The 64,295-nt window shown below is 30.6% G+C and overlaps 4 protein-coding genes across 6 annotated transcripts; 2 read left to right on the forward strand and 2 right to left on the reverse strand.

Annotated features, from left to right (window-relative positions):
- The first annotated feature begins 7,413 nt into the window (after positions 1-7,413).
- On the forward strand, positions 7,414-8,353 carry LOC137834877 (zinc finger A20 and AN1 domain-containing stress-associated protein 5). Its single transcript, XM_068643104.2, has one exon. The coding sequence runs from the start codon at positions 7,629-7,631 to the stop codon at positions 8,121-8,123; it is 495 nt and encodes a 164-aa protein (XP_068499205.1). The 5' UTR covers positions 7,414-7,628; the 3' UTR covers positions 8,124-8,353.
- Positions 8,354-28,585: 20,232 nt separating this feature from the next.
- LOC137834876 (Tetratricopeptide repeat (TPR)-like superfamily protein) lies at positions 28,586-33,094 on the forward strand. 2 transcript variants are annotated; one of them, XM_068643102.2, is made up of 3 exons: positions 28,586-30,936; positions 32,050-32,355; positions 32,666-33,094. In XM_068643102.2, the coding sequence occupies exon 1, from the start codon at positions 28,980-28,982 to the stop codon at positions 30,861-30,863; it is 1,884 nt and encodes a 627-aa protein (XP_068499203.1). In that variant the 5' UTR covers positions 28,586-28,979; the 3' UTR covers positions 30,864-30,936; positions 32,050-32,355; positions 32,666-33,094. The 2 variants fall into 2 exon arrangements, with proteins under 2 accessions (XP_068499203.1, XP_068499202.1); XM_068643101.2 differs by lacking the exon at positions 32,666-33,094 and having other exon boundaries at positions 32,050-32,513.
- A 13,911-nt stretch (positions 33,095-47,005) lies between these two features.
- Positions 47,006-48,623, reverse strand: LOC137834878 (uncharacterized). Its single transcript, XM_068643105.2, has one exon. It carries the CDS (start codon positions 48,437-48,439, stop codon positions 47,336-47,338), a length of 1,104 nt encoding a protein of 367 aa, XP_068499206.2. The 5' UTR covers positions 48,440-48,623; the 3' UTR covers positions 47,006-47,335.
- Positions 48,624-55,425: 6,802 nt separating this feature from the next.
- On the reverse strand, positions 55,426-60,590 carry AGL26 (tRNA (cytidine(34)-2'-O)-methyltransferase). Of its 2 annotated transcripts, none has more exons than XM_068643106.2 (7): positions 60,334-60,590; positions 60,131-60,243; positions 58,160-58,228; positions 57,984-58,042; positions 57,594-57,654; positions 57,461-57,514; positions 55,426-56,090 (listed from the first exon to the last, which is right to left on the reverse strand). In XM_068643106.2, exons 1-7 carry the CDS (start codon positions 60,482-60,484, stop codon positions 55,809-55,811), a joined length of 789 nt encoding a protein of 262 aa, XP_068499207.1. In that variant the 5' UTR covers positions 60,485-60,590; the 3' UTR covers positions 55,426-55,808. The 2 variants fall into 2 exon arrangements, 1 of the variants encoding a protein (XP_068499207.1); XR_016521150.1 differs by having other exon boundaries at positions 55,961-56,090; positions 57,373-57,514.
- Positions 60,591-64,295: the final 3,705 nt, after the last annotated feature.

Here is a 64,295-nt window from a genome sequence, read left to right on the forward strand (position 1 = left end):
GTTCAAGGTCTTCGTGTAGCAGAGGAGATCATTGCTATGGACATTAATGCCTGCTAACTTGGACTTATGAAAATTAATCTTCAGCCCTGATGCGACCTCGAAACCCCTAAGAATAGCCTTTAGGGTCGTCACATTCCTGAAGGAGTCCTCACAAACAAACAAGGTGTCATCAGCGAATTGGAGAATGCACAGCTGGAGCTCGTCCCTTCCAATCGTGAGACCTGATAATAGATCAGCCTTTACTGCTTGCCTTACTAACCCGGTCAACCCTTCAGCTACTACTAGGAATAGAACCTTGCCTCAGCCCCCTTTTAGGATAGAATTCTTCCGTTGGGCTTCCGTTCACAAGTACGGACACAGTAGCACTCTCCATACAACCTCAGATCCATCTTATCCACTTGCTATGGAAGCCCAATTTATGCAGCATATCGTAGAGGAACTCCCACCAGACCGAATCGTAGGCCTTTTCGAAATCCACCTTTAGGCATAGTCCACTTCTCCCACCCTTTCTAAGATCTTCCACAACCTCATTAGCCATAAGCACACTGTCAAGGATACCTCTATCCTTCAAAAAAGCCGATTGGCAGTCGTCAATAACCGAGGGTAGAACCTTCTTAATCCTACCAGCCAACACTTTTGAAATAATTTTGTATATGGCGCCAACTAAGGATATGGGTCTGTATTGGTCGAGGTAGACGGGATTCTTAACTTTGGGTATTAGTGCTAAGAAAGACACATTACACCCCTTCGGTATATGGCCTGTTTCATGAAAAAGGCCCATCAGTGCCAAAACCTCTTCCTTCAAGAAATCCCAACTCTTCTTTATAAAATTGAAGTTGAATCCGTCGGGTCCTGGACTCTTTGAACCTTCACATTGCCATACCGCTTCCTTTATTTCCTCCTCAGAGAACCTTTCTAATAGACACATGTTATCAGAAGCAGATAAGGACTTGAATTCCACCGCGTCCAGTCTAACGCCTAAGTCTTTAGTCGCTTCAAATCTGTTTTGAAACAACTTCTTCGCTTCCGCCCGAACGATGCTAGGCTCCTCGCTCCACAGGCCCACAACCTCCACTCCCTTCACTTCATTTCTGATTCTTCTCCATCTCAGTGAAGAGTGAAAGAATTTTGTGCATGAGTCTCCATTCTTGAACCAGCTAACTCTGGCCTTTTGGCGGATAAGTGATTCGAGCTTGATATTAGTTTCCTTCAGCCGACTGACCAGTTCCACCCATAACATATTATTATATCATCTGTTAGATGTTAAACGAAGTAATTGCGTCTCACATAATCTATTTGAAAATTATCGTCTTACAAACAAAACATATTCATATTTACACTTTATTATTTACCAATACTTAAATTAAAATAATAAGAATATATTGGACTTTACCTTCTTCTTTTTTACGCATTTTACTGTTTTTTTTTTTTTCAATTTTGATGCATTCTATTATTATGTTAGTAACAAAACACGTTGATGTTGTTTTATAAGATAGATAAACACTTTGTTACATAATTAATAAATATGTAAAAATGTGTGTAAATAAAAAAAATGGTATAATGTGCTTTAAAAACTTAGGATGACAAAAAAATTCAAATACTAATAACTGACTAGTAGATTATGCAATTAAATCAATATTAATTTAAATGTAAATTATTTTAATAAATAATTTGAATAATGTTATCAAAGTTTGGAGTTGATTCTAAATAGAAAAAAACATTTAGATAATATTTTTTACTAAAAATAACCAGACGTATTTTCTGAAAAAAATACCAAAATTAATGTATATTTTGTTTAATAACTTAACTATAAAAAGAAAATACTTTACGGAAAGTCCCAAGGTCATTCTTTTTATATATATATATATATATGTATATATATATATATATATTTGAATAAAACAATACCATTGAAGTAAAAATATAAAGAAAGTTTAAATAATATTCACAGTAAATATATGATGACTAGTTAAATTACTAGCAATTTTATAAGTTCCAATAGGTAATAAATTCGATATTTTCAAACAATGTCTAAGATCGAGTATTTTAGACGAGAAAATTTAGTTGGGACAAAAGTTCCCACTAAAACTTGTCATCAACCAAGTTAGTGGATATTATGTATCAATAATATAATTATAAAAGTTACTATCTAAATGACTAAAATAATATTTAGTTATTATTACTTTAACCTTTATTTCATCTTTTAAATTTAAAATTAAAATAACTTTTCCTTTGAAAATACTTATAAATTTGACACCCTATATAGGGTTTTAGTACAATTTGTAAATAGATGGTCCTCGACATAACACATTGTCTTATGGTTGGAGACAACTTGATAACTGTATAAAATTATTGATATATAAACAACATAGAGAAAAGTATCAAATTGGTGAATTATTAAAGTTCAACACTGTTGGGGCACAATATTATTTAATTAATGCTACATGTACACCATTTATCAACTCCATGATATTATATGTGGCTCTCTGAAGGTAAACATGTTATTCCTAATTTCGCCCAAAAATTTAATAAAATGTACATTTCATTAATTTAATTTGAAAACGACTTATGAATAATAAATTAATAGGATTTAATAGACGACTTGCTTCTGCTTTCATTTAATAATATTCTATATTCAAATTCTAGTTGTTTTTTATCGGAAAACTCTTGAAAACAGTGTTATTTCTGGAAAGGTAATATTGACCCTTTAAGATTAATTGTAAAGTTGTTGTTGAAAACTAAAAAGTTTACTTGAAAAAAAAAATCGATATTTAAGTTAGCAAGAGTAAGAGTTAGTAAGAATTAAAGAAAATTGTAGAATATAAGTAAAAGTGACTATGAGAATTAAGCATGTACTTGTGGAATTGATTTTGTATTTATAGATTTTTGAATTTAGGTTAAAATATTTCAAAAGATATTTAAAATAAATAAAAAATATGTTTATTAGTGAATATTTGACTATTCAATCAGTTATAATCATATATATATTTGAGTTTTTCTAGTGCACCTTATCTAATTTGATTTAATTATATATATATATATATATATTTAAGTTGAGATTTGATATTATTATGTTCATACATTTCTGAATATTTCAGATACGAATATGTACATTAAACCTTTCAAATGTAAAATTCATGAATAAGGTGCACGTGGATTCATTTGAGGATGAACGACTTTTAGTGTTTCAAGTAACTAAATTCAATGTTGTATTTTTACAACCATCTTTTTGAGGTTGGTATTTTGCGACTCTCATGGGTTGAGTTTATTTAGTTTTTTCTAGTCAGTATGATGTGTTTTTACAATGATGTATTTCTCAATATGCATTAATCAGGACTTTTCAATATTAATAATGTGTTTGTGCCTCTTTGAGACATTTCATCATTTGACGGCAGTCATTTCAATTTCCATGTCATATTGTCCCATGGCACAATGTTTCAAATGTCGTTGTTTCATGCAAACATTTGAAATTTTTTATTGCTTTATATTCGAACATGTCTTCCTTTGTTATTACTTTGTTTCATTACTCTCCCTCCATCTCTCCTTATTCTTTGAAGCCTTTGTGAGAGTGTTTAACATTTTTCGTCGTTGTTCACTACCATTTATGTCTAGTTACGTCTCTAATGACTTATTCTTATTCATTTTCTTATTCTTCCATCACAAATAGTTCTTAGTAATTAGATAATTTGTTATCATTGAAGATGAATTGTCCTCAAGTCATATTGACTATTTTTCTTTGGATGGGATGCTAGATAACACTTCTCAACTTTAATATATATATATATATATATATATATATTATCATTTAAAAGTTTGCTTGAGTACCTTGCTAGAGAAATCCAACCTTGCTATGAGAGACTAGATTCATAAACCAAACATATGAACTTAGAATTAGTAGAGATTTCGTCTTTTTCAATTTGATTACAAATGCATTGCACTGAGTCCTTACATGCAAGATGAACCAACAATTGGAACTGAAGATTTGCAGGAAAAAGAAAAAACTTGTTCAAAAATAAAATTTGATTGCTTCATATTGTCCTAAACCAAAATTATAATCTAAATAATTGGTAGTTAAAACCTTGATAGCTAATTAGATACCAATTTATAAACTATTTATCAATAATAGAAACTAATTTAGAAACCAATAATTTTTTTAGTCTCTAAAATGGTTACTAATTCAGTAATTATAGCAACTAATTATATTTTGTCAATAAAATTGGTTTCTATTTAGTGATTTTTTTTGTAGTGCAGAGGTGCTGGTGTGTCTTCTACCAACTTATCCTTCTTTTGTTTTTGTTACTTTTAAAGACTAATTTCATATTTTTGAAATTAAAATTGGTGGTGATCAATGTTTTATATATAATTTTATTTACATCATTTTTTTATACATAACTTTATTTATATTGTTGATATTTACTTTATTTTGTTAGATATTAATTATTTTTTTAATTAGAATACTAAAGTTTGATTCAATTTTATTGTTATTTCTTGTATATCTAAAACAAAATAATTAAAAAAAAAGTGACGGACAATCCGTCAACCCGCGGGTTACTAACCATAATTAGGTGTAAAAAAAATAACCATAATTAGGGTGTAAAAAAGAATGAAGGCAAATTCTTCGTGCACCATATCAATTTCAACTTGACAAAACTGACCATAAGTGAAAGAAGGGTGTGGATAAAATCCATATTTAAATTTTCATAACACATTTCTGAATTTCAAAAATTCTTTTTCAAAATGCATTTCTAGAATTTATGTTTCGAATTTTCTTTTTCAAAATGTTTTTTTTTTCATTATGAAATTATTTTTCTATTTTCTAGAATAATATTTTTGATTTTTGAATTTTATTTTTTAAATTTCATATTTTCAAATTCAAAATAGAAATAATTTTAGAAAATTTAATAAATATATGATACAGGTTCAAAATTATATGGTGCAGAAGTTGCCAAGAATGAAAGATTAGTTTAAAAGAGAAAGTGAATGAAAGATGAGGAGGTTGATTTAATGGAAGGATATTGAATTTAAATAAAAAGTTGACGTATATATATATAATAAGGGTTGGTAAGTTATTTTATAATGTAATATTAAAATTGTCTTTAGATATATTTTTAAAATATAAATATTTTTGTTTAAAATTTAATTGAGAAAATAAAAATATTATTTATTAATCACCAATAATAATTATAAAAAGTTAAAAAAATCAATAAATAATTATTTTAAAGAAAATAAAGCATTAAGTATAAAGTTAAATTAATGATTCATTAACCATTCTAGTAGTTTGCACTTTTACTCCATATTCCTTTTCAAAAGTTTTCAGATAAATTACTAGAAATTAGTTAAACTAAACAGATAAGATTTTCATGTATCATGTATCAATCCCTGTAAATAATAATTTATCCATAACAAATAATACATAACCTCTGTCTGCAACCAGGAACAAACCAGTTCTCCAGGAACAGGAATATACATATATATATATATATATATATATATATATATATATATATATATGATCATGTCCATGCTCTCCCCACATGCTTCTTACTTTTTTACTCTTTTTTATGTCCTCTATAAATAATTTTCTATAAAGATTATTAAAATGATTTTTATCTCTTCTAGTAAAAATGTATCAATTTAAGGACTTTATAATCACATGTTGATAAAAACAATCTATATAGTAGAAAATCCATTGTGAAAAATATAAAAAAGATATTTCAAAATATTTTAAAACTTTTGTGTATAAAACGATCTTCATAATTTGTATAAACCTTACCACCAATAGGACTGTGTCTAAGTTTTATCCTTTTCCAGAACAAAGTGAGAGAGTGAAAATCGAAGAGAAATGAAATGTTTTTAATTAATGAAATTGTAAAAATTACAAATTTATCATTAGAGTGAAAATTAATTTTAAAAAATATTAATTATTTATATATTGAACTCAGGTATGATTAAAATATTATTTCTATTATGATTTGTGTATTTAGTTAAAATAAAATATGATTTATCTTATATTATGCATACATGTAAAATTATTTAATATAGATTTTGATAAAATTAAATAAAATTTAAAGAAGATGGTTATTTTATATAATTAAGTCAATATTTTATATATTATTGATTTATTCGTTATATGAAATATTAATTGGTGAATATACATGTGAAATATGACACGATGATTTTTTTAAATGGTTTTTATTCTTTGATATTACTGTCAATGAAGATGAATATTCCTTACCTATCTGATATGGTGTTTTAATCACAATGGGAGAGTGGAGGTTATGATGAATCCTAATTGCAAATGAAAAGAAGACAATGACTATTCAAGCGTAAAAGAGAGAAAAACAGATAAAAGAAAATACAAAAGAAATTCTTATTCACTTATATATTAGAGAGTAAAATACATTGTGGATATATAAGAAAAATACTATAATCTAGATGAAACAGAAAAGAAAAGTTGAGCTAAACAAACAAAGTCCAATAACTTAAAAAAAAAAAACTAAATATGTTAACACTTGAATTTTCAATTTAATTTTAGTTATGATACTATGTTGTTATATGATTTCTACAAATCAAATATTATTTTGTATAATATATATATTTTATATTCTCACTAAGTTGATAGGTGGAATATTATCAAATGGTGAAACCTCTCCTATCTTGTCATCCCAAACATTCAAAAATTACAACCATAAATGGATTATCTCAAAAACCATTTTCAATCTCTTGACTTCAGTTTGACAAAAATAATTATATAAACCTAATCGATAAACATATTATAATATAATATATAATTGATTATATTGTTTGTAAATTAAAAATAAGAGTATTTTAATTTTGTTTGTATATATATATATTTATTTAACTTTTACTTTTTTATATATATTTGAACCATATATTTTCCGATTATTTTGTAGCATATTGTTGTTTGTATTTCTTTACTAATTAACGTATTCATAGTGGTGAGCTTGTTTGACATTAATCGATGTAAAGAGTTTTTAGCCATTGGATTTGTTTAGAAGAGGAAGCTTAGAATTTAGTGTAGTATGGTGATAGAAAGAAAAAGGCATAATTGGAAGCCAACCCACCAACCTAACAAAATGAATCAGAGTAGTAACAGAGGCAACACCAACCATAATAATAAAAGCAACAATAATAATAATAATAATAATAAAGAATAATAATAATAAAAAAAAGGAAAAAGACAGAGACATATGATTTGGATGATGCAGTGACAGGAACACGTCAGAAAGGTGTGAGAAAAGTAAGGGGCAGAGGGAAATTGCAACAGTAACAACGCGAAGAAAGGAGGAAGTTGGAGAAATTGGTAATTTGGGCCGCCAGAGTATGAAGGAAAGAGAAAGGGAAAGAAAGAAAAAGAAAAGAAAGAAATGTTTGATACGCGTCTCTATGAGGCCCATATTCCATTGCCATTACCGACCTCACAACTCATCGCAACACCTTCAAATCCCCCTCTCCTTTCTCTCGCTCCTCTTCGCAACCCATCCACCACAATCACAACCCTTTTCTCCTTTCTCTCTCCTTCTCTCTCTCTCTCTCTCTCTCTCTCTCTCTCTTTCTCTCCCTTTTTCTCTCATACGCAAAACCTAACTCTCTTTTCTTCTTCCTCCATGGCTCAGAAAACCGAAAACGAAGAAACCGAGTTCAAGGTTCCCGAAACTATTACTCTCTGCGTTAACAACTGCGGCGTCACCGGGAACCCCGCCACCAACAACATGTGCCAGAACTGCTTTACCGCTTTCACCGCCTCCACCGCCACAACCTCATCCGCCGCCTCTGCCGGAATCTCCTCGCCCTCCGCTAGATCCGTTGCTTCCGCGCGTCCTCAGAAGAGATCCTTCCCCGAAGAGCCTTCTTCGGCTGCAGATCCTCCCTCCTCCGACCAAAACGCGCCGTCCGAGGCCAAACGCGTCGTCAACCGCTGCTCCGGTTGCCGGCGGAAGGTTGGACTCACCGGATTCCGATGCCGGTGCGGCGACCTCTTCTGCGCGGAGCATCGGTACTCCGACCGCCACGACTGCAGTTACGACTACAAAGCCGCCGGAAGAGAAGCCATCGCCAGGGAGAATCCGGTGGTCAGAGCCGCCAAGATTGTTAAAGTCTGAAAGAAAGGAAAAAAACACAAAAAAGCAAGAGAAACCTGAAACGGAATCTCGTTCGTTGACCGGTTCCGCGCGATCATGGGTTTTCGGTTTTTTTTTTTTTTTCAGATTATATATATAGAGAAGCAAAAGAAAGTAGCAGGTTTAAGAGAGAGCGTGTGTGAGATTTAGAGAGAGATTGTTGCTGAAAAGATGAAGAAGAATTTATCTGAATTTCTCTTGTGTTCGATCAATCTCAGATCGTTTCATTTTTTTATTTTCCTCCTATTTTTACGCTTGTTTTCTCCCCTATTTGATCTTAAGATGATAAATTATTGTGATTTACCATAATTGTTTCCATTCTGGGGTCGTGGATCTGTTCCTTGCATGATTTCCATTCTCAGAAGAATATTGATTTTGCATTATTGCTCTCTGTTCGAAGTTGGATTCAAATTTTGAGATTGTTTCATTCGAAATTAATTTGCAACTGAAATCGATTTCATGATTAAGCTCGTGATCATGAAGATTTTGAACTTTTGAACCGAACCTAATTAGGTTCTTGAAAGCGTTGAATTTTCATGTTAGATGAATTGGTGGGCGATGATTATTTTTCTCAGAAACGAGACACGGCGTGGTGGAGTAATTCGGCGGTGTTCGTGGGGATATTGTGGTAATTTCCAGCTCTTTGAAAATGGAATTTTCGGTAATAGCGATAATTGAAAGTGGGGTGGGGTCCACGTGATTTGACGTGTGACGATATATTGGGTTGTGAGATAATGAGTTTGGGTGCGATATATCGCGGTTTTTTCTTTTATGAAAGTGACTGGTGCCTTATGTGACCCAATAGAGTATCGCCAGGTGTTTGCTGAATAAAGGTATGTGACGTATGACACAGACAATTTTTTTAGTTTTTTTTTCTCGAAAGGAATATTTTTTATTTAATAAAACGAATCTTGAAATTTTTTTTTTTTTTTTTTTCTTTTTTCTCTGGAGGAAGTATATTTATTTCGGATAAGGGGTTAGCGAATTGCCTTATTAGGTTCTGTATCCTTTAAGATATTCCGATCTTCTTTTTTTTTTTTTAGAATTTTTGAATTAGGCTTATTTGACCTAGGAAAAGGGATTATAAAAGAATATAAGTGACTCGGTTAATTTATATACACCATTATAGGAATACAATTTTTTTAGTTATCATTCAGTGTATCTTTTATTTATTATTTAATAATTTATTCTTTATTTATTAAGAAAAGATGTATTTTTTAATTATCTTTTTTATAGTTTTAAGAAAATATGTAATTATGTAATTACTCACTACTAATATTAACGCTTAATTTCTTTATTTGAAACAACTGAATCATATATTTTTAAATATTTTTAATAATTATATACACTTTTTTAAAACTATATTATTTAAATTAAAAACAGAATACACAACTGTAAGAGCACATGTGTTTCTGCTCGTCAATATAATAATAATATTAGAATATTAATCGTAAAACTATTGTGTTTGTTCACGATGAAAAGTCACCAGGAAACATTCTTCAATAGGTTTCGTCCATAAAACATTTTTCTTTTAAAAATTTATAACAAATGTGACTAGATAGTCTAGTTTCAATGTTTAATTTATTCTTAGTTTTTCAAGTTTAAAAGATGAAGTTAAAAGTGGATAAACTCAACTAAATCCCTTCACTAATATATATTCATGTTTATTTCAACTAGTGTTAAGATAATATAATATAGTTTTAATGTTTGACCATGCAAATACTTAATTTAAAAGTCTTTAATAAAATATTTTAATTTAAGTTCTCATACATTAGCTTTTTCTTATTGGGTTAGTGCAAACAATGATAACATGAAATATAGAAAGACTCAAGGAGAAGAGATTAATATACAATATTTTATATTGGTTCATCTGTTTCATAGACTACGTTTAGTTCATAATTAACCAACTAAGTTCAACTAGGTAGACTAATGTGGTGAAGTACACATAGAGTATTTTTTGGGCACAACCACTCATGACTAACTCCTTGAGTATTCTTGATAAAAGTCACTCCTAGTTTTACTGAGTATTCTTTGGGATCATAGTCACTCTTGGCTAACCCTTTGAGTATTCTTGCCTCAAGCAACTCCTGGATGAATTGAGTATTTTTTACTCAGGATGCTCTTAGCTAACACTAAGTATTCTTTGCTCAAGTCACTCCTAGCTAACCTTGAGTATTTTTTACACATAGCCTGAATGACCCATCAAGGAGTATTCTTTACTCAAGCCACTCTGAACTGAACCCGAGTATTCCTTGCCAAAGAGTCACTCCTGGCTAAGATCTAGATGTTTGGTATTTTAATAATCTATTGATGATTGGGTCTGACAACTAGAGAGGATTGTGCCTGACTACAAATATAATGGTTAAGCTTTCTCTCCAAGTTCAGATCATCCTGCTCTATCGGAAGGGTAACATCTTTCGATGTCTACAATAACTAGGCTCACTCTCTTAGGTAGCCGAATAAACACTCTAAGTGTTTTCCATAAGGTTTGTTTGGATCTTAGTATTTTAATCTTCATTGAACTCGAGGATCCTTTTATGAAGTAATGATGTGTGGTCTATCATCTGATCGACATTTTGTATCGTGCAACCTCTGCTCTATTGGTTTAGAGAAGTCTTTTTTGTTTGAGCAGCCTTGTAGCATCACATATCCTCTCATATGTATTTTCTTCTTTTGGATGAAATCCTTTCTGTAGACTCTTGAAGAAAGTAGTGGTTAGGCGGTCATTTATAATCTATATATGTTATTTTTGTGTCTGTCGAGTTTTAACATGATTTTCACATATGCAACTTCGATCTTTGTTCCTTTCGCTTCGTAACGTCCTTGATAATTGACAATGTTTATCTCCCTAGGTAGTATAGTATTTTGAACAAAATCATGATTGGCATGCATTCCGTACAAGGCAAATATAGTTGAAAATCATTTTGTATTAGGAAGTTGATGAAGAAAACAACTTTAGCTTGCGTCTCGAGAAATCTTTGATATTTGATTTTTGAACAAATTTCTTTGGAAAACATACATTCATTGCAAAGATAGAGTAAGCACATGGATATTTATTTTAGGTATGAGGTTTGCTTAATCTATGTGTATGGTTTGATGTTTGGTGCATGTTTCATTTGTTCTTTTGTGCGTCTTATCATACTTAAGAAAATATTATATAGTGTTGTATTGTTTGTCAGACAAAAAATTACGTCTTATATGAATTATCATTTTTATAGCATTATCTTTAAGACAAAGTGTGATGATATTTTATATTTGGTTGTTTTGAACCACTAATTAAAACCTTAGGGTGTTATACTTTTGCCTTAACACAATTGAATCATGACACTTAGGCTACTATGTTCTCAAGTAAAAAAAAATTATGTTTTGATTGTCAACTATAACTTTTGACTTAATGACAAACACTTGATCCAACATCCCTCATGAATATGATCCTATTGTGATATTAATGACCATGATAATCCACAATGTGCATGAGTCCTAATAGACCAAGGAAGCTCGAAAAATGTATTATTTTGGGATACATTTTTTGGCCTTTATATCTTGTGTAATTCCATTAAACTGTTTAAGGGAGTTTTCGTGGGTTTCTCAAAAGACCAAGTTGAAGTATAAAACTATGCTATACTAAGAATGAATTTTGGCATAGGTGGCATGAGAAAAAAACATTGATGGTTAAGTATATTGTGGTTAAAACTCATTTACCATACAACATCCTGTTAGGTCATCCATATTTGATAACCTTATACTCACATGTTCCAAGATTAAAACACCCAAGCTTATCTCTTGTACAAGTTGGTAAGCACATGAAATTAGGAAACCATTAATCATTTATCAAAGAAATATTAGAAACTAACCAATTGTGCTACTACAAAGGTAAGAAGTGTTCCTTGCCCAACCATAACAATGATTACATGGCTTATGTGCTAAAGAATTCACATATCAAATATTGTCACATGTTAATGGCTTCTCACATTTAATAGTGTGCCTTGATAAGATATTCTTACATTTAATATGGAAGTATTTTTGAACAGTTACGAAGGTTTCAAAATGTTTTACAAGAAAGAAAAGGGATGTGACATTTGGTTAGATTAGATAATATATGACATCTTCATAAGGATCCTAAGCCTCAACATAACATACCACTCAAAGACAAGGATTTTGTTTCGTATGGGATATTCTAATCTCCTCACCTCAAGTCTCGTAATCTTATAGCACTCGGAGCTAAGAGACTATGTACTCTCAAGGTTATTTTGATGTATCTACCACAAACCTTATTATCCTATACTACTCGGGATTGAGGGGTTGTGTATCCTCAAGGATATCCCAATCCCATTGGCTAAGAGTTATTGATAGTAGATAATTATTAAATTACGTTAAAAAAATTAAAAATGTCAAATTACTATAAATATGTCCTTATTCATTTAAGCCTATAGAAAGTAGGCTCACTCTATAAAATTATCGTGTTTTTTGCTTTATTTTTTCACTACTTAAACTCTCCCTTACGAGAGAGACTAGTACACTTTGCTACCAAGCCTCCCTATCCTCTTTTTGCATCATTTGGCAAGAGGGAGTGTAAAAAGTGATTTATCTTTTAACTCATTACTTTATTCTTATTTCTATATAAATTTTTCTATATTATTATTGTAGCATCCTGAATTTGGGAGGATCAACCATAAGTGACCAAACACTTGGTGAAATGGACACTTCATGATGGTATTGAGAAATATAAGGTTTAAGCGTCAGGTGAAGATACATTGCCTTCCACGCGATATGTTAGGCGTCTAGTTGTCACCCTTCATGCATTGTGTTTGTTGGTCATCGATCACCTTTTAGGAAATCAGTGTGTTGATCACAGGCGATCACCTCAGTCAAACCTTAAAACATTAGTGAAAATGAAAATTCTATTATCAAAATTTTGAGAATTAAGTAGTCAAATCCTTAAATTCTAGAACTCATTTTTCCATTACCATAAATCATCTTACTTCCTCAATCAATTTTCTATAATTAAAACTACCTATCATAAACATTTGAAAATCAACCTCTATAAATACAAAACATCCTAAATTCGAGGACATTTTGAACTTAGTGACTTAAAATGACTACTTTAACTAGAAAATTACTAATTATTGATTTTTTTTTGTGTTTGTTGGTCGTTTAGTGATAGTTTCGAAAGTTGTTATAGTCAGTTTTATATTAGAAAAAATTATTTTATGTATTGATGAATTTGTTTGGCCAAGATTTCCATCGATCCCATGCTACATGATTAAATCAAGTAAAATAAGTCTAATTCAATGACCAACCTAGCCTATAAAATAGATTGAACCAAACGGGAGAAACAATGACTTAAATTTAAGTGGGTTTTGGTTGGTTTGTTTAATCTACATCTTAAATAGGATTAGGGTAAGTCACTCTAAAAACAATAATTATAATTTACAAAAATAAAAATTATATTTTTGTATTAAAATGTATACGTATATTATAATTTATATATCAAATCATTCAGTATAAAAATTGTAAATAATTTTATTTGTGTGACTTAAATTAAAAAGATCCATATATTTTTTTTAAAACAACGCTTAAACATGTTTTGGTTTTGATTTGATTCTGAGATTAGTGTCTGTAAACTTACAATTTTTTGTAGAAAAAAATTATTAATGAGAACCCTCTTGTTTCAGTTTTATAGATGAAAAATAAATAAAATTTTACTCGTCTTTTTGTAGGAATTATTAAGCTTAGCAATGGGAAAATCGTTTTTTTTTAAATACAACATCGTTCGGTCTTAAGGAATTAAAATCTCTGATTAACACAACATCGATTATTTATGTAATAGAAACTATAAATTTCAAGTTTGAAGTTGATTGTCAAAATAAAACTGATATTAATTAAAATCAACATTAAAACCACCTAAAAAATGTTCAGAGCTTTTGTTTCTGTAAAATGAAATTATCAACAACTCATATAATTTAAAATAAAACTTGTTAATTTTGTTCTTAATAATTAAAAAGAAAATAGTATAGAAAAGTATAAATGATTGTGTTAAAAGTGAAGAACATTGGCAAGTTGGGCTACAATTTGCAGTTGCAACTATGCTGTCTGATAGCAGATAAAAGTTAGAAGTCACCTCGTAAAGGATGAAACATTTTGATAAAGAAATGATCACAGAATATCATTATCCAAACACTATGGGTGGTGGTTGATGACAGAGTGTCCAATACAATCCACATTGTTTAGTGGGTAAATCAATAATTTGATTCTTAAATACCTCAGATCATTTTTATTCATTTTTAAAATATGATGGCATGCAGTTAAATTTCATTATTCACTTCTATGAAATTATCTTCTTGTTAAAATGATTTTTTAAAAAATAATTTTGATGGTAAATTAGATATGATTTTATTATTAAATTGTAGTAGATTTGTATTTGTATAAATTTAAAAATTAAATCAAAATTTTCTTGTTCAAACATTATATTCATGTTATCTCATATATGTAAGAAGGTTTTTTTTTTTTTTATGAATATGGTGTAATTCAGTGCATATATTATGGGTATGGGTAAAAAGAGTTTATTATGAGGTTGAGAAAGTAGTATCTATCTAACTGACACGACTTTATATGAAGAAGTCGTACCATATGCATACGACTTCAATTCATATTTGATTCACGTGGAAGTCGTGTCACAATAAGATTATTTTAACTGAATTCGTATAACACAGAAGTCGTGCATGACTTGCACGATTTTGATTAATTTTAAATTTAAACCTTAAGTAAAGTCGTGCATGCAGGACACAAATTAAGTTTTACTGAATTTTTTTAAAATAAAATTGTTTGTTTCTTGTTTCTTTTAAATAGAAATAATTATTTCTCCATAGAACACTTGTTGATTTTTGTGCAACATGTTGTGTGGGAAAGTCTCATCTATTTCTTTCTCAATCCTCTTTAATTAGTTACAACCAACCTTTAAAACTTATTTTTATGATCTTTGGGAATCTTCTCATGTTTAATCTTTAGAGGAATATAATTACTATGTTTCTTTTGTTGATGCAAACAATAGATACACTTGGATTTATGATCTGAAGATCAAATATGAGACTTTACATACTTTTAAACAATAAAGCATCTATTGAGCTCCAATTAAACCAGAAAATTAAAGAAGTTCAAATAGACTGGGGAGGGGTGAATTTAGACCTTTTACTCAATATCTTACCTATTTTGAAATTTATAATCATCTTATTTGTCCTCACACACATCATCAAAATGGTGTTATAGAACGTAAATGTTGTCATATTGTTGAATGGTTCTTACTCTTCTTTTTTCAAGCTTATCTTCATATGATCTTTCAGGATCATGTTTCTCATATTGTTGTTTATTTTATTAACATGCTTCCTTGTTCCGCTTTCCCTCATTTTATCCTTTATTCTACTATTTTCCAAAAAAAATCCTAACTATAGCTTCTTTAAAAAATTTGGTTTGTAATCCACAAACTCGACCTTATAATACCAATAAACTACAATACCTATACATTCTTAGGTTATTCCTCATGTCACAAATGTTATAAGTGTCTTAATTTAAATGGCAAGATCTTTATTTCTAAAGATGTTGTATTTGATGAAAATGCTTTTCCTTTTTTCACTCAAATACAAACCCCTTTGATGCCTTGTTCTCCCTTTCATATACTTCCTCTTGGAATTATTCCATTTGTTATTGACTTTCCAATTCAACATATTACTCATGAATCACCTACTGTTGTTCTTTCTCCTATTTCCATTGCGTTTAATCCTTCTATAAAACCTAATCCTACTGACCTTGTTGTTTCATCATCCCCTAGACCCATTCATCCTATGCAAACCTATTCAAAATAATGTCAAGCCTCGACGTTATCCTACTTTACTTCTCATAGTTGCAAAACCATCCACTGTACAACAAGCCTTGCCCCTCTTTGGAAAAAATTCATGCAAGATGAATATGATGCTTGATTGGCTAATAATACATGGTATCTCACCTCTCTTCCTATTGGACAAACTGCTATTGGTTATAAATGGATGTTCATAATTAAAGAAAATTCATATGGTACTATTAACAAGTACAAATTCCATCCAATAACTAAAAGGTTTCATCATAAATTTGGGTGTGAATATTTAAAGACTTTTTCACTAAATGTGGAGCTTATTACATTTAAGATTATTGTCACTTAAGATCTTACAAACAACTGGTTTATTCAACATATTAATATCAATATTTTTTTTTAAATTGCATCTTAGAAGAAGATATTTACATGACTCAACCACCTGGTTTTGAGTTCATAAATTTCACTCTTGGTTGTAAACTTTAGAGGTCTATATATAAGTTAAAACATGCCCCTAAAGCATGGTATGAAAGGTTTACCACTACTTTTGTTGGTTTTGATTTTATTCAAAGCAAGTGTATTTCCTCTTTGTTGATACTTAAATCTGATGCAATTTGTCTTTGTTTTTTCATCTATGTAGATGATATAATTTTCACATACTCCTTTTCCACACTGTTGCAATATGTCATATCTAGATTGAAGTTAGTCTTCGCTCTCAAGTAACTTGGTGATCTTGAATACCTTTTGGGTATTGAAGTAATGTCTCTCTAACGCTTCCTTCTCAAACGAAATATATCCGTGAACTACTTGACAAGGAAAAAAAGTTAGCCTATGCTCTGTATCGATCAATTCTTGGTGCTTTGCAATATATAACATTAACTAGATCTGAAATTCGTTATAGTGTTAATAAAGTTTGTCAATTCATGGCACAACCCTTATTAGAACATAGGAAAGTTGTCAAACACATACTTCATTATCTTAAAGGCACAATCTCCTATGGTTTACATCTTTAGCTTGCATATACTCTTGATAGTTATAGTTTATCTGTCTATTATGATGTAGATTAAGCCTCTGATATTGATGATAGAAGATCCAGTTCTGGTTCTTGTATCTTATTTGGACCTAATTTAATCAAGTGTTGAGGCGAAATAAAGAAGTCTTTCCATCATTGCATCTAAAATTTTATGGTTGCAATATCTTCCTAAAGAGTTAAAGATTAACTTTGTTACACCAATCATTTATTGTGATCAAAACACTTTTGCTTTAAGTCATAATCTAGTTTTACACTCTAGAGAGACATTTTTTTTTTTTTTGTAAAAAATTGTTGGAACATTAATTAATCATTACTGACCATTTTGTGGGTGATCAAATTGCTCACATTCTTACCAAACCTTTCTCCTATGTTCCATTCTCTTACTTACTTCAACATTCAATGTTATTATTGTTTATTTTTAATAAGACTCAATACTATTGTTTATTTTCAATAATCTTGACTATTAGGTATATCAACTTTGTGTTATATTGTTTAGTCTTTATTTTAACTATGTGCATGTATTATGCATATAAATGTATATTGTTGAACCCCTTTACAAAGAAAGAATCCATTCAATTCTCAAATTTTCTCTCTGCGTATCACTTTCTTTCTTTGCAAATCTGTTTCCTCTATCCTATGGAGATCACTTCCTATCCTGAACTATAATTTTTTAATTAGTTTAGTCTTATTTTGATCAGTTTTAAAAAATTAAATAAAAATAAAGTAAAATATATATTTTTGAAACTTAAGTTATATTATTAACTTTATCTTCTAAGTATAAGATTTTAATATATAAATAAATATAAATTGTAATACGTAAATTTTAAAAAAGTAATACTAATTTAAAAGAATTAAGAAATCCAAGTTATCTACACTTAAGTTATGTATATAGTAGAATTATTTTCTTATATCAAATTTAATAAGGTATAATGGGAAACGAATCATATTCAAGTTTTGTATTAATTTTCATGATGGAAAACATATCCTTTTTTGAAAATGTTTAAACCTGAACTAATATTTCACATAATGAGTTAGCTAGATTGAATTGAATTTTTATGAAAAAATTCTTTGAATAAAATTTTTCCTTTGCCAAAATTATAAATTGAGGTAGACCATTTTCGAAAGAAATTTAATTTATGGGAAGAAAAAGAGACACATTAAAAGTGGTTTTGTGACTTTAGGTAAATATATGAAATGAAGGACACCCACTTGGGCAAGGTATTCTATTTTGTCCTTCCATTGCAATCAAAGGTCACCCACCGATGAAATTAAAAATAATAAAGGGTACCCCACGAAAAGGGTGCCCAGATTGCAACCCAAGAATAAGACGTGGAGTGTATTGCAAAATACTAAAAATACCAAAATACGACGTATGCAGTACGTAACACGCAATTTTTTCTTCTCTTTTTGTCATAGAATTAAATATAGCTCGATTGTGCGGTAATTGTAGGTAATATATATATATATATATATATATATATATATTATCATAGTAGGACTTATAGTATGAAAGTTAATATTAGAATAAGTTAAAGAAATGTATTACACCAAAAGGTTCATTAAATTAAATTTGACATTTTTAGCAATTTAAATAAACTTTTAATGAGTTTTTTCAATCAATATTCTTGTTGTTGAACTTTCATAATGTGAAGAAATTAGCATAAAAAAGACCTCTTTCTCCCTTCTGAGCATTAAAAAAAGGATATGGTAGAATAAAAGTTTGATATTTTATCTATAATGTAAGAAAATGATATAATAATAATAGAAACATGAAGAAAATTATAAAAACACAAACAACTTAAACTTTTAGAAGACTAATGATATAAAAAATGAAATCGAAAGAGACTAGTATGCAACTATACAAGTAGATCCCTTTTATTAATATTTATTTTTAATTCGAAGCCTCCACCATGTGTGGCTTGTGTCATTTTCATCAAGATGAATTCCATAGTGCATTTATTGCTCATCCTATAAATTTTATACTTTATCAAACTTATTTGCAAAGTTTGCTCAAAGGGCATGAACAATTTCTCAAGCTTTCTCAAAACTTATCTTTTTGTTGGTTCTTCCATCTATCAATTTTTATTAGCTCTATTTGAAACATGTTACATCATTCCAAAATAAATTTCACTTAATTGAGTTTTTTTTTTTTCTATAAAAACTTTCATATTAAACACTTAATTGACTTTTGAGTGAATGAATCCTTGCTTCATTCTAATGTTGACATAAAAGCCTTCACCAGATCATGGTATAAGCATCCATTCATCTAAATGAAGATTTCAACCCAAGTAAATAGAACTAGTTGATGTTAAGATATTGGTGAGTAATCAACCTTTTGTCTTTCCATTCATTTTGTACAACATCCTCACAACAAGATCTGAAATTCAGCAATCCCTCCAAATTTATTGCTCTTATATATATTTGGATACTTTTTTTACATATACAAATATGATTAGCCAAAACTAGTAAAAGGTTTATAAAATAGATTCAATAAACCTTCTAAAAAGAACTTTTACATATACATGACTTTAACAACCACAAAAAAAAATAGAACAATGATTTCTTGGCAGTAGATAAACCTAAAATACAAGTAAGCAAATTGTTTTTGATACTTAACTTATTATAAATTATGGTGAAGTCTAATGTACTTTAATATGTTTAACATATGTATAAGGTAGAGGAATAATTTGTGATGAAAATACCATATTATCATTAGACTTGGAGGAGAAAAAGTAAAAAACAAAATAGAATATTATTATAAAGTAGTATCCTGCAATATCATATACATGTAACCACTATGATATAATACAACATAATCATTTATGTTTTTTTTTTTAACGTAAAAAGATAAATATCTCTTTTACTTTTTATTTTATATTAATTTCTTTATTGATAAAAGAAAAAAATAACTTATTTATAAAGACTTATTGTTGAGAAGTGTGAGATAGACCATACATCACAAATACTCTCTATGAGTTTGCATGTCTCATCACGTGGGAAAGATCAAGTGGTTTTCTTTTTACCATGACACGTTTCTCTCAATTTATGCATTAGATAAATATATTGAGATTTTTTTTTTCAACTTATAAAATTATATGGTAATATATTTTTTTACTAATTACAATTTTAGTTGTTGTGACGTATATCAACAATATTCTTTGTATGATTTTCAAAAAATAGCATATATTTTATAATTTTATGTTAATAAGACTCTTTTAATTTTTTTTAAAAGACTTTACAGTCTGTTATTCACTGAAAAATTTAATGAAAATCAAAATTTTCATATCTTACTTTTAAATCAAAAGAGTCATTAAGTCAGAAATAAAACCTACCAACTATTTTCAATAGTTTCCAGATCATACTTCTCAATCCAAAGAATCATTAAATCAGAAATAATACCAACAAAAATGTATAATTTATATTCCACTCAATAGCAAAAAGCATGTTAAAAAAACGTTTCATTATCTTGGCCGGAAAGAGTTCTATGAGCATGTTTTGTAGTTCTCGGTTAGAATATTGGAAAGGTATTTGTCAAAGGTTTTTTTTGACAATTAAGTTAGTATTCGGTTTATAACAATTGAGTGTAATAAATGCATATTTTGGTATGATGATCAATTTATTTATAGAGATGAATTAGACTTTTATATTTTATGAGTGTATTACGGATGTTGCAGTTAACCTTATGATACAATGTATGATTTTGTCTCTAATAATTCTTTTAATCTTGTTTTTAGGATGTAAGAGTGAGGTTTAGTCAATGTAGTTATTTGTGGTTGAGGGGTCTCGACTCCATATTATTAGAATTATTATATTTTTCATATAGATGTATATAGAAAGTATATCAATGTAAATAAGGGAATAGTTTGTTGTAATTGTTGATAGATAAGCATATCTTACAGAGTAGCAAATTATATGGACCATATCTCTCAAATATGATTTTATATAAACAATATACAAAAAATATATTTTCCATAATATTTGATATGGTATCAAAGTCATTTAGAGCTTATCCTTGTGAGTGTTTGTTGGGCTTATTAAGTCATCTGCTTTTGGACCACCCCAAAATATATAGTTCCACACACAAGTTGGTAGCCTCGGCGTGAGGGGGGGGGGGTGTTGGAGATCCCACATCAACTAGAGATTAGGACATTTCATAGTTTATAAGTAGGTGCAAACATCACCTTATAAGCTGATTTTATGAGATTGAGTTAGGCTTAAAGTATACTTCTTGATATGGTATCAGAGCATCAAAATCATACTATGTACGTCATTCAGATCAACCTGGACAACTACTTGTCCCGGAGAAATTGAATAGCTCAAACTACCCAACATGGAGCAAATCAATGACTCATGCATTTTTGATGATGTCTTCCTTACCTAACATCATTTACATAATTTCTTATGGGTCTCAATGACACCTATAAATGTGCCTGATATAATATTTTGATGATGTCTTCCTTACCTAACATCCGACAGGCATATTCATTAATTATATAGGAAGAGACACAACAACAATTGTCGATGATTAATTTGGGTAACCATGATGTTTACGCAATGCAACATGTTTTCTCACGAACTTTAATACTTCAGTAAATTCTGTCTTCACAAAACCATGGATTTTGGGCAGTGGGCAACTGATCATATTGTTTCAAATCCATAATTATTTATTAATTCAACTCCATCACTTTTCTTTGCCTATAGGCTCAACAACCCCAATCACATCCAAAGGGACCATCCAATATAATAGGGATATCAAATTAGAACATGTTTTATGTGGTCATTCTTTTCATTTAAATCTTATTTCAGCAAGTAAACTCAGTAAAACTATAAATTGTTGTATTATCTTACTTCCAAATGGTTGTATTATGCAGGATCTGCCTACGGGGAGGATAATTGACTCAGGTGAACAGCGAGGTGGTCTTTATTACATGAAACCTTTAAAAAAATTGCCCGACTTTTTTCATGTTTCTAGCAACACGGATCTCTGGCATATGAGATTTGGCCATCCATCTTCATCCCATTTAAAATTGACATCTTTATTATTTTCTTTCAATATGTCTACTCATAATAATTGCAATATTTGTCCCATTGCTAAACAAACAAGACTTCCTTTTACTTCCAGTGCAATAAATACACAACGTCCATTTGACTTGTTACATTGCGATATTTGAGGTCCTCATAAATCACCTACTTATTCAAATGCACAATTTTTTTAACCACCGTTGATGATTTCACTAGATGCTCTTGGTTTTTTTTTTATGCAACACAAATAAGATACTCAACGCCTACTACAATCTTTCATCACATTTGCATATACACAATTCCACATCTGTGTTAAAGTTGTCAGAACAGATAATGGTACGAAATTTCTTTCCATCCGTTTTTTTTTTCTTTATCACGACATTGAATGCGTGTCTATACCCCTCAACAAAACGAGGTGGTTGAGTGCAAACATCGTCATATACTTACAGTTGCACGATCTCTTCCTTATCAGACTAATTTACCTATTCGTTTTGTGGGAGATTGTGTTTTAACTGGGATTTACTTCATTAACCTGCTTACCTTCCTCCATTCTGTCAGATGCAATACCCTTTCAACTATTATACAACCAAGTTCTATCTGTTACACATTTACGTATTTTTGGAAGCCTATTTTTTGCAACAGTGAATCATCCCAAACACAAATTTGATCCTCGCGCTTGACGATGTGTTTTTATTGGATACCCACCTGATCATAAAGGCTACAAATTATATGATCTTGAAGACAACATTGTTTTTGTCAATAGGGACGTAATATTTCATGAAACCATTTTTCATTTTTCATGAAACAACATCACCCTCACGCTCTTTTGTCCTACCAAATTTGGTTATTGGCTTAGACCATCAAAATTTTACATTTTGTACCACACTACTTTCACCAATTTCGCCCATTGAGCTCATTACTGAACTCGTACCCATTGAGCCTATTCCTGAATCTATGACCACTAAATCTCCTGCGCCTAATTCATCCTTTCATATTTCTACACAACCACTTTGACATTCTACTTGTCTTAAACATCCTCCTGTATGACATAAATATTACTTGCTGCCACCTCACGCCAATCAGTCCACTCTTAGCCAAGGTTCTCTCCCACGTACACGATATCCACTTTCTCATTTTATTTCTTATTCCAACTTATCTTCTGCTCAGTGCACTTTTTTAGCTAAAATGTCTACACATAGACAACCTTTTCATCATATGATCAGACCATTCTTTCTCCCCCATTGAAAGGAAGCCATGGAATCTAAATTATCAACATTTACATAAAATAACACCTGGAGCATTGTTTCATTACTAGATGGCCACAAACCCATAGGATTTCGATGGGTTTATAAAATAAAATACAGGTTCGATGGGAGCATCGAACGATATAAGGCGTGCTTAGTCGCCAAAGGCTATACGCAAGTGGAAGAGATTGACTATATTGCTACTTTTTCTCCTACTGCTAAACTTATGACATTACGTTGTCTTTTGACTGTTGTAGCTGTTAGAATCTGGTTCACCTACCAACTTGACGTAAAAATGAATTTTCGCATGATGACCTTCATGAATCTGTTTACATGGAGCTTCCTCCCAGACTTCAACGACAGAGGGAAAATCAGGTTTGTCGGCTTCTTAAGTCCTTGTACGGATTAAAACAAGTGTCTCGAAACTAGTTTGCTAGTTTCTCTAGGGTTATTCAAAAGGCAGGATATATTCAACCAAAAGCAGACTATTCTTTATTTACCAAGTCTGTTGGATCATATTTCACAATTGTCTTGCTCTATGTCGATGATATACTTTTAACAAGAAATGATGATGTGGAAATCAAGTATCTCAATGAGTTTTTGCTCCAACATTTTCGAATCAAAGATCTTGGCACCTTAAAATATTTTTTGGGAATTGATTTTTTTCAGTCTAAACATGACATTTTTATGTCTCAAAGAAAATATATGTTGGACATTTTGGACGATACAAGTCTAACTGGGACAAAACCGGAGAAGAACCCCATGGAGAAAAATTTAAAACTCATTCTTACTGATGGGGATTTATTACATGACCCAACTAAATATCGCAGGTTAGTTGGAATGCTCATTTACCTCCCCGTCACAAGGCCAAATATTGTCTACTCAGTTAGAACTTCAAGCTAGTTTATGCAAGAGCCTCGCAAAACACACTAGGATGCGCTGAAGACTAGAGCCTCAAAACATGTTGCAGCATTATGGGTTTTGAAGTACATCAATGGGACACCCGGACAATGATTATACTTCCCTCTGATAATGATCTTAAGATGAAAGCCTATTGTGATTTAGATTGGGGAGGATGTCGTATTACTCGAAGATTAGTCAGTGGTTATTGCATTTTCCTGGGAAATTCATTGGTATCCTGAAAGTCTAAGAAACAAACCAACGTGTCAAGGTCATATGCCGAAACAGAATATTGGGCCATGGCAAATGCTTGTCTGGAGCTAACATGGTTATGTTATATGTTGCGAGACCTCAAGGTTCCAATTAGCATGTCTGCACCTTTGTATTGTGATAATCAAGCGACACTCCATATTGCAGCAAATTTTGTATTTCATGAGTGTACGAAACATATCGAGATAGACTGTCACATCGTACAAGAAAAGTTTCAAGCTAGGATGATGAGTCCATCACCCGTCTTTTCACATTGTCAATTAGCAAATATATTTACTAAGCCTCTTAAGAAAAATATGTTCATGACTTTGCAAAACAAGTTGGGAGTCCATGATATTTACTCATCAACTTGAAAGGGAGTATTAGAATTATTATATTTTTCATATAGATATATATAAAAAGTGTATTAATTAAATAAGGTAATAGTTTGATGTAATTGATGATAAATAAACATAATATGAAAAGTAACAAATTATATAAATAGTAAACATGCGTTAAATGAATATAAAAAAATATATTTTTCATAATATTTGATACAAGTGTTACACATTATATTTTATTCTAAAATAGTTTTTTTATATACACAACTAGTTAAATGGAGTATATTTATGATCAGTTGTGTTGGTCTACTTTTAACCTTTTTGAGAAAAATATTAAAAAACATTTAAAAAAAGGAAATTGTGTTCTTTCTAAAAAAATAACTTACGTAATTAAAAAAGTATTATATATTTAATATTTGTTTTTTTTTAAATCTTAAAAATAAACAGAAAAAATCCTATAGCCACATTATATTCCGTAACTACTTAATTTATTTGGATGAGTAATAAATGAAGTTGTAATTAAGAATAAGAAAAACAATGATTAATTAAATCAAATAACCTAATCCCAAGGGAGAGGGTATAGTTTACTCCAAAACCATGTCATGTATTTAATAATTCGGTGTATTAATGAAAAATAAATAATGCATGTACAGAATTATGAAATTAATATTCCACTTTGGTAGAATTAATATAATCCAAATTATCAGCTAATGACATGTAGATGAAAACTAATATTTTTTTTTTTCGAGAAAATATAATGACCATTACATCAAGCAACCCAGCTGGCATGTATATAATACACAAAAATGATTTTAATCAATTTCGTCCTATTATGAGTCATTCATAATAATTCATACTTATTAAGAAAGTTAGTTAATAGCAATAAATATAATTTTATTTATAATATTATCCTAAATGGCCTTAAAAGTATTGAGAATATCTATATTGTTTTGTCCACTTAACTTTTCAACTAAATAATTGATTATAGAGAGAATACTAATACTGTGGAAGATGTTCAAACAATAATGACATTCATAAGCCTACTACATTTATTCATATCTATAATAATAAATAAGATTAAAAGAGGAATGTGATTAAGATATAAGATAGGAAAGAATATAAAAAGTATCTAGTTAATATCCAACAATAATGACAATAATAATTGATTTAATATATTCTAAACATTAATGTGACAATTATGGTGCATTATTTATTTCTCGAAAATTAAGTTTAATATCCTTTAATTTCGAAAGAATAAATTGGTATAAAAATTCAATAACAAAATTACATTTTTTTTTCTGAAAAATGTATATTCTAATTGAGAATTGAAATTAAAGTATATAAAAAAATATGTGTACAATTTCTTAAAACGTCTGTTAAACTATTTTAAAATGATTTTTTTTACCAATTACAAAATATAATTTAAAATGTTAATATATATATATATTAATATTATTTTTTTAGTGTATACAAATATGTAATAATATTATATTTTTATAATAACATCTTTATACTATTTTTGGGATCAAATCTCAACTTTTACCATTTGATAAGTTAGACAAATATCAAAATAATCTCCAATGAAGAGGTATTAACAAAGGTCTTAAATTTAAACTTAGTTTTAAAAGAATTTCTCTCATCGGAAGCTTATTGATTTGACATGGGAAGAGTCCTATGATTCAGGATTAAGTTTCATATGACCTTGAGTGTTAAGGATAACAAATTATTTCAATGAATAAATTATTTTTTTAAGTTGTAAAACATTGAAGTGAATTTTTTTTATTTTTTTTTTATAAAAGTGTAGGTTCATAAAAAGTCTTAGTATTGAAGTAAGATTTATCAATATAGTGTGAGTTACTTAGAAATAGTATCAGATGACGAAATTCATTTAAAATAAAAAAGAAGATTTGTTATCATTTTATGAGAATGCTAGCAATTATATATCCTACTTAAAGAAGATTCTAGTTATTTCAACTACTAAGTTAAAATAATATATAATTAAAATATTCATATATATATATATATATATATTTGTTCTAGGAAAGAGTTTTAGAAACCTCTTAAACTATAACATTCAATATTAATGTCTTGTTTCTTCAATATTTTATCTTCTTTATTTATATTGTTAGGCTTTCTTCTTTATTTTCTTAATTTTATCATTATCAATATTTAGTATTTGATCTAAGAATAAAATATTATTGATTTTCTTTTATCTTGACTCTTCCTAGAATTTATGAATAACAACCAAATCTTCTATAAATGAGGAGAATGAATGAGGAGAATTTCGATGTAGAAAAATGGATAACTCTTATGTAAATCAAGCTCTTTGATATTGACAGATCACAAAGAGAGAAGTAAGATTCACTTAAAAAAACTATCTAAGCTCAAGTAAGAAAGAATATAAGATATTTGTGAGTGAAGTATTGAGTGAGTACTTCCTAAAAGTCTTTTTGAATTAAGACAATTAAGAAGACATTAAATCGTTATTAACATATATAAGTGAATTTTATACTAGTAACATATAATCTTAATAACCTATAATCGAGTTATGGTTTGATTTATGTGTCTTAAATATTATATTAAATAATTGGTTATAGGCATGAATGTATCTAACTGTAATTGGGAGTATGTACATAAGTCCCCTCGGTTCAGAATCCAAGAAGATTTACATATGGATCAATTTAAATGATGAACAAACTCGATTTGGACCCATTTGAGGTTAGTGTAGGTCGATCCTTGATTTCGATTTTGAGTAATGTCTATTAATCATTTTGATCTAACAATTTATACTATTTCCAATTATTGTTTGAAATCAGACAATAGAACTTGACCATTTGTTTCAAGTTTAAGAATTTTTTCGATGTTCGTCTGAACTTGAACAATAGTACTTGATTGTTTGGTTCAAGTTTAAGAAATTTTTTGATGTTCGTTTGAACTTGGACAATAGTATTTGACTGTTTTGGTCATGTTTAAAAAAAAATCGATGTTTATTTGAACTCGGACAATAGTACTTGACAATTTGGTTCAAGTTTAAGAAATTTTTTCAATGTTCGTTTGAACTCGGAAGTACTTGACCGTTTGGTTCAAGTTTAAGAAATTTTTCTAATGTTCGTTTGAACTCGGATAATAGTACTTGATCATTTGGTTCAAGTTGGTAAAAAATCCCGATGATCGTTTGATTCTCGATCAAGCACTATTAATCTAATAATCGTTTGATGTCGGAGAGTGTTGTATGATCATTTGATCTCGATTAACAACTTATAATAAGTACATTGTAAACAATTATATGTAAAAATAAACTTTTATTTTAAAAGAATAAGTCTCGTTAAAACCTTACCCGAAAAAAACTGTCCTCAAAGAAAAAAAACCTAGCTAAAAAATAGGATTTTATTTGAGTTCAACGTGAATCATAACATCTACATGATATGTCAACTAGAAAGGTTTCTCCCGTTGCTGCTGCGACGAAGACTGGGTGGAGGAGCCCCCATGGTGGGAGGAGCCATGTCGAGTCCTGATTGTTGTAATCTTCGCACACCAACAAATTTGAAATTCTAGAGTGAGAAAATGAAAAAGTAAGAGTGAAATGTCACACTTATCATCTTATCTCACATTATGACATTCATTTATACTTCATAATAACTATTTAATATCTTCCTAATTCCTAATGGTCTGAATTCAAGAAGATATATAAATAAGTGATAACTCTGGATAAGTAGTCACTCAACTCTTCATATTCTTTTGTACTTACAAAATTGTTATATTTTGACTAATTTATACATGAAAGGGTCCTTTATAAGTGCACCTCCATTCTCTCTTTTTGGTTTTTATCAAAGAGCTCAACTTAAAGGGAAAGTATCCCGTTTTCCACTCTCTATATAATGTAGTTTGTTTATTATATCAGTTTACATTGTTCAACCATTAATTCATCTATCTATATATCAATTACCAAATAGTTTAACTGAATCATTCATCTATCCGAGTCTTAAGAAATTATCATAGGAAACTTGTAAATGACTTTTTGCCTGATTCTTCAAATTTTCAAGATATTAAATTTATTAATGGACGAACAAAACATCTCCCCTTTAGATTCGTGTTAAATTTGGTTGTGTATAGTGCTCCAATAGAAATTTCTGAAAATTTGCTTTGTACTGATCAAGCATATAATTTTTTTACGACACATATGCACAAGATTTGCATGAGAGTAACATGTTTAGGTTGTTCCATGCAAAAATCTTGGGTCCCAAGTTACATCGACTAAAGCCTATGACGTTCCAATACTTGTTCCCTCCTTTTCCTGAATATTGTTCCCTTCTCTTTGAAACCTCTCTTCGGTCCCTTTCCATTTCATCATATCATTGTGACCCTCTTCTTTCCTCTCTACTCCTTACTCTCAAATCTTCACCTTCTGTCTCCTGTTGCAGGGTCATTCATGCCCAAGTGGTTAAATCACTGAATTACAGAGATGGGTTTATTGGTGATCAATTAATTTCATGTTATCTTAACAAGGGGTCCATCCCAGATGCACAGAAGCTGTTTGATGAAATGCCCCACAAGGATTCTGTCTCTTGGAACTCTTTGGTTTCTGGATTTTCTAAAAGAGGGGAACTTGGTAATTGCCTGAGTGTGTTTTCTAGAATGAGGTCTGAAGAGGCACTGGAATTGAATGAGCTTACAGTAATATCTGTTATCTCGGCTTGTGCTTCTGCTAAAGCCCGAGATGGGGGCAGCTTCCTTCATTGTTGTGCAGTGAAATTTGGTATGGAGTTGGAGGTGAAGGTTGTTAATGCTCTTATTAACATGTACGGGAAGTTTGGCTGCGTTGACTCTGCTTTCAAGCTGTTTTGGGCAATGCCGGAGCAGAATATGGTGTCATGGAATTCAATGGTGGCTGTTTGGACACAAAATGGAATCCCTAATGAAGCTTTTAATTATTTTAATATGATGAGGGTAAATGGTCTTTTTCCCGATGAAGCCACAATGGTGAGCTTGCTTCAAGCCTGTGAAAATTTACATTTGGGAAGATTGGTAGAGGCCATGCATGGTGTAATCTTCACCTGTGGTCTTAATGAAAATATAACAATTTTGACTACCCTTTTGAACTTGTATTCAAAGTTAGGGAAATTGAGTGTTTCTCACAAGGTCTTTGCAGAGATAAGCAAGCCTGATAAAGTGGCATTGACTGCAATGCTTGCAGGGTATGCCATGCATGGGCGGGGGAAAGAAGCAATAGAATTCTTTGAAAGGTCTGTAAGGGATGGTGTGGAGCCTGATCATGTTACTTTTACTCATTTGTTAAGTGCTTGTAGTCATTCAGGGCTTGTCCGGGAAGGAAAGTACTACTTCCAAATCATGTCTGAGGTTTACAAAGTTCAAACCCAATTGGATCATTATTCATGTATGGTTGATCTTCTTGGTCGCTGTGGTCTACTCAATGATGCTCATCAGCTGATAAAGAACATGACATTAGAGCCAAATTCTGGAGTTTGGGGTGCTCTTCTTGGTGCTTGTAGGGTTCATCGTAACATTGGTATTGGGAAGGAAGCTGCAGAGAATTTGATTGCATTAAATCCTTCAGACCCTAGAAACTATATCATGCTTTCCAACATTTATTCTGCGGAAGGTCTGTGGAGTGATGCATCAAAAGTGAGGGCTTTAATGAAGACTAAAGTTCTTACCAAAAACCCTGGATACAGCCTTATTGAGCATGGGAATAAAATTCACCGTTTTGTGGTCGATGATTACTCTCACCCTGATTCAGAAAAAATACACAAGAAGCTGGAGGAGACTATGAGAAGAATTCAAGAAGTTGGTTTTGTGTCTGAAACTGAATCCATTCTACATGATGTTGATGTAGAGGTGAAAACAGATATGATTAACAAACATAGTGAGAAGATAGCACTTGCATATGGACTTTTGGTTTGTAATGCTCATAAACCAATTGTTATAATAAAAAATCTCAGAATATGCCGAGATTGCCATAACACTGCAAAATTTGTCTCACTGATAGAGAAGCGTACCATCATTATCCGAGATTCAAAGAGATTTCACCACTTTTCAGATGGATTATGCTCTTGTGGCGATTATTGGTAGTGATCGCTGAAGGAGTTTGGCATTTCAGGAATGTATTGTCATTGATCGGAAGGAACTCATAAGAGCCAATATGGTAATAAGCTTGATAACCCTATATTAATGAAGCATAATTCTATGAGCATGTTCCTATCAATTCTTCCTTCTAACCAAAACTTACCGCTATCTGCATGCTGCTTACCCAATACTACACCAGAAGCCAACTTAAAAGTTTTTAAATCAAATTCATTTTCTATCTGGTAAATCATAAATTCAAAACACTTTAATTAATCAGTATGTTCCCTTAGTTTTTTATTTCTCTATAACTGCTTCTTGACCTGCTTTTTATACATTTTTATTTTTTCATCTATTTATTGTAGACTAACGGAGAGGAAGTAGTGAAATCTCGACTTTGTCATCAGTTATCTTTTGTAAATTATTTAAGAGCGACAACTTTGCCAAAGATTTGAGGTTTCTGTTTGTTTGGAAAATGAAATAGAAAATTCAATTTCTTCCCTTTTTCAAAAGATTTATAATATTTTGCCGAGAGTTACATGGTTTTCAAACTTGGAAGAAGACATTGATTCTGGCAGCAGAAAAGAACTAATGTATGCACTGAGGCAGAAAAGAAGACATTTATAATATTTGTGTTTCTATCCCCTCCCCACCCTTCTTTTTATGTATTCTTTCTCTACTGCTAAGAAATAAAAGGCTTGTGGTGACAATGTAAGACAGATGACATAATTCTAACTTCTAAGTAGTGTGATTGACAAAAGAAAAATTTCTTTGGACAATACCAAGAAGTTTTAATAGTTAATGTAACAAACAGCTATATAGCTTGAAGTTAAAAATAAAGAAACTATTTAGAAAAGTGGAGAAGCCAGTTTATCTCTGAATTGACTACTAGAGAAAATTGATAAGTATTAACTTCAGATATATTGTTTTAGTCAGACATTTCCGCATAAGGATAGGATTACTGATCAGTTTTAAGAAGAAGCTTACTCGTTATTTTATTGATACCAACCAGCTTCCCCAACCATGGAATTAATTTAGAGCTGGCATGCAGGATAAACTATGTATTAGACATTATCTGTAGGATAGTGTATATCTGGAACTTTTCTACTTGCCTCAATTTATGCTAACAGATATACATTCATCTATTATCAGATCTTACTGAATGTTTAAAAATACAAGCCACATTTATATGCAGGTCCAAACAAAATGGGAAGACCCCTTCTGCTGTTTTAGCCTACTGGATTGAACTTGTTACTGCTTGGAGAACAACAACTTTTTGACAAGGGCTTTTCTGCTGGTCCATGGTTGTGAAGCTTGTAATTTATGCAGAATAGATCCTCTCATATCATGTGAGATTTTCATGACATGGAGATTTAAGAGATAGACGATACTGTGTCACGTGATCTTGTTTAAGATTTTTGTATTTATCTTTCTCAATCTTCACGTGACCTTGTCATGCAAAAGTCCCGCATGAGAGGATTTATTCCCTTCGTTACGCAAGGTAATTGTTCTGTCTATTGTAGACAAATCAGCAAATACTAAATAAGCAGAAAAAAATTGATACATGGTGGTAATTGGTTTAGAGTGGAGGGGAACACTCACTTATCCACGAATTGGTAACAATTTGAACTCATTAAGGCAAAAATTTCTAGTTATTGATTATTGTTCTAGCCAAAAGTTATGAGAAACTTAAAACTATTCAAAATTTGTTCTCTGTAACATTCACCCTTTTAGGAGTAGTAGGTTTAAGTGTCAAGACATGTATATTTTTTGTGGGGTTGGGACAAATGTTTTTCTTAATAATTTTGCAGAATGTCAGAGAAGCAGTGGAAGCACAAGCAGAAAGTTTATCATTTTCAGTTTAGAACACTGGAGTATCAACAAACAGAGTATCCATCTTTCAGTTACTACAGTGATATGAAATTTGGCAAGGTTTAGTTTTAACGGTTTGCATCTAAGAAGAAATTTGGCAAAACATACTCCATACATGTGCAAAGCTTATTGCATCACAACAACCAAGTTCGAATGAAAGCTTTCCGAAAATATAGAATATTGAGAGTTTTCTCTTGGAATTCTTTATAGAAATTTTCTCATTTATGGAGGCCTGATCACTCTTGTGACATCTTAAACACTTTGAATTGTCTTTTGTACTCGAGTTTAAGTGGATCACTAAACATGATTTATGGGTTTGTAGGTTCTAAACCTTCTTGATTCATATCAAACAGCTATATTTTGATACATTAAATGACAATATTGTATTTCTTTAATTTTTAATGTATTTCCTTTTGCAACATGCTCCCTCAACTGTTTTATGTAGAATTATGCGTAAGCAGAATTTTGGGTTTATGTTTTTAATTCTTGTAAAATTGGAAAATCAACCTAGAACATTCTGTAAATTTTTTTTATACAGTATCCCTTAATTTGGGGCAATTTCCAAGAGAAAAATTGTAAAAATAGCATTTACATTAGTCACATGCAATTTTAAAGCAACCAATATACCCAGAATCAATGAAAGAAAAAAAAATAAAATGAGAATGAGAGTTGTGTAGAGAAATTTAGGGATGGGCCTACTTATAGACCAAGTCACAATCTTGAAGTTAATTTCACTTCTAAAAAAATGTTTCGATAATTATTTTTTTATTTTTCTTTATTTAATAAATTGAATGTTTATCTAACTCTCATTAGACTCTTAATACATCTTTGTGGGATGAAATGTCTAACCTTCTGCCCTAAAATGTTATTATTATACTATTATTATTATAATAATTATTATTATTAGTGATAAAATTATCATTTTATCATTTCGAGTTTCCCTTTTCGAAACATTATTAAAAATTGTAATTAAAAATGATTAAAAAGTTTGTTTCAATAGAATAAATCAAGACTTTTACATTTTCTTTAATTTTTTTTATAGAAATCATCTAAAAAATTATTACTATTATAAAATTGAAATTATGGGTATTGAATATAAATTCCTTGTTTACGTAGTTCAATAAAAATATCAATTGCATTATAACAGTGTGATTTTACTTTGAATGGACAAAGGGTGGAAAATTATGTGTATGTTTTTCATTGATGATGTTATGGTACTTCTAACCTTTGTTTGAATAACCAAAGAAACAAATTTAATTTGTTCCAAATCAGTGAATTCTATGGTGGAACATCATTCAAGTGGTCCACCGCGTATCACCATTGTTATTATACATCTACATGTGAAGGTGTTAATGACCGAAATAAATTAAATTTTGACAAAAAAAGGAACTTTGATTTTTCTTTTTTTGTGTTGAGTTACGAAGTTTATTGTTGATTTTGATGTTTGGTTTTTTATGCGTTAGATATGTACAAAAGCTCGTGATGGTCCAAATAAAGATGTTCATGTCTCCTCTAAGCATGTTTTGGATGAAGAATTGAGAATTATTAGTGATATTTTGGTAGTAAATAAGGTTTTAAAACATGAATAAAGTTGATGTCTTGAGACGTAGGTGATCACTGTCCGTAAGAACTTATCCCCGATGTATTGTGCAAGTTCTCTAGGATACAATAGTAATATTCTGAGAATCAGAACTAGCAAGCTACTCTTAAAAGAGTAAGAACCCAACAAACCCAGAAAAATTATAATGTAAAAGAAAAGAATAAATAAGTGAATAAGTGAAGAGGAAGAGAGGAAGAGGGAAAGCCGTGAGTGAGATGTGAGAAGAGGAAGAGGCAGTGAGTTGTTGGATGCGGACATAATCTCTCTTTATGTATGGAGAATAATCAAAATTTGTTGCATCTTCACAATAGCGTTTGACGTTTCAGCATCTCAACTCCCCAAGAAGAATGAAGGAGATCGTGGAGTGAACAAGACTCGCGTGTAGAGGATCCAACCAAAAAGCAAGGGAACGCGGCTTAAAGGTGGCCGAGATAGGCACACGAAAACTGCAACCTTCCGCAACGTTCTTCAATCTACAAAAAGACTAGGCAAGGAAATAGCATAAGCGGAAAAGAAGAACAGATGTTCACAAAACTGCTTTGCTTTATTTTAGGCAAAATCTTTGGCAATATTATTATCAGATTTACAACAATTTCTAATAGTGAAGGTGTAAAGGAATAGAAGATTGGTGTTAATAAGTTCATAACGTTGTTGAACACCCGATAAAGATAATAAAACTCATGAGGTTGTTGAACCTGATAAAGGTAATGTAATGTGAAGAATTTCATGAGAATTAGATAACAATGTAGCATATAAACAAAATCATGATGATTTGAATGTACATATTGATGGTCATTCATCTCAATTTATCTTATGATAATGATAATAATAATAATTATAAAAACAAAAAGGTTATATATCTTATATTTATTAGAAGTTGTTAAAGACTACATTATAAGAAAAGAATTAAAGCAAGGTGAAAATCATGGGAGTGTTATTGATAATTTATTATGCATGGAGTGAACACTTTGTTCTTATATTAGTTCATTGCTAACCTATACTACATTTAGCTTGTTGGGAAAAACGGGTAATTTTCCCACTAAAACAGAACCCTAATAGAGCTACCCAACAAATAATATTGAATAAATAAAGCGGAATAATAAAATAGATAAAGAGGAAAAAACACACCCGAAAATTGTTAACGGAGTTTGGCCAATTTAGCCTAATCTCCGAGCACAGTAAAAACAGCTCACTTTTATTATTATAGGAGAAGATATTACAAATTGGGATATATAACAGTGAATGAGGAAAGTTTAATTTATAACCCTCAAACCTCCTTCCCAAACAATGAACCCACCGATGTGGGACTTGGGATTAAGCTAAAATCAACAAATCTCCACCTTGGCTTAATTTCAAGTCCCACCTAAAACAAATCTTCTCAAAACATAACAAAAACAAACTTTACAGTGCTTCAAATTTGCGCCTCCGGACGCCAACTTCAAATGTGCAAGATATTAACCAAGTCTAAACAGTGTTCAAACTTGGCCCTTGTAACCACCTTGCCTTGTAGTGAACATCTTCTTTATTAGAAAATTCTTCTTTCTTTGCAAATACCCATTTGCATCCAATTGCCTTCTTACCTTTTGGTAATTGTGCCAACTTCCACATCTTGTTCTTCTTCAAAGACTGCATCTCCTCTTCCATCGCACCTGCCCAATTACCACTCTCTGAACTCAGAATGGCTTCTGGGTAAGTGGATGGAATGTCATCAACAACTGGAAGTGCATAGGCAACCATATCCATGAAACGAGCAGGCTTCTGAATATCTCGTCTCTGTCTTCTAACTACAATTGGCGCTGATTGTTGTTGAGATTCTTGGGTAGGAACCTCTTCCTCATCTGACTCTTTTTCTGCCATAGAAGAGTCACTTGTGGTATTTCGTGTTGGGATCACCACTGTCTGCTCAAACTCCACCTGCTTCCGGGCATACTCACCTGTTGTGGAGTACTATCAACACCTTCTGGATTTACCTTCTTTAACATGGCAGATTCATCAAAGGTAACATCCCTGCTGATAATTGTCTTATTTGCCTCTAGACACCACAAACGGTATCCCTTCACTCCAGGACTAAAGCCCATGAAAAGAGCTTTCTTTGCCCGTGGATCCAAATTTGATTCAATCACATGATAATATGCAATAGAACCAAAAACATGCAAAGAATCATAATCAGTTGCAGGTTTTCCAGACCATACCTCTAACGGGGTTTTGCCATCTATAGCAGATGATGGCAAAAGATTGACGAGATGTTGAGCGTATGTCACAGCCTCAGCCCAAAACTCTCTGCGTAACTCAGCATTAGACAACATACAACGAACTTTCTCCACAAGTGTCTTGTTCATACGCTCCGACACCCCATTCTGTTGTGGTGTTTTTCTAACAGTGAAGTGTCGAACTATGCCACAATCTTGACATACCTTCAGGAACGGAACACTCTTGTATTCTCCTCCATTGTTTGTTCGGAGAACCTTAATCTTCCTTCCTATCTGGTTTTCAACTTGAGCTTTCCACTTAAGGAAAATTTCAAGCACATCATTTTTGTTCTTCATAGTAAACACCCAAACTCTCCTAGAAAAATCATCCACAAAAGTGACAAAATAATGCCTACCTCCGATTGATGGAGTCTTGGCAGGTCCCCACACATCTGAATGCACATAATCCAGAATACCCTTGGTATTGTGAATTGCAGTGCCAAACTTCACTCTTCGTTGTTTTCCCAGAACACAATGCTCACAAAATTCAAGTTTGCAAGCCTTCGTACCTTTCAACAATCCCTGCTTGGTAAGAATTTGCAAGGATTTCTCTCCAGCATGTCCCAACCTCATATGCCACAACTTTGTTGCCTCAGCATCCTTCTTAGAGCTAGAAGTTGCTGCCGCTACTGTCCCCACCACTGTACTACCTTGGTAGTAATACAAATTGTTCTTCCTCACGCCTTTCAACATCACCAGTGCTCCTGAAGTTGCTTTAAGAATTCCATCTCACATCGTCACAACTAGGCCTTTAGATTTTAAAGCCCCCAATGAGATGAGATTCTTCTTCAACTTTGGCACGTACCGTACATCCCGCAAAATTCTGGTGGATCCATCATGATTCCGCAGCTTGATTGAACCTATCCCAGCTGTCTTACATGGATTATCATTACCCATGTAAACAACCCCGCCATCGAGTTCTTGAAATTCAAAGAACCATTCCCGAATGGGACACATATGATAGGTACAACCTGAATCCAATATCCACTCATCTGGATACGATGATGTTGAAAGCGAGACAATTAAAGAGATATCTGATTCCACATCACTTTTGCATTCAGCAACATTTGCATCTTGTGGAGTCTTCCCTTTCTTCTGCAGTTTTGGACAGTCTTTCTTCCAGTGTCCTTTCTCATGACAGAAAGCACACTCATCTTTGGCAACGACTCGACCTTTAGACTTAGACCTCCCTCTTCTCCCCTTTGTATGGCTTTGTTGACGACCTCTTGCCACCAATGCTTCTTCTTCTTGATTTGCCATTACAAACTCAAAATATAATATTCAATATTACAAATAATTTCAAACAACCCAAGGCGAACCTTCGGCTCTGATACCACTTGTTGGGAAAAACGGGTAATTTTCCCACTAAAACAGAACCCTAATAGAGCTACCCGACAAATAATATTGAATAAATAAAGCGGAATAATAAAAGAGATAAAGAGGAAAAAACACACCCGAAAATTGTTAACGGAGTTCGGCCAATTTAGCCTAATCTCCGAGCACAGTAAAAACAGCTCTCTTTTATTATTATAGGAGAAGATATTACAAATTGGGATATATAACAGTGAAGGAGGAAAGTTTAATTTATAACCCTCAAACCTCCTTCCCAAACAATGAACCCACCGATGTGGGACTTGGGATTAAGCCAAAATCAACATAGCTCTCCAATGTCAAAGAGAAAATGTTTCAATAATCAATCAACTAATCACATGTATTATCTCTACTATTTTTGAATTACTATAAGTACACAGAGTCATTCGTGATTATATATTAAATCTCCCCTAAGTTTAAGCATGACTATACAAGATTATTTTTTTAAGCTACACAACAAAAAAAGTTATTTGATACAATGTTTTCTATATCATTTAGCATATGACTATTGATAAACATTTAGAAGCTAAAGAATAAGAGTCACATAAGCTTGAATATGCGTATATACATTGTGCAAACAAGGAAAAACATAAAATGGGATGGTTGAGTTATGTTTTTGAAAAAATTTAGGCACTTTTCAAATATTGTCTGATGGGAAATATTCAGACGATGTTTTATGTGTTAAGTTATTAAATTATTATAGTTGTGTTTGATGAAGTAAGATTGAAGATTATGTATATCTAAGTAATTCATTGATAGTAAACTTATCTGATCAAGTGTGATAGACTCAACTTTTGTACTTCACAGATTTACTTGTTTAGACATTTTAGTTACATTTGTCCAATCAACAACTTTTCTTCTTCATTAGTGAAAATATAAGAAACATGCAATATAGAGAAGTAGAGGCAAAAATAATGTACACGCAATGTTTGTATACTGGTTTATTTGTTGTAACGTGTTTAGTTCTCAATCAATAGATTGAGTCCACTAAGCAGACTGATGTTATGAAACACAATGTGAGTATTATTTGGACTTGTAGTCACTTCCGACTAATCCCATGAATATTCTTGACCTAAGTTACTCCTAACTTAACGAGTACTCTTGATATAATCCACCTATGACTTAATAAGTATTATTTTGGCTTGCAACTCCTATCAGTAATGCCCCAAGTGAAAAGAAAATATTTTTAATAGGAACATTCAAGTATAGCTAGAAGACCTATTATGCACCCCTTAATTTAAGCAAAACATTAATCACCATTACTAACTAATTACATAATGAATTTTTACTATTGATGAAACCTTATTTGAGTAATCCAAATATCACCATGTGGTATAACAACAAATATTTTGCTTCTTTATTCTACTCACATGTTTGCTCATAATGAACTTTTGGAGACCAGCTCCCTTAGTAGACATCAAAATGTTTCGACCAAAAATTGAAAAGATGTTTGACCTAAAATATTTTATATTTCTTTTTTCTTTACTTATGTTGACATCTTCTATTTTATAATCATTCTCAAAGTTATAATTAGATTTAAATTTGATTTATAATCCATGACTAACAAATAATTTATTAATTGTACCATTATATTGATTGGTTATTTTAAAAAAATGAATAAATTTTTTATTCTCTTTACCACTTGAATGGAGTTTTATACCCAACGTGTGTTAGTTTCTCTTTGTGTAATATATTTCTTTCTAATAACTTCATACCTTAATAAAGAAAATAAATCAATATAATATAAGACATTATATTTACTTAATATATATATATATATATATATATATTTTGTCTAGTTGTATTTTTTTTTAACAAAAATTGCCATATTCACATAAAGAGCACTAAGTAAAAGTTGAATTTTGAGCTAAATTGCCATATTCACATGTTGGTTTATTTATTAAAATACTAATGACTGCATATGGAATTGTGGAGGAGATGCACCTATTATTTTTCTCCAAATTGGAACATATTTTTTCATACATATCATTTTCCACTTACACCTTATTCTACACATAATTTTTTTTATTAATTTCTTTTACACTTACCTCACCATCATATCAATTAGGTTAACTTTAAATTATAAGAATTTTTGGTATTCACTTTATTTCTATTTTTTTTTTTTATAAAAATATTTCATGTTAGGCATCATTATACAATTTGATATCTCAAGTAACAACAATCATCTACCATCACATGAAAAAAAGTATTATTAAAAAAAAGAAAAAAAATATAAAAATATGGAGGAGTAGGCCAAAATCCATATGTTAACAAAAACTATACATAGGTAGACTATACATATTCATAAATAATTCTAAGAACATATTAGATGGAAGTATATTATACCAATGAAATGATTCTCTATGAATAAATCATAAATTAGCCAACTTATCTGCATACGCATTCACTTTACGAAAAAATATGAGTAATTCTAAACCTAATTTTCCCACAGTCATAAGACAAGTATTTTATCGATTACGAAACATCCACAGAACATTAGTCCTAACAGTGATCGTAGCACAAACCAATGCAGAATCACATTCAAGCTAGGCATTAATAAGCCCCATCTTTTGAGTTTCCTTCATAGCATGTATAACTAAATAAAACTCAGCAATCATAGCAGTCTGAACTTCAAGAAACGCAGAGAAAACACCAATAAATTTCTTCCAATGAAAAATACATTCATAAGTAACAAAATCAGGATATCCTTAGCAGAGCTTTATTTCTATTTTTATTTTAGTTAATTAATTTCAATAAAAAGAATTTTGTATTAGACGAGATTAGTCGTTTTTCAAAAATTTAAAACAACACTGTTTATTCTCTTATTATCTACATTCCTCATTTTATTTAATATTTAATTTTTTTAAGTATATATTTATTATAAAGTAAAATTGAAAATTCATAAAATATTTTTTAATTATTTTATTACAAACAAGAAAAGTTATGAAAATTATTTATTTATTAAAAAAATATATAATCAGTAAAAAATTATACTAATAAATATTTTTAGAAAATGGATATGTATACAATTTTTTTTTGACTTTCTAATTTTGATTTGACAACAATACCGTGATTACGTTATTCTTAATAACTTCAAAGATTAAAGCAATAGAAAAAACTTTTATATAATAATTTCATCTTATATGATCACTCAATCATTTTGATAAGATTTCTGAACCATTCATATATGATTTCTGAGCTACTCTTATATTCATCGTCTTTATATAACTCTTGTCTTTTCAAATTAACTAATGTCTCATTCTTATAAAATTTTTGTCCTTTTTATATATGATCGATAGTACAATTTTTATAAGACTTTCGTCCTTTATGTAAAGTTGAAGAATTGTCTTATAGAACTTTGAGTCCTTATAATTTTATGAGAATTCCATATTTAAAATATTTAAGTAAATATATAAATTATAAATTCAATTTCTTTTCATTTCATGTCACATTTTAATATAAAAACATAACACATACCTTGGCAGTGTCACTTACATGACTGTTGAAGAATGATATGAACCATTCAAAATAATTAAAACCTTGAATAAATGAACTAACAAATGAAAATTAAAGTGTTAAACATGGGTTTTTTTTACCAAAAAGATGTATAAATTAATTTATATATAAACTAAATTTTAGTTTATGAAAAAATAATTTTTACTTTTCTTTTAAAAATGTTACAGAAAATGTATTCAAATAAACTCTTCATATATAATTTCCATTCAACCAATCAAATCCACTTTTAAGGAATTGTTTTTATTACATAATATAATATGATTACTGAACAGTTTTATCTTCAAGCATGTGACAAATTGATTGCAGATCTATGAATATGAAAAATTATTTGTCAAGAAAAGACAGTGGCATAAACATTTTCTGGTAGGTAGAAAATGAAAAGTGCCAAAAAGTCTATTAAATAAAATCATTAAGTAGGGTTCATTGTGCCTGTGTGAGAAGGTGCTTTGTGCAACTAAGAGTGTAAATAAAACTTAATTACAATAGCAAAAAATGTACTTAAAGGAAAAACAACAATGAATTGCATAATTATTGTAATGTACATAATTATACATGATTAGGATTATATTTTATGCTGAAAGCACCCTAAGAATTTTAGTTTTTGTTTGTCTAAAAAATGGAAGTAGGGTGAAGAAAAAAAAGTGAAACATGGAAATTGAAAAAGGAAGAAAGGTAAAAGAAAGTTTTGCAATGAAATTATTTTATACAATTTTTGTTTTAGAATATTGGTGAAGAAAAACAAAGAAATAGATATTCATGGCTACATAATCAATATGTCTTAAATTGTGAAATAAAAGTTTGTTTTTAACTGTTATAGTTAATTATGATATCTATTAATCAATTATGATTATGAAAGTCTGTATTTTTTTTCCATTTCATTTAATAATAATATCAATAATGTTGAATTTCATTTTATTTCGTTCTCATTTATCTTGAATCACACCATTTTTTATTGTATTTTTAAACTTTTTTCTTAAATTAAAATTAACTTATATTATAAAAATTAAAATTTATAAAAGTTATATAAGAGATTGACTTTACAAATTAATGCATGTCTAATTCATTAACCATCTAGTCAAATATTAATTTTAGTGTTTTTTTTTATGTGTTCGTTGCATTGTAAAAAATATTGAAATGATTTGTTTATATTATATAATTTCACTGTTACTCAATATTTGTATGGAATGTGAATGTACCATGTAACGTATGAAAAATAACATATAATATAATATAAAAATATTATATTATTATTATTCAACTATCTTTTGAAATTTATAAATAGAAAAGATATATAGCTTATTTTCATAAAAAAAATTATCTCACTACCATTATCTTTTCTATATTCTGCAAATAGATTTTGGTTTTTAAATTCAGAAGAAGTAGAAAATTAACAAAGAAAAGAAGAACATTATCCAATCAAATTTGTAAACAGATAAATTTAATTTCGTTATTCTTAAAGAGTTTCTACGGAAAAGAATTTCTATATTCTAAGGATTTTTTTAATTGGATTTTGTATATAGAATAATGTTGCTTAGGATTTTAAGATAAAATGGAACTTGTACTGATAGGATTTGCACGACCAATCGAGAGTTAAGGAGACTCGATCCAAATCAATTGCCATAATCAATAACGAAATTTAAGTAATATCCAACATCAATTAATCTACTTTTATTATACCCAGTAACATCAAATGGCCCACTATAATTATATAAATAAACACATATCTCAAAGGATCATGTATGCAATCATCTAATACTAAATACTGAATGTCAAATGCCAAAGTTTGACTTGCACTACAAGAAAATGATGAAATAGAAACCAATTTTTAGAGACCAAAATAATTAGTTGCAATAGTAACTAAATTAGAGACCATTTTGGAAACTAAAACAAAAATTGGTTTCTAAATTAGTTTATATTATTTTCTATAATTGTTAAATAGTTTCTAAATTGATCTCTAATTAGCAACCAAGGTTTTAGAGACTAAATTTAAAAACTAAATAATTGGTAGATAAAACATTAATTGCTAATTAGATACCAATTTATAAACTATTTAACAATAATAGAAAATAATAGAAACTAATTTAGAAACCAATTTTTGTTTTAGTTTCTAAAATGGTCTCTAATTTAGTTAATATTGCAACTAATTATTTTGGTTTCTAAAAATTGGTTTCTATTTGATGATTTTCTTGTAGTGTTGAGCGTCTTTTGCATATATTATCTAAGTCTGGAATTCAAGGAAAGGAGAAGTGGAAGAGCGAGAGTAGTAGGAATTCGTTCGAGAAGAAGGAGTAAGGTGTATACCGACCAACCAAAGTGGTTCAATCCTTCTCTTGGTTCCAATCTCATTCGAAAACAGAACTAAAGTTTGAGTCACAACTATAAAAAAAAATATGCATAAAAGTTTTTTAATAAAGGAACAAGTTTTTTTTCTCAATCAATGTCTCCAAACAACATTGAAATAAGAACAGATAAAAAAAATTCTTAATACTTCTTGAAAATTTAATGTATGTTCAAGTTAACACTAAGTGTGATATTGCTTTTATAGGAGGAATGCTAGGAATATATCAAAAGTGTAACACCCCATAATTTACATATAACTATTACAATACCGGTTCTACATATTTCTATACAAGCTTACAATTTTTCAAAATATTCCTAATACGTGATTAGGACATATAGAAATACAAATATTTACAATATAAGTTTCAAAATCAACGCCTTAAAACTCTTCTGATCCTCAGACACCTGTAAGATCATCTGCTCGTGTACGTAGTACAGTCATCGCAGTTCAAACACAACAAGAAAAGCAAGGGTAAGCTAGTGAAAATAGAATTTTATAATATACGCAATTAAATCAAAAGAGAAAACCAAGTTACATGATCAATTTCTCAAATTATACAATTTTCTTCAAATTCCAACATTAAAACAATCACATAGATCTCACATGGATCTACCCATCCAAGATATTCAACAAACAACGTCTTTCGGAAGACCCGTATTAAGTAAGTCCTACCAGAGACTAACACCTGATCCAAAGATTACCAGCGAATCCAACAGAAAGGATCAGGGTAAGTTCAATACAACCCAAGTCGTGCATCTCATATGTCACGGTGTGCATGAACTCCCCCATCAGCTTCTCACCACTTGATATCTTAGTCTATGTGACTTAAATCATCAGTGAAGCTCGGAGATCTCTGTTACCACATAGGCATCAATACTTAATACACAGCAAACATCAGTCCATACATTATCCCAAATGTATGAATTCAATTCCATATCATTCCGTCATACAATATCATTCAAAAATTGATCCACAATATTCAAAATTCTATTTGACATGAAAAAAATAACACTTTAATACTAAATCATCAAAATATAATATTTTTTACAAATTTAAATAATATACAAACAAACAACCCAATATATAAACATACAACATTCCTGCAAGAGAAATTGAATATTGGGACCACGTCCCTTCCGCATTCAGATCTTCTATCCTAGGGTGCTATTAAAAATTAAATTTAGCTTCCCTTACCTCAATTGCTTGCTTTCCAAGCAACTTTTAGAATTTTATTCTCCACCGTTTGGATAAGCTTCAAGATTTACGGGCCTAATGCAAATTATTCAAACAGAACAAAATTTCAGTATATAATAGAATAAGTTGAGAGGATTAAACTTCTCAACTGACCCCACCAAGATTGATGACTAAATCCTACGAAAAAACAGAGAACAAAGGATATTTAGAGTAAAAATGAACTTACTCTGTTTGAAAATCTGATCGGGTAGAAATGTTCCTTAACTCACCAGCTACAACGTGGTATGATCAGATTCTAAAATAGATGAAGATTGGGAGAGAAATTAAGAGAGAGGGAGAGAAGAGAATTGGAGAGAGAATGGAGATAAAGAAGAATAATGTGTGCAGGGGTTTTGTTTTTTAAAAAAACATGTTGTTACAAAAAGTATCATAATCCACAAAATAAAATAAAATAATGAAATATCTTCAAAATAAATAAGGATTATAAGTTTACATACAAACATTATGATGATTTGAAAAAGAAGATGCAAAAATTCAAAAATTTTGGATGCATGAACTTTAGAAAGTCTACTTTAGGCTATATCTTCCCTTTAGAAAGGGAGTTATCTTAGAGTAAAACAATTATTACATTATTCACTATGAAGCATGATTTATTGATTGAAACTAAACTACATTACAAGCTAAATTGTCGAAGAATTTTAATCATGGTCTTAAAGTTATTTTGACATACCATTGAAAATATTTTACATAATTTGAATATAATATTCTTCTCCAACAATAATGAAATTAAAAGTTAAAACAAACATAAACATTAAATTTCTAGTTATTAGAAAACACATGAAGATGAAGAGAGGATTAGTCGCTATGAAAAACATAGTCATAAAATCTGTAATTATTGATCCCTTAACAAAAGAATTGTTTGTTAGAGTGTTTCCTAATCATATAATTTATATAGGTCTTACTAGTTAATAATAATATCTACCTTTTATTGTATATGACTGCCCACATTAAGTTTGTCATGAAAGGATTCATATTGAATTAATAAAATATTTTACTAAGAAAGCATTACATATTGTACTATAGTGAAGAAAATATTTAATAACAATTATTAATATATATAATTACTTTTTAGTAAATAATATACCACTCTATGATAATAACTTGTAATGGTTATGCCGCTCATGAATAGAATTGAAGTAATTCAAATAAGGTTTTTATTTTTATTACTACTTTTTGTTTAGATGGAAGAGTAACTTTTCCCTTTGTGAAGTAACTTAATAAAATGATAAGTTATCTCTTCTCTGATTAATAGTTATATATTGTTTTGACCAGTTTAAAAATTAAGATTAAAATTAGTTTATATACATTTTTTTATTAAAATATTTTTTAAAAATAAAATTGTGACAAAATTCTAAATTTCAAAACGAAAGTAACTACAAATTTTGTTTCTTAACTGAGACTTATGTACCACATCATTTAAGAATCAGAATCAAAATCAATTTATATACATATATTTTTTATAAGAATAAAATTGTTTAATTAACCCTAAAATACTATATCAACCTCAATACTTTCTTTTTACTTTTCTTTGAATGTAGTAAGAGATTACTGATTTTGTTTGTTTTGAATGTAATAATAGTGAGTTGGTTGTGGCAGTGGAAGTGCATGATGAACTCACATGCAGAGAGGGGCCACTTGGAATGTGAATGACAGAGCAAGGATGGGAGAGGCTCCACCACAACTTCATGCCATCTCTTTCCTACTATTTTCTATAACATTCTCTTTTCAACACCATTCATTTCTTCTTTCATTATTTTACATCTTACACTAATTTCCAATGCCAGAAAACACTTCTCTTGTAGCAGTTAATGGGATCAGAACAGCACCATGTGCCCCCCAGGTGGTGGTTGAGCACCATTATTAATCTTCTCCATCTTCATTTCACAACTTCAACAATAAACATAGGAAACAGTGATGAACTACTTTTTATGTGTGAATATATAGAAAATTAAAGAGTGGAACAGTAATGAAATCATTATCAATATCTTTTACATTATGTGACAGAGAAGCTTGCATACAAAACAAGAATAATTTTGAAATTAGCTTCAGCTTTTCACCAAAACATGAATTCCTTCCTTCAAAACCCTTGTTCTGTTGTGCACGTGATCTCAAACTGCATCAACATCACTTCTTTTTCTTTTTGTCCCTTTCATCTTTCTCACTACAACATTATATTACACCACTTAAAAAACAAACACCGAAACATTTTACTATTACACCAAAATTCACACTTGTATCCATAATCGAATCGGGTACTTAATCGGGTCACCCGCAATAACTAGCAAGTCTTCAACGGGTTCCCACACAAGCAATCGTTGAACCCAAACGACGACGCTTCAAGGTGATCAAAGGGTTCTCCGACTGGAATGGATCCGCACAGATGGTTGTGACTGAGATCCAAATGCCCGATATATTTAGCGGATGCCAAGGATTCGGGTACCCGACCCTTTAAATTGTTGTAAGACAAATCCAAAGCCATGAAATAGGAGTGTGACCCGAAAACATCGGGTATGGATCCTTCGAACCCGTTTCGGCTAAGGTTCAAAATACCCATTCCGCCGTTACTCAACAAACTCTCGGGGATTAAACCCTTCAGAGAGTTGCTATCCAGATTAAGCACGGAAAGAACCGGCATTTTGCCAAGCTCAAACGGAACCGAACCGGTCAAGCGGTTCACGGACAGGTCCAAGTCCGCGAGCCGGTAAATCTTGGAGATTGAAACCGGTATTGAACCGGTTAACTGGTTCCGGTTCAGCATTGCTCGGCTCAGCATTGCAAGGTTCCCGAAATTCTTGGGAATCTCGCCGGTGAGAAGGTTGCTGCTGAGGTCGAGGTGTTTGAGTGAGGTGAGTTGGGTGATTGAAGGGGGAATTTTCCCGGTGAGGGCGTTGTCGGCGAGGTTGAGGACGGTGAGGCGGTTCAGTCTGCCGATGTCGCCGGGGATCTCGCCGGAGAGTTTGTTTCCGATGAGGTCCAGGATGCGGAGGGAGGAGAGGCCGGTGATGCAGGCGGGGATATCGCCGGCGATGTCCTTCCAGTCAGCGACGACGAAGGTGGTGAGGGTGTCGATGCCGCAAATTGCCGGCGAGAGTTTTCCGGTCATGTAGCCGGAGCGGCCGGATTTCTCGAAGATAGGGTCCTCCGACTCGCCGCGGAGGTTGACATCGGTGACGCGGCCGGTGGCGGCGTCGCAGCTGACACCGTACCAGTTGACGCAGCAGTTGGAGCCAGTCCACGAGTTGAAGAGGCCGAGGTAGGGCTCGTTCAACGCCTGCCGGAAGCCAAGAAGTGCCTCCCTGTCCGACGGCGAGCAACCTGTGGCGACGGCGACTGCGGCGGCGATAATGGCCGCTGCTAACAGGAGGAACGAGTGGCGTGCCATTGAGTGTGGTTTAGTTGAGTGTGTTTAAATGAGGTTTGTTATATATAGATGTTGAGTGACCAAACTGCCCCTGATGCAGTGCTATTATTACAGTCGGTGGTGAGTGTGGATTTTGGGAGTGTTGTTATCAAACTTTCAGTGCAATGCACATGCTATTTCTCTTGGGGGTGACATGGTGGGTTCGCCTTCATGGTTGGTTAGGTTTTTGTGTCCAATTATTGGGGTTTTGTACTTTTATTTTAAGAAAAATAAATTGATATTTTAGAAATGTAAATTGAATTGAATGATTTTAGAATAGTAATATTATTTGTTACAAAATACATAACTTTTTTGAATTAATCACATTTAAAGTAAAAGGAACGCCAATAAATAATTTAAAAATGAACTTTTTTTTACATAAAATTTATTGAAAATGGTAAAATTGAAAGAGATGTTTATTAAATAAGAAGTGGGTTAGGGTTTGTGTTTTGTGTCCATTAGAGTTTTATTTTAAACAAAAACTGGTACTTTTAGAACTTTTGGAATAAAAACCGTATTAAAAAATTTTATTTTGTTTAAATAATAAATGAAAATGGTACTTGTATTAGTCTTTTACACTACTTTTATTAATTTAGAATATTCTTACACCGCATATGGGTGCTATCATTGTAGGAGTAAAGATTGAACTTGGTGATTAAAGTAACTAAGGTGCTTGTGGAGATATAGTAAAAATATATTCAAAGCAAGATTTAAAATGCTTATTCCAATTAAACAAAAATATATATATATATATATATTTAAAAAAAATTGTAAAATTTGATTTAAAAATTCATAAAATGCTATAATTAATTGGTATAAGCATTTTATGATTTAAAAAATTGTAATTAAAAGATTTAAAAAAATTTGACATATTGAAACATTTTAATTAAAATTAAGAAGAATTTTTATGAATACAAGTTGGTAATTTTTTTTATTGCTTGAAAATTGTTAAAGCTCATTCAAGTTTGCATTTATCACGTTATGTATAATAAACAAACAAAATGATCATTATCATTTACAACTTAATCGATTAAGAATCAAATTGTAACTGAGTACATGCACAATATTAATTGATTACAAAGATATGCATAATTGGTTATGTTGGGCATGGTAATCGATTGTGGCATGTATTGTAACCAATTAAGAATGTCTTCTTAATCGGTTGTGTAGTTTATCAAACTACTTCCAAGTTGAAACACAACAACATTCAAACCCCATGCACATTCAAAATTAAATTTCCATGAAAGGGGATATTGGTAATTGACCATCTATGTCAAACTTTCCACCCAAATGACCACACTTGAGAGGGGGTGCTTCCTCATTCTCCCCTATCCTTTCTTTTTACACAAATCACCTTAAAATCACCCCGCCAAAATTTTCACCCAAATGACCACACTTCAAAGGGGATGCTTCCTCATTCCCCATTTCCTTTCTTTTTACACAAATCACCTCAAATTCACCCCACAAAACTACTATACCTTTTAAACAATGCAACAACCCAAACCAAACATAATGCTATTAAATTTATTGTTAGGTTATGGATGAATAACAAACGAAAATGAGAAAAAAAACACATTATTCATAAAAGAATCATAATAAATATGATAAGATATTTTTCTTAACAAAATAATCTTTATTTTTTTTTATTTTGTATTCTTTAAACTTCTTATTCGTAAGAATTAATTCTTGTATTTTTAAGTGTAAATAGTAATGTTTAAATCCAACTTAGTTGATCTTTCTCAAGCACAATGAGACATCAAAAGAGGGAGCCTATAACAAGGAAAAGATAAGCAAGAAGAAAATAAGACAAGCCTCATAGAAGCTCAATTAAAGCTTCTAATTCTCGACTAAGAAGGAGCTTTGGAAAGGAAAGGAAAACATGCTCTTAAGATGGCAGGAAAATCATAAACCAAGCATGAGAATCACCTCCTTCAAATTTGACCAACTAAAGATCTTTTTAGATTTATTTTTTAATTTTGACTTTCAATATTCACTCTCTTTTCTCCTTGAATTTTCAACCAACACTTGGAGAGTTATTGATCTAGGATTTCCATTTCTTTTATGTGCATTTACGTGTCATTTTGTAAATTGATTTTTGAATGACTTAGGTTATAAACAATTCTCTTTCTGGAAATCACTTTTGACATATATGAGATATTAAATTTGTGAGACACTTGTGAAAGTGATATTGTACTTTGAGTTTGATCTTAAAAAAGAGTTAAGTGGCAATTCTACATGAGATTTATACGGATATGAAGAAATCTCTTCCATCTTAAGGTGATACTCAACACTTCTTCACATTTTTTTCCTTATATTACTCATTGTCATATTCATTTATTCTTTTAATCATTGTCTTTTGTTAATTGTTTGAGTTCAATTGTTAAGTTCTTGTGTTTCTCTTGAAGTCCTATAATGAATAAAATATTTAATTCAAATTTTTTATGACATATAATTAAAAAAAAAGAGTAAATATGAGATTCATAGTTATTACTTGAATTTAATTTCTTCTTGATATTTTGAGCTTCCAATTTGATCTTTATCACACTCCACTTATTTAGTCAACATTTCACCATTTTCATTGTAGATTCTATTACCGTCTACTTTCATAACTCATACTATTTTGGTTATTCTTCTTTTGTATTGAATTAAGGTATATCCTTTGATAAGTTATAGCTAAGTAGTCTTCATCCATCCATTTATCCAACCAAAAGTTCATGTTCCTCTCATCTCCAATTTTTCATCTAACATTTTTTCCTTAAATAATTCAAATGAGTTTTCATACCAAATGTGTTTTTAAATTCCTCCACCATATAGAACATTCTTGTGAGGATCTAACCCATTATAAATATCTCTTTATCTCACATACCTTGTCTTGAAAATTGAACACCAAGAAATTGCCTCTAAAGTGATACATGTTCCATGCCTATTCAGCTACAAGTGTTTCATTGAACAGTTTACATATTTTACCCCCTAGATCACATGGTTTGTAGGATACATACATCCTCTTAACTCACTCATGCAACTTTCATTTCTATTTATTTACTCCCCATAGGAAAACCAATTAATAGGCTCATCTTTCTCAACACTCCACTTGACATTTTATAGAAAGACTTTTAGTATAGCATAAAGACAGAAGAACCAAGTTAATAAGAAACATTATTCCAACAAATGATAATTATTTTTTTCTTCCAAAAGTGTCAAATTTCCTCTTAAATTTCAACAAAATTGAATTTCACTCTCTTGGATTTGATCATTCAAGGACTCAAAAATACACAAAAGGGAAAGAAAACATTTTACATTGATTAAAGTTAAATATTGGTTTATCTCTTTTTTTAGGAAAAAAAATGCATATCAAGTATGGTTAATAACCATACCATTCATGTATGGTTAATTATCTAAACGTATTTACCTTTAATTTGAACGTCAGAATATTTTTGCAGGTACACCCCTTGCCCAACCAAAAGACCGAAAGAACAACTAGAAACTGAGAAACCAAAGAAAGATAACAAAGGAGAACTTGATAGACAAGATCCGATCTTGTAAGAACAATATACATAATAAAAGTTACATAAAAGAAATATTATATATATATGTAATTAAACATGATATATTTCAAAACTTTATTAATTTAGAAATCTCAATTTCAATATATACAAGATAGCATATGAGAAACAAATCTCTTCTAAAATACTTATATTAAGAAATAGGTTAAAAACGAAAAAAAAAAGTTAGAAAAGAGATAGAAAGGGAGACTTGAGAATAGAAGAGAAATAAGATATGAAGAAAAAGAGAAAGGAAATAAAAAAGGAAAAGAGAATATACTCTAAATCAAACACTTCAAGGAGATTGTTCACATGAATTTCTAAGCCATAGAAATAATAATATTTTAGTATAATTTTCACAAACAATTTTTTTAAATTAAAAAAAAGTCTTATTCAAGTAACTATTTTTGAAATTTAAGAAATTTGTTCATATTAAAATGTAGTTTTTATTAATAAGAAACGCATGTAAGTAATTTCCATTTAGGATATTAAAAAAGAGCATAGCAAATGGAGCAAAGTGAAAGGGAGACATGAAAAGATGTTGGAGTTGTTTCTGCCTTTTATTTTCTAAAATACTTTTTTTTAAAATATTTACAAAATTTGATATATTGTAGGTGAGAAATTAATCAACTTGGATAAAATTGTTTTAGAAATGTTTAAAAAAACGGAAAAGTGAATCAAACATGCTCAAGTTTAACATATGTTTTTGTTTCTACATCAAGTTTTTCTTCTACTGTTATCAACAAAAAAGTTTAATTTAAGATGTTATATAAATAAATTAATCAAACTTTATCACTAATGATTATTTGATAAGGGAGGCAAATATTTTTTTTACAAAAATAAATAAAATCAGCTTCGTCTTCCTTGTTCCTTCGGGGTATTCTGGCATTCACGTTATTTATATTATTTTAATGGACTTATCTTATTGGATCTGATTAGTGAAATAGATCACGGTTGTATTACCTAATTCTTAATAATAATTTAATTTTACTGACCTTGATTTGAATGTTAATGAATTCAGTGTGTCAGTCGGTCTAACCGTCCGTGGAGATCTCAGTCAACTTGGTTAGGGAGACCGAGTCATGACATTGACCGGTGGACCGATACCAGTACAATTTCATATTTTCTTTATATATTCTACTTAGTTATAACATTAAACAGTGAACTAGGAAGTACTGGATAACCATAACAGTGATATTATTCTGCACTTATTATCATATTCAAACTTTATATTAAAAAACTTTATATTAAAAAACCGACAAGGCATATTTATGTTGACAAGATGGAGGGTCCAAATTGCACTGTGATCACTACTTCCTTACTCTGGCAATGGGACCCAAATCATGTATTTTTTTCTATCAATATAATTTCATTAAAACTAATAACATAAGTTAATTTAAACTCATTTTCAACACTAAAACTACAATCCCTTTTGTTTGAAGAAAAATAAAAATAAAAGGCTTTTTATTAATTTTATTGCATCAACTAATCCATAAAAATACTTTACTGACTTTTTTGAAAATCAGATTTTAACCCATACCTAAACTTATGGATAAGTTAAATTCATTTCTTTTCACTTTTCTCCATTAAAAGTGTTTATGAAGAATTTTTTGTTTTTGTTTGTAGATATGTTAGAAGGAGTTAGGGCAAGAATGAAGAATGAGTAACATGTTTGAACATGAACATGGGTTGGGTCTTGAACTTCCATGTTCCAAAGTTCTCAAGTTGGATTAATGGTCTGAGCTAAAAAAACAAAAGGATAAAGGTTAATGACTCAATGGTCCTCCCAATAGAAGGCAAAGTCCTTGTGTTTTGGACATCTTTTAAAGCTTTCATGTGCAAGATCAGTGTGGACATAAAAGAGCCACTGCATTGAAGTGATTGATGCTAGTGAGTTTTTAGATACTTTTTAAGACAATTTTTTTATAAATATAAATAAATATTAAGTATAATTTAATCTTATAAAATTAAATTAAACTATAAGATAAAGTTTGTATTTAGTTATATATTATAAAATATCTTTAAATATTATCACATGTGTCAAACAATATTGATCAAAACCAATTATTTTTCTAATATTGCCTATGTAACTAGAGTTTAACTCCTTTTAAATATTATTCCCCCAACATTTAGTAGTACTTTTTTCCTCAAAATAATGACTAATAGACAAAAAGAAAAGGAAGTGCACTAGGAAGATTAGATTAATGAAAGACAATTGAATCATGTGATGTTTTTTTTCCTTCCCTAATGGAAAGGGTAAAGGTCCAACTAAATATTTAGACATTCTATTGAGTAGTTGGGCATTTAATAAACTTTACCACTTTATCTTATCATCTAGTCATTAATATGATATGGTGATAGGTTATATTAGGTATCTATGAGAAAAAAATACTTTGCACTAGCAATATGTATAAAATAATGTTACACTCTTATGTTTCTTAAGAGTGTATAAACCTTTTTTAGTTTTAAATATTTATAATAACGTTCCTTTTAGGATATAAGATTTATTTTGATGAATTTCTTCGTGAGTCTTTGAAGAAGAGAAAAAATTGAAGAAAAAAATTAATTTAATTTCTTTATAAGCTAAAATTTAATTATACTTAATTTAAAAATTATACAAGAGAATTTCTACTAATTAGTTCACACATAAATTAATTTTAACTTGTTTTCTCTCCTTAAAGAAATTTATGGAAAAGTTTATCCTAAGAAGTCCATGATGTAATTTCTATTAAAATATTAAAGAATTTAGTGTAATATATAAGTGAAAGAGGACAAAGGAGGGAGCTTCAAACTTGTGTATTTTTTACCAAAACTTTTTCCGAAGGACTTTTATAAGAAAAAATAAATAAATGTTTTGATAAACTAAAATTAATTTGTAGAAATTCTCTTATATAATTTCTCTATAATTTTTTTAAAAAATTTATTCATAAATTTTATTTAATGTCTTTTTCTTTTCTAAGGAAAAAATTGTATGTGTTATTTTTTAAATCGAGTCTTTCTTTCTAAGCTTTTCTATTTTCTTTTCATCACTGTAATAGATTAGGCCTTTGTTTGAGCTTTTAATTTTTTAGTTGCACCTTTAATGTGACTTTATTTGGCTTTGTAAATTATTTGTGTAAAGAGTTTTGATTCATTTACGAATTAAATTTAATTCTTAAGAAACCTCTTAAGTTCTTAATAACTACTGTTGAGTTTCATAATTTAAAGTGATAAATATTTCGAACTTATCAATTCTCATTGAACTATGACCTTGTTTTCATCTCTTACCTTAATTCCATTTTTCTATTTTTTGAAAACCTACATTGTTAGGATGATGTTGAAATGATCCGATCTAAGGGAGAACTTCATTGATAAGGAGAGTGAATGAAATGTTTCTCAAACAATCAACACATGTATAGAGTGGAAAAACAGTGAGGGAGTACAGTCTCACAGAATAACAATCCTTGTATAAATGAGATTCCATATAAGTTAATGAAATTGCTCAAGCAGATAAATGGACAAAAGGAAAATGGTAAAAATGTGATTCTTCATCCTTCCTATTTCCAATATTCCACTGAATCATTGGGAAGTTGAAAATGTTTAATTAACCCTCCACAATAACTGGCACACCACAACTATCTAGATGACACTGATATTACATGTGGATTGGTACAAAACAATTTTGATACAAAATCTAGTGAGTTGTGTTGATGGAATTGGGTGAAGATTTGGTTGGATTAACTAATTCAGAGTGAAACAGACATTTTCCATCTCAATTAGCCAGGAAAATGGTACCAACCCCCTTGTGTTGAATAAAATATTTATGATATTCAAGCAAAAATGTCTTCAGCAATAAATGACTCCTCAGTAGTATCAATATGGCTTTCTGAAGGTACCTGAAGTGACTCGTAGTTTAGTTGTCTGGAAGCTTCATACAAAGCTATGCCAACACTTACAGACAGATTCAAACATCTGACATAAGTCTCAACCATTGGGATTTTGACAGTGCCACCACCAAATGGTTCAGTTTTGCAGTCTACCAAGGCCTCAGGAGGCAGGCCACTTGTTTCAGAACCAAACAAAAGATAGTCACCTTTTCTGTAGGAAAACTCCTGCGGAGTAAGAAGGAACCACAATTTTATAGGCATATTTACAGTTTCCTTATATTGCTTTTTGAATGCTAAGGCACACACTACTTTTAATACAAGATAATAAGTAACCTTTGCTTCATGAGATGTCCAAAACCATGAAAACAAAAAAGAGCCACAAAACCAAAAGGTATCAAATTGAAAAAACTGAACCAAATAAGCATTACTGAAAAACCATAAAGAAAAGAAAATAAAACTAAAAACTAGCTTTGATTGGTTTTCAAATTCAGACCAATATATATAACCTATAAAATTTATAGATTATCTATACTTATTTAAGAATTTTGCTAGCATTCCTCCAGTCAAAATAAATTCCCTCTATTGGATTTAGACTAATTGAAAGATTGACAATTTGTTTGAAATTATATTTAGACTTTAGCTATCAAGAACTTGACTGTATTTTGATGTATTATCATGAATTCCTTTCAACCTATAGTTGGTGTATTTCATAAATTAGTTTAGACTTGTAATGGCGAATAGAGAAGAAAAAAGAAAAGTTTTCTAATACATACCAATTTAAATAGGACTGGATTGTGGTTTTGTATTTTGAATAAAACAGGTTATATTATATTAACAGAAAACGATTAGAAATTTAGAATGGATCAGCTGGCTTTCCAGTTAAAATCAATCTAATACAAGAACACCCCCCCTACTTCCTACCTAACCCCAAATGATCCACTCTCACAAACCACGTCATAGGGAAGTGAGAAAGTCATATCCAAGACCTTGTTCTACTTCACAACTGTTCCCCAGATTAATTCTAAGCTGTCATTTATAATGCAGGAAGCAAATATTGAATCATATCATACACTTTAACAGATTTTGGAAAACTTAACATAAACTTATTAGAATAATGCATCTCCGTGTAAAGAGCTTTATATTTACTTCATCTGTACATAATGCTCAATTCTTTCTTTTTTCTTATGGAGGGTAGGGAGGGGGTTGGTTGGAAGAGCACTTATTCTAACATGCTCTTACATACTAAAATGCCCTCACTTCAGGCCTACACTGACATTCATTATCTCCTCATAAATGGCAATACCGTGATTCTGTTCCCATGTTTCTTATTAGTTGTAGACAATGTAGGGTAGGAAGGTTGCTATAGGGATTCCAAATTTGTATTTTGTTTCTCCAATCAACTTGTTAATTCAAAGTTTCAATGCTATAAAGAGAAACTACTGAGGATTGAAAACAAAATCTTCAACGTTTTAGAGATAAAAGAAGAAATTCATTATAAGGAGAAGACCTTCGGAGATGTCATGGCATTACAAACATCGAGCATCAACAGGATAAATGCTGTAATTAAAGGAACTGTGCTATGGTGGGCAACTCACAGAATGAATTTGTGTTCCCCTCTTTGTAAAAGCTAGCAACCGCTTTTCACCCTCCTGTACCAACAATGGTAACATGTCACATGTGGAGTCAAAGGAGATGATGATATATTGAATTTATCTGAATGGTAATTACCTGTTGTCTAAAATAATCACGAAAATCTCCCCAAGAATCATGAACTTTAACAACCACATATCTGTATTATATTGTTAATAATGGAAAACCAATAAAAAGCAACAAAGCAATTATGTCAATTTTATAGCAGTTTTTATTTTCATTTTGGACAAAACAATATTAGATCAGTTAAAACTACTAGATGTGTTATACTAGATAAGCAACACACTTCAGCCACTCAAAAACAAAGCTTTAGAGGAGTTAAAATCCAGAGTCAGGCACTTAATTCAAAATAAACAGTGATAGACAATTACATACTACCCTGTATGGTATAAGTGTTGGTCTAGAATAGCTGGAGAGATGTGAGTGAGAAAAAAATTAAAATTTCAATAAGCATATATCCATGGATACGGCCAATAATCCAATCCAGCACGCTTTAGTTTAGTATCATCCACCTGAAATCCTAATGGCTGAAAAGATAATTAAATAGAAAGCCTATCATCAGTATTTTGCGATAAACACTACAAATAGATGACAATCTTGTCATCAAATATAAAAAGTATTTAGATATAGAGAGCAAAACTCACCCCAACTAAGTGTAATCCAACATTTGATGCTGCACATGTTCTAGCAATGCACCCTGTGTTTCCTGGAATCTACCAAAGACAAAATAAATCATAGAACAACCTTCAGTAATTTTCTAATTTAACTCTAACTCTAAGCTAAAAAAAGTTTACCAAGACCAGTTTTATTGTTTAGCGGTTTAACTTCCTTACTTGTTTAAAATGATTTGAACTTTAATATTCTCTCAAATTAAAATGCAAAATACCTGTCCAGCCCAACATTGACCATTTTTGTTTTTTATCATCATTATCATTCTGAAGTTAATATCTATTGCCCTATTACAATATTCTCGACAAATATATTAAACTGAAAATTAAATGATAGATCACAGATCAGTGATTAGCAAATGCATAGTTAGATCATTATTTTCTTAAATGTTGGTCATTCTTGTGATACGAGCCATTGTCAGGGAATTTATCAGGAAATTGACATAAACCAGACTTTCTTATATATAGGCGGTGTTGTTAGGATACAAGAGAAAACATGCATAAAAAAATATCAGTATTATTGAATTAGATGGTGCTTAAAGTTCATACAGAGAAGAAACTCCACCTGAGAAAGATTTTTCATAACTTTTCATATCTTAGGCATAACCCCAGAACTCCCATACTCTCTCCCTATAATCCCACTGCCCAGCAAAATAACTATCTGCCACCTTCGCAGTATTTAAATTTTGCACAACTGATTAACAAAGATAATAGAGCCATGATCCCTCTCCTAGAAGATGTATCTTCTCAGGCCTAAGTATATGCCAAACTAGCTATCCCAACCTCCTCATATGCTACCACCGCTTTTGTAATACATTCTCACTGTAACAAACAATCACATACACATACATTCTCTTTGTAACTAACAAACTAGATAATGATGAAAGGAAGCATATTCCGTCCCGATTGCCCCAGTGGCCAGGGACTTGCGCCTCATAGAATAATTGGTCTGAATCTTTGGCCTGGCAGACTCGGGTTGATGGTCTTCATCCCCTTGTATGGTCCCGGGCAGTAGTATTAACACGGTCTTGGAACCACAAGTTCTATCAGATGTACTGACAAGTTTGACAAATAATCTTTTATTTAAATAAAAATAAAGAAACTAATCTCTTAGAACTCAAATAGTATTTAATACTACAACAGAGTACTAATCAAGGGGGGTTGAACTTGGATTTTCACCAACTCAAATGTAATCTGCTTATTTTTCTAACTTTGAGAACATAAATACATCTCACCTTTATAAGTTGTTTTTGTAAGGTTAATCATTGATAACATAAATGATAGTCAAACTAAAGTATACAAGTGAAGGACAACTCTCATCCAATAATTTCATTTTGAAAGGTTAAGTTAAGCTCAAACTCAAATTCTAAGATGATATCAAAGTTTATCTTAACAATTATTGTTAAGTCTATTGGTTATCCGCTATTGGGCCACAATCAAACCACCCATATATTTCTAGTCCTAATATTTCATGTTTGAGATGTCTAATCTTTAACACGCCGGTGTTGGAGGTCTCAAATGACTCCTGATATGACCAAACTAAAGAATTTCTCACTTATGAGGTTTTTAAGGTTGAGTTAAAGTTCAAATCCAAATTCTAAGGATTGACTAATGACTTCAATTCAATAATGTGCATGATATTATGTTTATTGTTGAAGCTTCATCTCTTCCATTCCGTAATCTCTTCTTCATGCAAAATGGATTGACCGATTAAGTACCAAATACTAGGAGAAATGGTTGCTCCATAACAAAACCAAATTGCATAAACAGCTATAGATAAATGTCAGCTTTAATTTTTATGAAATTTTGGGACTAACATAATGCTTCAGTAAAAACCGTGTCTTCAGAATTCAAAAACTAACAGAAAGGAAAAGTTACACAATAAACAAAAGAAATAATAATAATTTGAATAAAAAGAAATCTAGTTTAAGAGAATGTTGTTGTTACCTGAGGGGACACGAGCACAACCTGAAGAACCTTGGAACACGATGCTTCATTCACAGCCTCTCCAACGCCACGAGGCAAAGCACCTTCCTTGCTTACGATCTTAGCTGACCCATCTGACACAAGAACAAAATCAAAATTTGGAACAACAAAAAGCAAATTACCCACAAATAAAAATGGCGAAAGAGTGAGAAATGTGAAATTACTGGGAGAGCAATGGGGGAAGAACCGACTTGAGGAAGAAGTGAGAAAAGGTTTGAAGTGAAAGAAAGTGAATTGAGAAAAGGGAGAGAATTTAGATGATGGAAAGTGAAATGGGGTTGCAATGTTGAGGGATTTTAGAGCAGTGAAGTCCATTCTTCACTCCCTCTGTGCTTCTTTCTCCTTTATCCGTTGGAGACTATGCACTGTAATATAAATTCATTTCTTTCTTCACCTCCATATTTTCTTCCTCTATCCCAACAAATGAAAGTCTACATTCTTTTTAATTATATAATTTGAAAGATATTTTTAATTTTTAGATGTATAATATAAAATTATTTTTGGTTTCAAGTTTTTTAAAAGGTTGTACAATTTAAAAATATTTTTTCCTAAAAAATATTTTCTTAATATATAATCTGGAAGTTATTTTTCTCTTTCAAATTACACAATTTAAAATTTAATTTTAGTTTTTGGATTATATAATTTTAAAGTCTTTCTGTTTGGGTAATATAAAACCCAAAAGTTATCTCAATTTGTACATTGGAAAGTCTTTTTAGAAAAAAATTTAAAAATGACTTTTAAATTATACAATTTAAAATATTTATGATATGCATTACAAAAATAAGGAGTAGATGAAGAAATGTCCGAAAATAAACATAATAGGTTTGTTGTTAGATAAAATAAAAGAAGAAAAGTATCTATATTTTAAAATTAAAAACAAAAAACAAATATGGTGACCAAATAAGATGTAAGAATGTACAACTACTTTGAAACTAAATTTAATGTATAATTAGTGGGGTAATGTAGTATGTATAGTTAAAAGGCCATCTGAGTTTATCTCAAATTATTTAAAACAATTAAAAAATGATAGAATTAATGTACTAATCAAATACTTTTTGAGATTTTGAAAATATTTTTCTTGATCTTTAGTCCAACTAAACACCATGTCCTTCTTTTTATTTCATAAAAAATGTAATAATTATAGTAACATTTTCACAAACATATATAGAAATAAGTTAACTTGTGAAAACTTTAAACTTTACTAATATTTTTAAGAGTTTGGTCAATCTCTAGTTTTCCACATTTTATTTATCCACGTGAACTCTTTTAGAGCGCACTACAAATCCCATCAAAATATACTACTAAATTTAACAATGGAAAGACAAAACACACGATGCATTCACAAGTGCTAAAACATGGTTATGTCATTCATATTATACCTATTTTCCATAATACAATGTAAAATAAAGTGTAATGACAATTTTATAATTATGATGTCACATATTAATTGGTTGTTTTAAATCGATGTAACATATTACATTGGTTATTAAATGAATCAATCATGAGATGTCTAAAGATCTATATCCTTTTCCATGAGTGATGGCACCATATTTTGTGTCGTTCGACATAAATACTCCTTGTTAATGATAATGTTCTTTCTCTCCATCTTTGTTTGACAATACTTGTTATCTTGTAGAAGTGAAATGGTGTTTGTATCTAAGGATGATCTATTGAAAGATTGTAAGAGGTGAAAGAAGTGAGACAGTGATGCACAAAGCCAAAAGCAAAACACTTGTTTTTGAGACAATGTTGGTTCTTTTGGAGGACTCGTTGTCATTGAAGCCCTTTTTCATACATTCAATACACATATTCATATTCTTCCCATCCACTAAAATAATCACTTGTTGAAAGGTTTTGACGATTGATGGGAACGACGCATAAAACAGTCTAAAGCTTCATCTGCCTGATCCATGACGTGATGATTTGCATGGTGTGAGTTAGAAGAATACTGAACGAAAGATTTGATGAGGGGATGGTTTGTTTTTCCCATACATTAGACCATTCTAAAAACACAATTCAGTTTGAGGCTAAGTGCGCACTGAGATTTGTGAGACTAAAAGGAGTGTTGGAACGAGATGTCCATATACAAATACTTTGATGTATGTGTCGAAAACATGTGCTTTTGGTTCACCTTCTTCCTTAAAAGACACTTTGATCTTTGGAACATCAAAGTGAACAAATTTGATGAGAGAGCAATGTTTGAGAATCTAGTATATTTCAAACTTGGTTACGCTTGAGAAGGCCTTGGCTTTTGGCTTTGGCCTTTTCAAACCATGGATTGTGACATTTTATTCGTAAACCACCTTTCTTCATGCAAGCCACCGTTTTTCCTTTGAATGCCATTTACTTTTTCTTCAGTTTCGAAAAAATAGTGGAGAAACTCCTCTTATAACGACATTTAAGACTTGCTTCCATTTTGTGTTCCTCTTCTTTGGAAGATCGTGCCATCATCAACAACCAATTTGTTTTTCCTACCTCATTCCTATGATAATCGATGCCTGGAAAATTAAGCCTATGTATAACTATCTTGCCTTGTTCTCTAATCATTTAATTTTTATTTATACATTTCTAAACATGGGTTCCAAAAAAATAAGTTTCATATACACATCTCATATAAATGATTAGTACTATACAAATGATAACATTATCAAACCAATGAAACGTTTGCAAAAACTCAAGTTTAATTTTTTTAATGAAATTAAATCATTTATTAGAAACACTTTGGTGAAAATATCAACTCATTGGTGATTTGTTTTAACAACTTGTAAATAAAAAATGTTTTACTAGATATAATCACAAATTAAGTTATATTGCACTTCTATATGTTTGGCCTTTGAATGTTGGATTGAGTTATTAGAAGAAATGATCACATTATTATGGTTGATAAGTGTCTAATTTCAGTAATATTTCATACTAAAATATAGGCACTTATGAGGGTTTAATACTAATTTACATATAAAATAATTCCTAATTTATGAATTTATACTTTTTTTTCATCTTTTATGAGCTTTATTTGAATAAGAGCATTTTATTCCCAAATTTGGTGTTAATTGCATACTTTTAGGGAGGATTGAAGATTTGGAGTAAAAGAGAATAATTTGAGCTAAAACGAGAAAGTTGGAAGGTCCTAAAATGGAAAAAGATGCAAAAAAAAGATTTGGCATTTTGATGTTTTACCACTTAGCCCATTAGCGCGACACAGAAAACGACCTAACCCTAGAAAACTAGGATAAATAAGGGGCTAGAGGCTCAACCCTAGTGTGCCAAATTGAGAGGAGAACACCATAAAGTGAATTGTAAACGAATTAGGAGAATGGAAGGTGCTAGAAGTATGCGTGACTAATTCTACTTTGGGATTGAGAGTAATCTGTTCAAACTCTTATGTATTAAGGTGATATCTTATATATTAATATTCAGTTCTTGGTCGATTATTGATATTGTTGTTTTACTTTTAACTTTCCGTGACAAATTGAGAATCTTAAATCTGACCGGGAGGTATTTTTAGGGTTCGGACCTAAACAACAATACTTATTTGAGTGTTAGGGATAAACTTGAAATGTTAATTGTCATTAACGTCTAAGTTGTTTTTATAAATATGCGAGAGATCGATATTTAGTAAACATTTTTAAGGATTTTATATGCGATGGATCGATATAAATGAATTTTCTACTGGCATCAATTGCAATTAAAGAACTTAATCTTACTATGCTATGCTAATCAAAATACATGAGAGTGAGATAGATTAAACCTAATCCCTATTTTTCCAATTGAAGCAACTAATTCTTTGGTTGTTTTCTTATTGATCAATGCCAACATAACCAACTCAAAACTATTTTTATTGTTCTGTTGTTATATTTAGCGGATATTGTACTCGATAATTCGCCGTTCCTTGTGGGATCGATATCCGTCCTTAGGGACAATTATTACTTCTGAAAAACGCGGTGCACTCATGTATATTGTTTTGAAAACTAAACTAATCCTCGAGTTGATACTTAACCCATAGAAGTTGCGAGCATCATCCTATAGCTGACATATATTCAGCTTTAGTGGTGGACAGAGCAATTGAATTTTCTTCCTTGCTTAACCAAGATATATACATGGTCCAAGGAATTGACAACTTCCGCTT

This window comes from Phaseolus vulgaris, chromosome 5 (assembly GCF_051622355.1).
Source record: "Phaseolus vulgaris cultivar YP4 chromosome 5, ASM5162235v1, whole genome shotgun sequence".
Taxonomy (NCBI): Eukaryota; Viridiplantae; Streptophyta; class Magnoliopsida; order Fabales; family Fabaceae; genus Phaseolus; species Phaseolus vulgaris.

Excerpts from the sequence above, each read along its gene's own strand:
- LOC137834877 (XM_068643104.2), top strand. The coding sequence starts at position 7,629 with ATGGCTCAGAAAACCGAAAACGAAGAAACCGAGTTCAAGGTTCCCGAA.
- LOC137834876 (XM_068643102.2), top strand. The coding sequence starts at position 28,980 with ATGTTTAGGTTGTTCCATGCAAAAATCTTGGGTCCCAAGTTACATCGA.
- LOC137834878 (XM_068643105.2), bottom strand. The coding sequence starts at position 48,439 with ATGGCACGCCACTCGTTCCTCCTGTTAGCAGCGGCCATTATCGCCGCC.
- AGL26 (XM_068643106.2), bottom strand. The coding sequence starts at position 60,484 with ATGGACTTCACTGCTCTAAAATCCCTCAACATTGCAACCCCATTTCAC. Across the intron at positions 57,655-57,983 it reads GCTGGATTGGATTATTGGCC|ATATGTGGTTGTTAAAGTTC; the intron begins GTATCCATGGAT and ends AATATAATACAG. Across the intron at positions 57,515-57,593 it reads GTGATTATTTTAGACAACAG|GAGGGTGAAAAGCGGTTGCT; the intron begins GTAATTACCATT and ends TTGTTGGTACAG.